This window comes from Camellia sinensis, chromosome 15 (assembly GCF_055761805.1).
Source record: "Camellia sinensis isolate YWXY chromosome 15, ASM5576180v1, whole genome shotgun sequence".
In the NCBI taxonomy this organism is placed as follows: Eukaryota; Viridiplantae; Streptophyta; class Magnoliopsida; order Ericales; family Theaceae; genus Camellia; species Camellia sinensis.
In genome coordinates this window covers 48367357-48439445 of record NC_138975.1, presented here as the reverse complement: position 1 = coordinate 48439445, position 72089 = coordinate 48367357, and the positions used below count along the sequence as shown (strand labels likewise).

The 72089-nt window shown below is 35.1% G+C and overlaps 2 protein-coding genes, 2 long non-coding RNA genes and 2 pseudogenes across 8 annotated transcripts; 5 read left to right on the top strand and 1 right to left on the bottom strand.

Moving 5' to 3' along the window:
• Positions 1 to 3764: 3764 nt before the first annotated feature.
• On the top strand, positions 3765 to 12325 carry LOC145813852 (uncharacterized). Of its 2 annotated transcripts, XR_014357212.1 has the most exons (4): positions 3765 to 5850; positions 6262 to 6396; positions 8545 to 9101; positions 12229 to 12325. XR_014357212.1 is itself a non-coding variant. In XM_082909990.1 (2 exons), the coding sequence occupies exon 1, from the start codon at positions 5033 to 5035 to the stop codon at positions 5846 to 5848; it is 816 nt and encodes a 271-aa protein (XP_082766116.1). In that variant the 5' UTR covers positions 3765 to 5032; the 3' UTR covers positions 5849 to 5850; positions 6262 to 7077. The 2 variants fall into 2 exon arrangements, 1 of the variants encoding a protein (XP_082766116.1); XM_082909990.1 differs by lacking the exons at positions 8545 to 9101; positions 12229 to 12325 and having other exon boundaries at positions 6262 to 7077.
• A 6549-nt stretch (positions 12326 to 18874) lies between these two features.
• Positions 18875 to 24896, top strand: LOC114299468 (uncharacterized; annotated as a pseudogene). The gene is made up of 5 exons (XR_014357211.1): positions 18875 to 19087; positions 20643 to 20749; positions 20851 to 20979; positions 21580 to 21669; positions 24009 to 24896. The product of XR_014357211.1 is annotated as an uncharacterized LOC114299468 (transcript).
• An 11348-nt stretch (positions 24897 to 36244) lies between these two features.
• Positions 36245 to 45694, top strand: LOC145812977 (putative disease resistance RPP13-like protein 1 pseudogene; annotated as a pseudogene). The gene is made up of 3 exons (XR_014356325.1): positions 36245 to 36838; positions 37324 to 37434; positions 42215 to 45694. The product of XR_014356325.1 is annotated as a putative disease resistance RPP13-like protein 1 pseudogene (transcript).
• A 1221-nt stretch (positions 45695 to 46915) lies between these two features.
• LOC145813853 (uncharacterized) lies at positions 46916 to 55085 on the top strand. The gene is made up of 3 exons (XR_014357213.1): positions 46916 to 47347; positions 53663 to 54036; positions 55034 to 55085. It is a non-coding gene; the product is annotated as an uncharacterized LOC145813853 (long non-coding RNA).
• A 368-nt stretch (positions 55086 to 55453) lies between these two features.
• LOC114316448 (uncharacterized) lies at positions 55454 to 59101 on the top strand. The gene is made up of 3 exons (XM_082909991.1): positions 55454 to 55502; positions 56055 to 56143; positions 58465 to 59101. Exon 3 carries the CDS (start codon positions 58516 to 58518, stop codon positions 58978 to 58980), a length of 465 nt encoding a protein of 154 aa, XP_082766117.1. The 5' UTR covers positions 55454 to 55502; positions 56055 to 56143; positions 58465 to 58515; the 3' UTR covers positions 58981 to 59101.
• Positions 59102 to 61849: 2748 nt separating this feature from the next.
• On the bottom strand, positions 61850 to 67306 carry LOC145813615 (uncharacterized). Of its 2 annotated transcripts, XR_014356805.1 has the most exons (5): positions 66885 to 67306; positions 66627 to 66733; positions 66148 to 66226; positions 65614 to 65682; positions 61850 to 62341 (listed from the first exon to the last, which is right to left on the bottom strand). It is a non-coding gene; the product is annotated as an uncharacterized LOC145813615 (long non-coding RNA). The 2 variants fall into 2 exon arrangements; XR_014356806.1 differs by lacking the exon at positions 65614 to 65682 and having other exon boundaries at positions 61852 to 62341.
• Between the last annotated feature and the right edge of the window lie 4783 nt (positions 67307 to 72089).

The window sequence follows — 72089 nt, the reverse complement described above, 5'->3', positions numbered from 1 at the left end:
AGTGGAGGTTAGGGGTCACCCGACACAACACCACACAAAAAAAAAGTGGGTTTATTTTTTATTTTTATTTTTTTTAAATCCACTCTTTTTGGAAAATGTTTGTAGAAAATGTTGGTTTTTCTTGGTGGATAAATTTAAACTCAAAATTTAAATGGAGTTTAAATTGAGTTCTATTAAAAAAATGGTGAATTTAAATTTGTATAAAAATTGAGTTTAAATTGAGTTTATGAGTTATGTTTACGTAGAAAATGTTTATTTTTTTTTTTTTGGGTTATGTTAAAAAATGGGGGCATTTCCCTAAATAAGCCAAAATAATAAATCAATTCCCAAACTAAGTCTAGTTTTGAAAGAATTCCTAATATAGGCTAAATCGCGGTTGTAAACCACGATTTCAATACATATACGCCTGTCTCGCGGGGAAGTTTGGAAATCTTAAAATCGTGGTTACAAAACGCGAGTTTGATTAAGAAATCGCGGTTACAAAACGCGCTTTTAATTTAAAAAACTTTTCTTCTAAACTCGCTGTTCTAAACCACGATTTTATCCAAAAAAAAATTTCTTCTGAACTCGCTGTTATAAACTACGATTTTATCCCCAAAAAAAAAAAAAAGACTTACGTACTCAAAAAATATATATTAAAATCTGATCAAAGTAAGACTTATGTTGTTGGTAGCTCAAATGGTATTGTAATGGTTATGCTTGGCAGAGGCGTGGGTTCAAACCACGTCAACCTTCTTCTTCTTCTTCTTTTTTTTTTTTTTTTTTTTTTTTCACTCACTCTATACTTTATATATTTATTGTGTAATTTTTTTTTATCAAAAAAAAGTAAAACATTTGTTTGGTTAACTAAAATTTTTTTCTATAAAACACAAATTTTTTCAAAATGTCAACATAATTGTTTAAAAAGTATTCAATGTATTTGGTTTGAGTTTTTTGGATTTAGTTGTTTGAAAATTGAGTTTTTTGATTTTCGCATTTTTTTGTTTTTAGTGAATATTTTTAAAATTTTAAACATTTTTTTTTTTACTTTTTTAGATGCACCTTAGTTATTTGTATCTAAAAAGTAAAAAATTTGTGAAAAAATATTTTAAAAAATTAATAAATACATAAAAATACAAAAAATGTACTGAAAAAATATTTTTGTATTTTTAATATTTTTTCAGAAAAATATTAATTTTTTCAGCAAAATGTACTCAAAAAATGTACGCTTTTAAAATATTTTAGTACATTTTAAAAGCGTACATTTTGCTGAAAAAATATTTTTTGAGTACATTTTTTGAGTACGCTTTCACTGTGCATATTTTTTTGAGTATATTTTTCTGAAAAAATATTAAAAATACAAAAATATTTTTTCAATACATTTTTTGTATTTTTATGTATTTATTAATTTTTTGAAATATTTTTTCACAAATTTTTTACTTTTTAGATATAAATAACTAAGGTGCATCTAAAAAAGTAAAAAAAATGTTTAAAATATTAACTAAAAACAAAAAAATACGAAAATCAAAAAACTCAATTTTCAAACAACTAAATCCAAAAAACTCAAACCAAATATATTGAATACTTTTTAAACAATTATGTCGACATTTTAAAAAAAATTGTGTTTTATATAAAAAAAATTTAGTTAACCAAACAAATGTTTTACTCTTTTTTGATAAAAAAAATTACATAATAAATATATAAAGTATAGAGTGAGTGAAAAAAAAAAAAAAAAAAGGATTGACGTGGTTTGAACCCACGCCTCTGCCAAGCATAACCATTGCACTACCATTTGAGCTACCAACAACATAAGTTTTGCTTTGATCTGATTTTAATATATATTTCTTGAGTACGTAAGTCTTTTTTTTTTTTGGGATAAAATCGTGGTTTATAACAGTGAGTTCAGAAGAAATTTTTTTGGATAAAATCGTGGTTTATAACAGCGAGTTCAAAAGAAATTTTTTTTTGGATAAAATCGTGGTTCAGAACAGCGAGTTCAGAAGAAAAGTTTTTTAATTAAAAGTGCGTTTTGTAACCGCGATTTCTTAATCAAACTCGCGTTTTGTAACCACGATTTTAAGATTTCCAAACTTCCCCGCGAGACAGGCGTATATGTGTTAAAATCGTGGTTCACAACCGCAATTTAGCCTATTTTGGGAATTCTTTCAAAACTAGGCTTAGTTTGGGAATTGATTTACTATTTTGGCTTATTTAAGGAAATGCCCCTAAAAAATGATCATAAAAGTGAATTTTTGAGAAAAAGAGGTGAAATAATGGGAGTGATGTGATTTGTTTAAAAACTGAAAAGAAGAGTTTTTTTATTAATAGAATTTTGACTTCAAATTCTTATAATAAATTATATTTTTCAATTTTTACTTTAATTTTACTGGGGTGCATATTTATGTTTGGGTACTTTTACAAAATTCATTTCAAAGTCAATAAATTTGATAAATTACATTTTAAATCTACAAAATTTATTTTAAGTCAATAAATTTGATAAAAAAAGCTTTCGGTGACCAACCACCAACCAGGGAAGGGGGTTCGAAAATTCCACGACTTTTGGGAAATCACAATACTGTATTTACTATTATTTTTATTTTTAGAATCTTAATTTATTTAGCTTTTATTTTTTATTGGACAAACTACTAAATTGAAATTCTTAAACAACATAATAATTATTTATTTGGTAGTATATATATATCAATGGGTATAAGCAACAGAATAATTATTTTTTTGCTTATAGTGGGAGTATTTCGGTGCTTCTCTGTGGGCTGCATCACCGGAGTTTTGGGTTATTTCGTTGTTATTTTATTCGAGTTTTATACAGCGTATGATATAAGTAAAATTGTTACAATTTTTTAAAAAAGAATAGTATTTTTTTTATTTTTTCAATATTTTTGTTGAAAAATATTACAGACTTTATAAATTTTAATATGATACATATGAATCACAACTGTATTTTGATCACAACATTGTTTACACCGTACCTTCAGGCACGGACATACACTAGTACTATTATATTATACAAAGTGAAGGTTAAACTTGCTTTTCAACTCTTTGTTTACTTCTCATTATGTCTTATGGACCTCCAATCTAAGAAAAGAAAGAATTTATCACTTAAACAATCGCATGTGTTACCTATGAGTATACATAAGGGTGTTTTGAAAAGTTGGTAAAAAGTTAATTTTTTAATTTTTTTAGTTTATTTTGTCTTTTTGTGAACTTGTTTGGAAACATGCTAATTTAGTAATTTTTTGACTATTTAGTTAAAATATGAGCTAAAAAAAACTAATGTGTTTGTGATGACTTTTTGACTTTTTAAGAAAAGATGTACAAAAAGTAGAGAGAAAAGAGAATTTTTGACTTTTTGGTATGAATTGTTGGCTTTTTGGCTAATTTAGTAACCTTTTGGCTAAAAATGAGGGTTGCCAAACGAGTCATAAGTTATGTGAGAGGAGATGTACAAAAAATAAGTAAAAAGCTAGAAGCTGGTTTTTTACCAGTTTCTCAAAAGACTCCATAGTGCATGTTTGACATGTGTTAAAATAACACATATTATTTAAACACATTATTTTATTTAAGTTACAATCATCTTATTTTAATTATATCACATCTTTACCACATCATCTTAAATCTAACCCATATTTCAAATGTTTTCATAAAAAAAAAAAAAAAAAATATTAATCTAAACACTCTCCAGACAACCCGTACACTATTTTGTCAAAATTAAAAGGCCCAACTTTTATACAACGAACAGTCGGTCCATCACAAAGAACACCATCCCACCCCAGGGAAAACTGGAGGGAAAATAAAATTGAAAATCGTTAGTATAAAAGTTTGAGCAAAGCCTCCTCTCTATTCTATCATTCATTCATTCAATCACTTGTTATTCTTATTCAAATTCTCTCTCTTTCTATATATATTCAATCACTTGTTATTCTTATTCAAATTCTCTCTCTTTCTATATATATATATATAATTTATTTGCACACATTGATAGGTTTATTCAATTTGTTTCTTATGGAATAACATGAAAAATTCAGATTCAATTCGCAGTAAGCGACATCGATTTGATCATTTGCCCAATTCTTCTCAATTTTCTCGCAAAAAGAAGACCTTTGGTTATCAACACAGCTTCTATGCATATACAACCTCTCGGATTGCCTCTGGTTTCAACAACCCAAACTTCTTCATCCGAATCGATCAATCTCGAGCCCTACAGACCCTACACCATCGGCCGTGCCCATCGACACTGCGATTTCGTTTTCGATAACCGCCGAGTCAGTAAGAAGCATTTCCAGATTTTATTTGATGCTCTGAATCGTAAAATATGTATATCTGATGGTGTGTTTTGGTTTGGCTGTGGTGGGTTTTCTAGGGTTAGGGTTTCCATGAATGGGGTGTTTGTCAATGGGGTTAGAATTGTGGGAGGGCAAGTTGCCGAGTTGGGTGCGGGCGATGAGGTTTCGCTTGTGTGTGTAAATGAAGGGGTTTGTAGTTTGGGGGTTAGGATTGGGTTTGTTGCGCAAAGAATCGTTTTTGTGGAGGTTTTTAATGGAACTGTATCTAATTTTGGTGAAAATGGATGTGGTAGAGTTGTTGCGTCGGTGAACTTGCTTTTAAGTCAGTGTAGACAGATATTGCATAGCAATGACCCCACATTGTCCATTCGTAAATGCGATTTTTCACATAGCGTGAATAGCATTCTGGGTTTGATGTTGAGTAATGTTGGTAAGTTTCCCGTGGGAGGTGTGTCGGAGCTGAGAGGTGGTAATCTTGTTGAACCACCCTCCGGGGAGGACTCATGTGCTGACCAGAGATTGGAAAAGGTAAATGTAAATGCCAATATAGTACAGTTGAGTTCAGTTATTCGTGATAGAGAGACAACTGTGGTTTATGAGGCTAACGCTGCCTCTGAGTGTTACAATGTTAATGGTAACCATTTATAACAAATGGAACATGTTGGAGCTCCTCTTCCAACCAATGTTGCCAATGGCAAACCTAAGACTTTGTGTTTGGATTCAGCTGTTAAAGATAATGGTTTACCATTACAATGAATGGAACATGTTGGGCTCCTCTTGCAAATGTTGCTAATGGCAAACCTAAGCCTTTGTGTTTGGATTCAATTGTTAAAGACAGCGGTTTACCATTACAACAAATGGAACATGTTGGGGCTCCTCTTGCAAATGGTGTTGCTAATGGCAAACCTAAGCCTTTGCGTTTGGATTCAATTGTTAAAGACAGCGGTTTACCATTTCAACAAATGGAACATGTTGGGGCTCCTCTTGCAAATGGTGTTGCTAATGGCAAACCTAAGCCTTTGCGTTTGGATTCAATTGTTAAAGACAGCAGTTTACCATTTCAACAAATGGAACATGTTGGGGCTCCTCTTGCAAGCAGTGTTGCCAATGGCAAACCTAAGCCTTTGTGTTTGGATTCAACTGTTAAAGATAACGGTTTGCCATTAAAACAAATGGAACAATTTGGAGCTCCTCTTGCAAGCAGTGTCGCCAATGGCAAACCTAAGCCTTTGTGTTTGGATTCAACTGTTAAAGATAACGGTTTGCCATTACAACAAGTGGAACAATTTGGAGCTCCTCTTGCAAGCAGTGTTGCCAATGGCAAACCTAAGACTTTGTATTTGGGTTCAATGGTTAAAGAGAACACTCCGCAGTTTCATCGGGGTGCACATGATGAGAAACAGATTGGTTCAATTCCACCACCAGGGAATAAGTTTTATCTGAACAGGCTTCAAACTATGGGACATGGTTCATTGGACCATCATGATGTTGTTTCCTTGCCAGAACTTCTTTATCCCGTTGAAAGCCTTTCACAAATTTTTGTTGCTACTTTTACAAGCGATATTTAATGGTAAGTTTCTTTTCTCTTCTTTGTTTCCATTTCGTTTCTTCATTTTATTCCACATGTTGAAAAAAAAAAAAGAGATTTATTTGTACAGGTACTGTTTTGGAAGTGTGGCATGAGGTGCTATATTTAAATAAATTTGTCAAATAGTGGCATATGGTTATAATATGCATGCATAAATTGCTCATTTGATTTCTCTGTTGTTTTACTTGTTATTTTATTGTTAGATGTGATCATTCCTTTAAATTATACCAATCAAAAGTTTCATATGATAAAAAATATTTGAAAATTTATTTGTTATTCATTAGGGAGTGCATTGGTTGGAGCTTATTGATTCTATATACAAAGATGCACACATTCACACACATATATGCGCACATCTTCTGTTTTTAATTCAAAAGTGTTGTGATTTTGTAGGTTTTTATCATACTGTGATATTCCTGCCCACCTACCAGTGACAATTGCATGCCACAACCGTGAGGGGTGCTGGAGTTCATCCCCCAACAAAAGAATCTCAGTGCCTTTCTCAGATTTTCCCAATTTAGTTGTGGTGTAAGTTGCCTTTGCATGTTACTTACCCATTGATGAAAACAACATGCTGAAGTTACTTATCATCAAAAAAAAAAAAAAAAAAAAAAAAAAAAAAAAAAAAAAAAAAACATGATGCTGAAGTTGTTAACCCATGTGAGCTACTAACAGTTCTGTAATATAGTCCAATTATGATAATAGGTAACCTCCATTTCCCGAGGTTATAGTCTTTGGTAATGTAACAACCCTCATACTGTTTACCGACTTATGACTGATTGATTACCGATAACCATCGATTACCGTTAAACTGAATTGATTACGACTGATAATCGAACTGATTAAAGTACTGAACTGACTGACTGAAATTGGAAACCGAATTGATTGAGTATATGTTAGTTAAATTGCATTCTATCTGTTTGACTGTATGATTATCTGTTCATGCTTATATGTTTAAACTGCTAATTGAAGGCCATACCGGCGGCCGAATTAGAAACCGATTGATGTTCCATGATCCTCAGAATTAATGTGATTTTATGGTATAATTATTTGAAAATTGATTAGGTATGATTAAATTAGATTAATATTGATCAATTGCATAGTTTGATTTATTTACCATTTTGCCACATGAGTGGTCCACTCAATACAATATACTTGAGCCTCAATATACAGCTAGATCAAACATTGCATCAGTTCATTTCTTGTGCTTAACCGACCAAGAGAGGGAGAGGGAGAGAAATTGAGTTCTACCTTGTAAATTGCTTGGAAATTGAAGTGTATTTGCATATTTGAGCTCCCTCACTCTTAATTCTACAAGACTAAGGTAGGACATCCATCTTCTTGTTGTTGTCTTAGAATTAATTCTTGCATGATTTATGTTTCAATTATAGAGTTAAGTCTTGTTTTAGTTCATACATGAAGGATAGAACATAATTCATGCATGCATGTTTGAATTGATGAGTTTTGAGTTGAATTCATGGTAAAATTGTACATGCATGTTCATAATTAGGCTTGAGTCCACGAATTCATCATGTTCTTGAAAACATGAGTCCAGCTAAACAAGCTTTGAAGGTTGAATTTGGTTTGAATCCATGCATGTTTGCATGTTCTTCATATTCTTGAAAATGGGTTTGAATATGGTTTTAATTGACTCACCTTTGGGGCTTGAATTCATAAATTGAGCTTTGAAACTTGTTATACATTGAATTTAGTTATGTTTTCCAGAATTTGGGCCCAAGAGGTCGAGTTTGGAGTGGTAGAATGCTTGGTTTGAGCTTGGGAGGCAGATCTGGAAATTCCAGATTTGGCTTCCTCGCTCGAGCGAAGGATTCCCCGCTCGAGCGAGCACCTTTGTCCAGGGCTCCGCTCGAGCGACCATCGAGCGACCATCGCGCGCAAAATCGCAGCATCCAGTATTTTTACTGTTTTGCAGACCGCTCGAGCGAAGGATTCCTCGCTCGAGCGAAGCCTTTGATTTTGGACTTACGCTCGAGCGTAGAAAGTCCCGCTCGAGCGAGGCTCTTAGTTTCAGCAAACTTTGCGAAATGTTTTCTAAGTGTATCTTTGCATCCTCATCCCATCCTAGGCATTCTTAGGCCTAGTTTAAGACATTTAGATGAGGATATCGTTGTAGAACACACCAAGGCAAATTAGGGATTAAGTTATGATATTTCCCAACTGTGTAGCTTAGTGTGTGTTCAACCTGTGAACTGTGTAGGGTTGGCAACTGGGGAGACACGCTCTAGCATACTGTAGCCCAGAACTCTGTGAGTAACAATTGTGTAAAGATATGTTCAACTGATATCTTTTGAATACTGAACTGAACTGTTTACTGAACTGGTATTACTGAATGAATGTATGTCCTTTATTTTTGAACTGTACTGTGGCATCCTTAGTACCTACTGTTTACTGTTACTGAGACAGAAATCTCTGTCGGTTCCCTCGTGGAGCCACTACTGTATACTGACTGATGGCCATCATTACTGTTCGGTCTTTTAAGACCTACTGTTACTGTTATGCTAATGGATGTACCACATATGACTGTTTACTGTACTGAACAACTGAAATACTGATTGAATTGAACTGTTTTCATTACCGTAAGGACATTCATTCTAAACCTCTTTACGCATTATGTTATTCACTGGGCTTTAGCTCACTGTTTATATATATATGTAGGTGCTCAGCCACCAGATCGGAGCTAGGAGCGTGGGTTAGACTCCAGTTTTGTCAAGCCAGCCTTTGTGCCTCACTGCGAGGTTCCGAGTTGCCATGCTATGGCTTGGGGGTGTTTTGTTTGTTTCCCCCCGCCTGTCTTCTTACTGTCTAACTGTTCTGTATAGACTGAATGTTTACCGTACTGTTATCAAGGGATTAGGTCCCTGTACTGTGTGACTATAAATTCTGTATAGACTGTACTGTTTGTGTATGTATGAATGCATGAAAAATCTTTTTGGCATACAGACTGTCACAGCTCATTGGACATTGTTTAATTACTGTATTGGCTTCCGCCAGGCCCTGTACTCTGTTTTACTGTATTACTGTTAAGCAGGTCTTCGGTAATCTCGGATTACTGGCCGGTTACGGTGCTAAACCCATAGGGCCGGGTTTGGGTCGTGACAGGTAATGACCGCAAGAGATCACACATAGCTTGCCATCATCCAAAATTGCTTGTGTTACAAAGAGAAGAAAGCATCCGTGTTGTCATTACTTCTGAAAATTTGGTGGAAAAACAGGTGAATCTTTATGTTCTTAACATATTCATGATGTTTTATTTGTAAAACTGGTAGTGAAGAGCCTTGTCCCCATTTTTATTTGATATTCTAACTCTTCTTCATATTTTATAATGCTCTCCTTATAAAATTGGTGAAGAATCTTTTTGTTTTCCATATTTAATTAATATTTTGAACGCTGATATATGAAAACTTGGACTTCTATTGCACTTGAGTTAAAAAAAGACTTCCATTATATGTAACTAATGCATTTTTTTTTTTTGGATAAATAAAGTTAAGTATTATTAAAAAGCATCAAGATAAAGCAAAGAATTCAAAAGGCTAGCAGCCTATAAGTGGCTAGAAATAAAAAAACTATGAAGTCAAATCATTCACAAAATCTACAAAGGCCAACACATCTGGATCCACTGATACTGTAACCTAAATATGAAGAACCAAAAAGAGCCTATTCTGTAGCCAAGACACCGAATGAGATGTCCCCTGAAAAGTACGTCTAATACGCTCCAACCAAATCAACCACATTAGGCACTGAGCAGAAAGCAACCACCCCTTCTGACGGCGCCTCCCAACTCTCGCCCCTCTCTAACTATGTAGAACATCCCAAATTGAACCCGGCTGAACCCAAGCCAACCCAAACAAACCAACAAGTGACCAAAGCCTAGTAGCCAAGGTTTTAAAAAGCGGCCGTAACCGTTATGTAACGCCATTACGTAACGGTTTTGGTGGTTATCGCTACCCGTTACGGCCGCTTTTGCAGTGTGATTGCAATTCACAGGTGTGTCGACCGTAGCGGTTGCCGTAGTGGTCGTAACGGTGCCGTAGCGGTTGCCATAGCAGTCGTAACGGCCGTAACGGCCTGTTACGCACCGTTACGTAACGGTTCCAAACTGTTTCTTTCAAAAAAACACAACCAAAAAAAAAAAAAAAACTGAAAATGGAGAAAGGGGGTTAGAGAGGGAAGAGGGAAGATGAAGAGGGAAGATGGAGGAGCAAGAGATAGAGAGAGAAGAGGGAAGATGAACATTTTATTGATTTGTTAAAGCTGTAAAACCTATGCTATTCTGTTCAGCTGCTATCATTCAACCATTTTGTTTGTGTGTCTATCTATGTATTGTTTAAAAATAATAATAATAATAATAATAATAAAGTATGGTCATTATCTATTTGGCTTGATTAAAAACTATATATATATATATATTTTTAGGCTCTTATTTATTCTCTTACTTTTGTCATTGTTTATCTTATATATAATAGTTAGTGATTGATTTTTTTGTAAAATATCTAGAAAACATAACATCAATAATTATATATTAATACATATTTTATACATGTCAATTTGTTTTGATTAGTTTATTTTATTTTCATTTACAGGTTATCCAAAAAGAGAATGAATATTCAAGTGATCCAAACTCAAAAAAAAAAAAAAAAAAAAAAAAATTCTTTATAATTTTTATATAATTACATTAGCATGTCTAATTTATTTTCTTAAAACTATTCAAGTTAAAATTTGCATATACTTCCACAAGTATAATAATTAAAAAAATAATTTTATACGACTAATTCCAATATTTTTTTTTTGTCACAAACGTAATATAGATTTATGACATATAAAATCATTAATTATTAAAGTTAAATGTAAAAAATTCAATTTATAGTGATTTAAAAATATGAAATATATTGGATGATACTTAAAAATTTATAAAAATTGATCAATATTTATTTTAAAACTCAATAAATATGATTATGGAAAAAAAATATGCGTATCGGTAAGTTTTTTTCAAATTGTGCAAAAAATAAAAAAATTCAAGGTTCCGGTTACCACAACCGTTACGCTACGACCTTTACACCCCGCAACCGCAACCGCAACCGCAACTTCAACCGCGCCACTGTCACCGTTACGGCGACCGCAACCGCTTTTCAGAACCTTGCTAGTAGCCATAGAACAATGAAGAAGCAAATGATCCACAAACTCAACATCACTACAAATACATGCAACACCAATTTACCAAAATGTGCCGACGTCGAATCAGATTGTCAACAGTCAAAATACACCCTCGAGTTGCTATCCATATGAAGAAAGCAACCTTGGAAGGAGACCTTGAAACCCAAACACTCTTCCAAGGAAACACCACCCCTGCCCCTCCCATAAGGTCACGAGAATATGAAGCAATCGAAAAAACCCCTTTGGAAATATGTAACTAATGCATTGCTGAAGTTTCCATCCAGCTTGATGGTAAGGTGTTGGGTGGCCATCACCAGGCTTGGGTTTAAGGCCAATCATCTTTGCCTGACTCTAGCTATGTTTCCATTTGTACCAAAAAATAGATATAAATAAGTAAATAAGAAAACAGAAGGAAAAAACAAAAAGAAAAAGAAAAGTCTAATGCTTTGCCTTTTTACTTTTATTACTTGTGAATGCCTATCTTTTGCTCAGGCACTCACAAGTTGCAATGTCTTTGGTTATTCCTTCTTGTTTTCAACTACACTTATTTCAATGTAATCCTCGCAGCTTCTAGTGGTTATATTAACCCATATTGTTTTTCTGTCTTTTCACTATTTGGCAACTTCAATTTGGATGTTGTATTTACCATGGACACACTATTAATACTGTTCTGCTTGTTGTTTTGTTTGGGACTTCTCTCACTGTGTATTTCTGAGTGAGCAAGTGTTTATGGATGGCAACTCTAAATTGTATTGCTTTTGAATTGCTCTGTTTTGTACTCTGTATTTAGGGGGTAAAAGGCCTCAATAAAGGACACAGTGTTCCAGATTTCTATCTCTGTCATTCTAATTGTGTACAGTGTTTTGGATTACAAAAAGGACATGATTACTTTAAAGGCATGACTTCAAATAGAATCAATTGGAGGAAATGGATTGGTATAGCCAACCCAAGTAATTGGGACCAAGGCTTGTTGGGTTGAGTTTAGTTGTTGAGCACATTACCAATTACATGGTATTATTTTGGTCTTGATTTCTACGAAAGACCTTGCTAAAATGGATAGCATTTTTGTTAATTAATACTATTAATTATAACTTATGTTAGCGTGCATATTCGAATCTTCTGCACAAACATAATTAGTGTGATCATCTTGTGTAGTGTGTTTCTCATCTGGTCTTCTGTATTCTGCAGTGGAATAGTGTGACCAATACCATTTGGTGGCAGGATTTTCCTCGTACAAGCAGACCTGATTATTTATCTCTTTTTACTCAATTATCTGATGGGGACAAGGTTCTGAAAAGCGGTTGCGGTCGCCGTAACGGTGGCGGTGACGCGGTTGCGGTTGCGGGATGTAAAGGCTGTAGTGTAACGGTTGCGGTAACCGGAACCGTGAATTTTTTTATTTTTCGCACAATTTGAAAAAAATTTACCGATACGCATATTTTTTTTCCATGATCATATTTATTGGATTAAAAATAAATATTGATCTATTTTTGTAAATTTTTAAGTATGATCCAATATATTTCATATTTTTAAATCATTATAAACTGAGTTTTTTACATTTTATTTTAATAATTAATGACTTTATATTTTACAAAAAATCAATCACTAACTATTATATATATATATACATATTTTAACCAAGCCAAATAGATAATGACCACACTTATTATTATTATTTTCAAACAATATATAGATAGACACACACAAACAAAATGGTTTAGTGATAGCAGCTGAATAGAATAGCATAGGTCTTATAGTTTCAACAAATCAATAACATATTCTTCATCTTCCTTCTTCTCTCTCTCTCTCTATCTCTTGCTCCTCCCTTTTCTCTCTTTATCTTCCCTTTTCTTTCTATCCTTCTTCCCCCACTTTCAGCTTTTTTTTTTGTGTTTTTTCTAAAGAAACAGTTTGGAACCGTTACGTAACGGTGTGTAACAGGCCGTTACGGCTGTTACGGCACCGTTACGACCGCTACGGCAGCCGCTACAGCCTACACCCCTGTGAATCTCAATCACACTGCAAAAGCGGCCGTAACAGGTGGTGGTAACCGCCAAAACCGTTACGTAACGGCGTTACGTAACGGTTGCGGCCGCTTTTTAAAACCTTGGATGGGGACATAAATCAATATTCAAAATCTGATTTTGCTGCTCAGCTGGGTGGATTTATGGCATCTCTTGTTGCTGATGTACCTAGTCAGGCCCACTGGATCCTAGAATTGACTAAATATGACTTTAAGGGGGCAGTTGGCCATCTTGTTGCTTCTGTACCTGGAATTCATCCTCGCAGGGCACCTTCTATCTTGGAACCAATGTACTTACCTGTGAGTACTTCATTTATCTGCTTTTGTGTGTGTGCTTCTAGCTTGAATTGAAAAGCTGATTTGTAGTAGTCAAGACAGTATTAGAAGGTCATTGTTTTTTCTTGTTCTATTATCTAAATAATGGATCCATCACCATTCTATTTGTGCATCAGCATTAGTAAATGTCAGTGTTTTACTCAAATATATGCAGACCTGAGCCTGATTTTCTGAGCCTTTTAATGGTGGCATGTTCTGGATAATGAGGATTATGATTTGGAAACCTGGGAAGCTTGCTAAAGTTTGGAGAGTTTTACCCTTGAAACAAAGTGTGGGTATCTATATCGTGCTTGGCACGTGGCGAGCCGTATGGGCATCACGTCATCATCATCGCACATCCACATGGCAAACACCTGAGGCACCACGATGAGTTGGGGTTGTATGCCTAGCCTAAGTAGGGGCATGTACACCAAGTATGGAAACAGGACCATGGCTCACCTTAATGGAGCTGGCTCACCTAGAGCTCTCTATGGTTCTTTACGACTCATAAGAAATATATTCTTTGCCCACTCACCCCAGTTTCATAGCAATATAGTTGAACCCTTGGCTCACCTATGTTCACTTAGCTGCCCAGGATGAGTCCTTGGCTCACCCATGCACTCATCCCCTTAGCTGCCTAGGTTGGGATCAAGACCTAGGCACTTTCACTTGGGATCATTGGAGGATTGTGGATTAGAGGCGAAGACCTCGGGATCATCTAGGTCGTGTAACTGTCTCCCTGCAGTGACAGTTCCACCTTGACTTGGCTTAGAGAAAGCGAACGTTGACCTTACACTTACACATGTTGCATAAATGATACGCCTCTCAAGATATCATATCTACACCTGTCGCTCCTATGACGCAACCTTCCTAAAGACTTGAATCATAGGACACAGCTAGTAGGGCTAATATCACCCTCTTGTTGAGTTGAGGAGAACTTGTCACCTGTCTTGAGGTTGCTTGGGCTTCAATACTCCTGGAGTCTATAAAATGGCATCATAAGTGCAACCACAATCATAACAAACAAGAATCATACAACAATGTATACAAAGTGTTCAAGGTCTCTCATTGCCACCCCTTTTCTCTCTAAGCTTGCCTTGGTCTTCTTTTCTTCTGCCTTCGGTGATCTCAGGCCAATGAAGTGCCTGCCATCTTCCCAGAGGTCAACGACAAATCGTCGCTAACCTCTCTTACCCACACAAAGTTTAGTGGCTGTTTATACCCTCCTTTATTGGACATTAAACAAAGTTTAATCTTTTGGTTGGCTTTTACTAGCCTTTTCTTTATTGTCTGTTTTGTAGGGGTGAGCATGGTTCATTTGTGTTCGGTTTTGAAGTTAACCAAGACCAAAACTTACGGTTCCATAAAATTTGGAATCAAATCGAACCATGACAATCTTGGTACCAAGCCAAACTAAACCATGAAAATGCGGTTCAGCTCGGTTTGGAACCACGGTTTTCATGAACTTTATTATTATTCACAACATAATCATAACTTGTTCAAAGATCAAGCAATATATCATCATTTTACAGACAAAATTGTTTAAATGATTGCTTAGAGCTAGTTATACTATTATATAAGAACACACTTGTAAGTAAGGGGTTAACAACGTATGAATATATATAGGATACTAATAAAATACTTGAGTGTATACCATAAATAACAAATTATATGTATGTATATTTTTAAACGGTCTGGTTTGGTTCCAAACCGGAACCTTAAATATCAAACCACGAACTGAACCGTGAAGTACGGTACAATTCACCTATTTTAAAAATCAGGACCGAACCATGCATTGAGAAAACTAAACCAAATAGTGCAGTTTGGTCTGGATTGGATCAGTTTGCGGTTTTTTATTATTTTATTTTTATGCTCAACCCTATTGTTTTGGGGGATGCATGTTCTTCCTTCCCTGTTTGTACTTCCTCTTTTTTCTATTAAATTTAATCTTCAATACAAAACAATAATATGGAGGAGTAGATCATTATGGGGTTTTCTTTGTTGAGAATGTTGTGATTGACGAAGTGATTAATAGAATTGCATCTTTTACTTTGATGGCAAGGTAAGCAATGTGCATCACAGTCATATGGTGTGAAGGTTCTTGGTTCTATTGAAACATCTGGACTTGGTGTAAGCCATCTTTTTCGCACTTCAGCAGATACAAATGGGTCACAGCTAAAGAAACTTGCTTCTTTCCTTGGAAAGTGTTATGAAAATGCAAATGGGATGCTGGAGATTGTTTTAAGAAAAACACAAATATACCAGCTGATGCAAATGCTGTGAGCATTCTTGTTCCTAATCCAGAAGAGTTCTCTAAGGGAGGTAAAAGACACTTTGCTTGACACTTACTCAGCCTATATCTTGTGTGTGTGTGTGTGTGTGTGTGTTTTATCTTTTAAATTTCATTTGTGTTGTAGATATTTGTGAACATAGTTTCATTTATAAAACTGAACCAAGTTATTGGGAGTATGGCTTGATACATGCATGTTTTAAATCCATTTGCGAGGGCAAATCTCGTGATGTACAATATATTTATAGTAAAACACATGCAGTGATGATTGCATCTATAGTATGTTTACCGTGTTTGATAAATGATATGTTGAAATGTGCCATAACATATTAGAGCATTCAGTGCAAGTAATAGGTGTTGGCTATACTGAAAGACCACAAATTATACACTAACTGGAAGCATGTGGTGTGTGCAGGAAGTATTCAACTTGACCATCTAGTCTAAACATAGTCTAAACAATTGGTTTGTGGTTAGGATTTCAATACTATAATGGTGTGGCACCATTTACATAAGCATAAGGGGAGTTGTACAAGTTAGAGAAATAGGGGGATTGATCATTGAACCATATTAAAAAAAAATCAGGACAGTTAATGACAATTTTTATGCTGTCAAGTATTTTTGAGCCATTATCATGTTTATTTCTGTTATTAGAATCTTACGATTCGCTATTCAATTTCCGATTCAATTCGCAATTTTTGCAAAATCGATACGAATATATAGGTGAATATATTTTGGTAGTAAATCTCTAGTGAATCGCATGATTCACGATTGATTCATGATTCGATTTATTATTTACGATTCATGCAATTTTTGAAACTATCGTGTCTAACATATTTTTGACTTTTTTTTTTCTCCATCTTTTTAGTGAAAATGATATAATACAACTTCTAATAGCATTTAATACCAAAATAACCAATATATTTGCATGATTTGTTGTTATTTTAGTGATCATGGAGTTTTTAATAGGATCCAATCAGATTCAGTCAGATCTAATATGTTTTTAACTTTTCTTCTCATTTTTTTCCCTTAAAAAATCATAATATATCTTCTAAAAATGTTTAAAATTAAAGTAACTTACATCATGAATTATCTATTGCTATTTTATTAAATTAAATATAGTTGAATATTTCATGGGTGAGGTTAGTTATACATTTTAAAATGTTTTAAGCTTTAAAATAAAATATTCTAAATAATTCTTTCTTATTATTTGGTCATTGTTACTTGGAAAAGTATGTATATTTATGGTCCAAATTTCAATATGGTCAAATTATTGTTACTTTGAAAATTGAGAGTTTGTTTTTATTTACTATCTTTATTAAGAATGGTTGATAAGAAATATTTAAAAAAAGAAAAAGGTAAGATGATAATCTTACATTAGAATCTTTGTTAACTTCTTACTTATTAAACTACGTGATCATCTTTCAGAACAACAATTTCATTGATTTAAGTCTTAATGTTTCATATTCATAGGATATGTTTAACACTTAAGTGTGGATATGTTTTTCTAAGTAATTTCGAATAAGTGACTGAATCTTTACGATTCACGATTCGATTTGATTCGCGATTTGGCATGAGGTCATTTTGATTCACGATTCGAATCCCGATTTGACAATCTATATAAATTTATGTTGAAGATTTTCTCAAGTAATGCAGATTTTCTTAATCACTTGAGATTTGTTGGGTCAAAACTCTTGGATCCTTAGATTCGGGGTTTATGGATGTCTAAAACTCGTCGTTCAAAAACTACTTGCAAAGACTTACCATAAAACTTGTGATATATAACATATGATATGGATATATAAAAGATTAAACTTTTAGAGTTAGTTGATCTAACAATGTAATATAGTAGGGAATCCAAATATTTGATAAATAGTTGTAGCGGTTCATGTGTTGATTTTCCCGTAACATGCGGTGATGAGTCCGAGTTTTGTGTGTCAAAGCCCCATTGAGGAGATATGTTTTAATTTTTCCAAAAGGCTAGCAAAATTAGTTTATGGTCATATCTAAATGTACCCCTAGTAGTTTGAGCAAGTTCCTTATAATTATGTTTTAGACAGTAGACCTATTATGATTGCTCAAATGGGTTGATGTTTAAATGCTTAGAAAGCTTACCTAGGGGAGGGTAAGCAAGCCAGCAAGGTGAGTCCAAGACCGTCCTAGTGCATGTCGCTTACTTTGTCACCCTATTGAATTGTAGTCTAGATACTTTGCAGTTTGCTCCCTTAATCATAGTGCTTTTATTGCCTTCGAGTGTGCCTCTCATCGTTCTGTTGTGCCTTTACATTGCACATTAGTTTGTGCCTTTATTTGTTGCTCATTTGTGCACCATGGGTGTGTGTGCACACTCTTTGCAAGATAATCTTTGGCAGGCTTGCTTGGTGAACATCCAAGGCAAGCACCACAGGCCCTATGCTAGTAAAAATTGTTTATCCATGCATTTAGCTACACATCTTCATTCTAAATGGCCTTGTGGTAAATGGTAATCAAATTATGCTTGTACCACCCAAAATTATTGCATGTAGATAAAAATTGAAAACCTGATAAAAGATGCTCTCTCTCTCTCTCTCTCTCTCTCTCTCTCTCTCTCTCTCTTAAATTGGGCTTTAGTAGTGCACAATATGAGCTCTAAATCAGTATTAGGCATTTTGTTTTTTTGGGGGAAGTGGATTTTTGTAGAAAACCTCATATTTCGGAAGTAATGTTGTCAAGAGCGCCAGACATATTAAGCAGAACACTAGCATGGTTAAAGTAGTGTTAAATATGTAGACATGAATTCGTTTTTTATTCCAAATCCATTAAGTGCTTGCCATTAGCTTCTCTTGCCCTAAATGAGGTTTTCCCTTCGATTCCAAAAGTAGTTCCTGAATATAAGTCCTCATTTATGGCACTACAAGGTGCTTCCTTGTTGCATTTCTTGTGAATGTGATGCTTTAAATCTGCATTTATTGGAAGCTGATCTTTTTCTCCATGTGTGTTTGGGCTATTGTGCTGTTACTACTGCATTTTAATTGTTTGTTTTGCTCCTTGCACTAGATTGCTTTCAACTTGGGTTTCTACCAAGAAATGTTGCAAAGTGGGTTGCTCCTTTATCAGATAGTGGCTTATTCAGGTTTTCTGGATATGTTTATCCAAAAGAAGTCCCTATGACTGCTTTAGAAGGAAGCACCAGCTTAGTACAAATGATACTGTATGTGTCACAGGTGATGTTCAAGTTATGTACTGGATCCTTTCCTATAGTGCAGCCTTTGCAGCTTATTTACTATGATAGTATGTTTTATGCCAAGTTTTTGTGGTGTAATCTTGTTCAGGGACCTGCCTTTTCATACGTGTCAAAAGTAGTGCAATCTGAACATGTTTCTGCAATATGCTTGTTAGTTGCATCAATTCAGAGGTCTACAGGCCTCTGGCGACTTCAAGAGGTAATAGTGATGAAGTTTGTGAGATTATAGTTTTTCCTTCAGTACATGGAACATTCAACTGTGGTGAGATTTGTGATTGGGAGGGTTGCATTGGAAAACTAAATCATATGCTGTATTCTTTTGGGGCCACCTATGTAATTTTTGGAGGTGTCCTCAAATGCAACTGGGAAAAGGTGGAACATTTAGATCCTAGGGGACCATGGCCCTCCATGCTCCTGCATCTCTTGGTACACAGTTTCTTATGGTTCTAATGAGAAACCTATTTTGCATGCATGCACACTTTTTATGTGTTAGTCAAGTGTTAATTCATCACTTTGTTGTCGGAAGTTTTGGTTTTGCATATATTTACATGTTTATGAATGTATAACTCATTTTATGTTTTGAAAATTGTTAATAAAATATGGATTAGTTTGTAAAATATGTTACAAAAGATTTGAGTCTAGGTTTCGTCTGAGCACAAAAAACTTCTCTTATTTATTTATGTTTCTTTTTCCTGTTTAGCAAAAGGGTATTTGTTAGACGATCTTGTGTGAAACTCAACCCCAAAAGCTAGCTATTAAGGTGGGGGTGTCCTCATGCTTATATACTTAACAGTACTTTAGTACCCAAGCGATAGGGAACTTCGCTTAACAGTATTAAGATTTGTTTTATTTTTAACATTAAAGTTTCCATCAGATTTTTATGTGCCTTTTCTTCATGGTAAGTAATTAGAAAATGAGCTATGAAACTACTTGAGCAAGCAAAAGCACCTTAAATTGGTGACTACTTGGAAGTTGTATATTATTAAACTAAAAAGGAAAAAAAAATGAGAGTACTAAATATTGGGATTATGGATCAAAGAAAAAAGTTCAATCTGAATCTTGTTGAAGCAATTTTTGTCAAATTGCGAATCAAATTGTGAATAGTTTTGCTAAAATAGTGAATCTTGAATTGTAAGATTTATTTTATTTAATATAATATATAATTCTATGTATTTATATTATACATATAGTGTTTAAAATAAAGTAAATTATCAATAGAACTAAATTATATATATGTATATACATATAAAATCATGTATATGAATATAATTAATTAATCTCTTCTATATATCTTCATAGTTTGGTGAAAACAACGCTGTTTCATACATTATGTAAACAAAAATAGTAGTATTGAATCACAAGGAATCATGTGAATCGTAGTGAGTTGCATTGAATCATAAATGGAATCTTATGATTCACTCAATTTCCAATTTAACAGCACGATTTGAATCATTTTTTGTTGAAACTTGTATTGAATCGAATCGTGAATCGTTCGATTATAATAACCATGGTTGAAGCTACCAGTTTTTAAAAAAATTCAATCTGATTAGTATGTATTTGTTCCTGTCCGCGAAACAGCCATCTTATCCTTCTGTTCCCTTAAGTTTGACATTTATCTTCTTTTTGTTACAAATGGCCAGAATATTTGGAAACTGATTTTGTTTTCAGTGAGTGTTTTCTTGTATAATACTAGACTCTTCTCCAGAAATTTGAAATATATTTATCTCAGTTTACTTATTTGTTCTATTGTCAAGGTTCATCCTCAATTGGGTCAGTCACTGCACAGTTTTTAGCTGCATTTTCAGCAGCATCTGGAAAGACATCAATGCAGTTCTCTGAGTCTGAGGAGTCTGATCCAGATGTAAGAAACTTTTACTATTTGCTGTTCGTGTAGCATAAATTAAAATCTGAAATACTTTAATCTTTGGAATCAGTAGTTCATTCATTGTTAGTTGTTTACAGTGGGGCTGCTGGAGTGCAAGTCAAGAGATAAGAAACCCATCCATTAGAATCATTTTTCCCACAATTGAAAGAGTGAAAGATGCAAGTTGTGGAATCTTAGCTTCAAAATTCCGTCTGTGTTTCTCGCAGGTATCCTGACCTTTGACCTTTTGATTACCTGGAAGATAGTTTAATGGTTTTTTAACTGGATTCCATGTGTTATTTTGCTTTGTTTGTTTGTTTTATTAATAAAATATTCCTGATTATTTATATTTCATTAAGGTATGGGATAAAAGTATAGTCCCACACAGCCCTACTAAGGTTTATGAGGAATATCTCATGTCTAGCCTGGTTAAATCATATATTCTGAATGCAAAAAAAAAAAAAAAAAAAAAATGCATCTTTAAATCCATGTGGGATTGGTGACTGCCTGCCACTTCAATTGGTATGGATAAGGGTTTGTGGAAATAAGCAAATATCAAATCAGTAGTGCTTTCAAGTGAAGCATAAAATCTGTCTTTTCCAGTTAAATCGTTGAATGTTAGTACCAATATGGTTTACAACTATGACATCAAAAAAAATAAAAAATGAAGACACAACAGTTTTTTTTTTTTGTTTTGCAGCTGTGACTTCTCCATTATTATCTTAGTGAAGACTCGCTCATTTATTCTTGTTTAATAATTAATTGCCTATTTTTTATTTCTATTTTCCTTTTAACACATAATTTACTGAATGCTGTTTTTTTTACAGAAAACATGGCGAAGGTTGAGAAACGTAGGCATGCTTCATGATGTGATTCCTTATCCCAACAACAGAGTTAATCATCCCATGCATGTCAAGGTAAACACATTCCCGCCCTATTGTGCTGAAGTCTGTCTCTTCCAAGATTCCTTGCTCTTTTTTTTCTTTTTCTTTTTTTCTTGATCAGCAACAAAAGGAAATTTTATTAAAAAAGAAAGTACAAAAAGAGGACAAGATGTCCTCTACAATAGAAGAGAAAACATCAATCACCAAAACTAAGAGACAATTTAATCATTACATAGCACTTTTCAATCTCTAGAAATAAAATTATTAAAAAACGGAATCCCCTTAAAAGGAGTCGAAATGGAAGTCCAAAACGATGCCAAAAAACCAACTCTTCCCACATGGATGCCATATCATCAAATTTTTCCTCAAAGATCATTGCATTTATTTCCAACCAAAACCCCCAAAACACAATGCCACATCACTTTTGCTTTCATCATACTTCCAAAGTCCGGAAAATCCATTGAAATCATTACTAGACAAGTTCCCAGAGCCATCCATTGGACATCAACCAAACGAAAGAGATGATGCTATAGATCAAGGCGACATGACAATGCAAGAATAAGTGATCCAAAGCCATATTAAGTTTATTTTGTGAAGTTGAGTGCATTCTTCTATTTCTTATGGATTCCCTTGCCATTCTAAACGATTGTATTGACAGATGTACACCTAGGGTGAATGCAGTCTTATTCACATTGCTGAAGTGATCTAGGATGTCTTGTACCCTTGTCACCTTTAAAAAAAAAGAGGCCAAATGGAAAACTTACCTTATGAGATGGAAATCTAACATTCTGTTCTGGAACGGCGATTATTTGATTCAAATAACAACCATAATGGATCTCAGCTCAATTCCTACTAACTTATGTGTTAGGTAGCCATTTCACATTGAAACATACATCACATGTGTGGAGTGTCCAACTTCTGAGGATTCTGCTGGATTACCATCTCATGATATTTTTTAACATCCTATGAATTCAATCACTTCTCTCATTACTAAATCATCCTGACCCTTGTCCAGAAACCCTTCTTTGTTTTACAAAATCCACAACCACTTGGGAAAAATGCAAACTCTGTTTTAAAGAGGGTCTTTCGGAATGTTTTCTTTCTTTTATTTGACATTGCATCAAGAGTTCTCTGCCTTCCGACAAATAGCCTGTTAATCACCTTCCTAATTGCTAATACAAATTGACTTTGCATTGAAATTAACTTCCAGAGAGAAGTTGCTGTGGCAAGGCGGCAGAACCCAACCCACAAAAGAAGGGGAAATTACAATTCTTTGTTAACCAATGACCATGACTGTTCTGCTACAAAGCTATCACCTGAAAACATAAATGTTGACATCCAATTTTTTTGAATTGATCTGACAAGGCCATTACATTCAAAATTTTGCTTGATATAGCTTACTTATTTGGAGCGTAATCGAAGAATATTCAAAGGTGTTGAGGAACCTGTGCATAGAATCAAGGGTTTTTTCTTGTCCATTTTATATTGCTGGTCTTTTGGGAGGGTTTTGCCTTCCATGGAACTCTTTTTGACTTTGTAAATTCTGTCTTGTAAGAATCCCAAGGCTTTTTGGCATATGTATAGTGTTGTCCTTTCTGGTCTTTGGAGGTTATTATGGTGTAACCTCCTTCCCTTTTTGTATTGGGTTTCCCTTTCATTTTTAGTTAATGAATTTTAGTTACTTTAGCCAAATATATATATCTATATATATATTCTGCATTAAGCCATAGTCCCGTAGCAACTCAATTCTATCAATCTTTAATTGTCCTTACTTTTAAAATTCTTCATGTGGCTACAATTAAGGACACTAGGAACGTGACTCAACTTTTGAGGAGTCTTAAGGCTTATTTTATTTACCTGGACAATTTCCAGAGGTGCTAGCTGTGTGTATATATATGTTCCTCTTCTTGCATAGGAAGTTCCAATCTGTAGTGCTGCTTCCTTGCCCTAATTTCTCCATGATGCTGCTTCCATACCATCTCTGTCACTTTTATTCTCTCTTTTTTTTTTCTCTCATTTTCCAAGTGTCAACATTGAATTGAATATAGAAGAGATTTTCAATTTGTGCTCAAGATCATGCCTGGGTTTTCATGTATACATGAATGATCGTGATCTCAAAGATTTGCACACCATATGATGTATCGGAGTAGTCTTACAATAATTTTATATAATAGACGTATGGGAAGAATGCTCTTCCCTAAAATCAGTATTTTTTGTGTTGCTATGTCCTAGTATTATGTGAAGTTACAATTTAAGCCACATTATGTACTCCCGTGCTTTAAAACATCTCCTTAGTTGTCCTTTCTATTTCAATTTATGTTTTCAAAAATTGCTGGTTTTAAGTTAATAGAGGAGAGAATGTATGGTAAAAGCCGGTAGCCAGAAGACGCTTCCAGTCTAAGAAGGATGCTTCGTCCTTCGGATGGGTGTATTTTGGGTCCCATAACTTCAGTGCCGCTGCTTGGGGATGCCCAATTTCTAATTCACTCAGGACAAAGGCTGTTGGAGCAGTGTAGACAAATTCTGTATTGGGTTCAAGACTTCATGTTTGTAACTACGAGCTTGGTATTGTTTTCATCGTTCCACCATCAGATGCAAACGGTAGTCCCAACCATAAGAGTTGGAGTTTGGATGATATCATATTGCCATTTGTCGTGCCTGCTCCCAAATACAGACCCAGTGACACACCAGCAACAAAACAGGCTATGAGAGAAGCATTGGCTGAATGGGCGAGAGATATATCTGGAAGCAGTTGCATCTGGAGAATTGATGGAAGAAGAAGAGATCCCAGATGAAGAAGAAGTATTGGAGGGAACTGATTATGTCGCGAAGGAGCGAGAAGATGAGAAAGCTTATGCTGATATATTATGGAGCCAAAGTTGATTCATCTGAGCTTCTGATTAAATTGCTTGTTGAGAGGAAAGTAATAGATGGCTTGAAATGTCCATGTATGTACTTCCCCCAGAGAAATGTAAAATCTGAAGAGAATGTTGTATTCTATATCTCTAGATTAGATTGGGGGGGATTGATGTACATACACTTGGTTTTAGGATTGTAGATTTTAGAGGTGCCATTCTTTGGGGGATTTGAAGGGTTGGCATACCAAAGGACTATTCTTTTCATTGGTTTGTGATTGTATTGGGGGTTGAGTAGGACTTTAGATTTCCATTGTTTATATACTAGTGGCATGAACTCAAATAAAGAAAGAATGAGATTGCAAGAAAGTGTTGATCTGTCTTCATTTTCATGCTTGCCTTCAATTTTATAAGCAGTGGCCTTGGAGTTTCCTATTTGAAGTTGGTTACACCAGATTGATTGGAATAAACTGTTAAAATCTTCAGTACTTGGGACCCTATGTGTTGGAGTTTTTTTATATTTTCTCTCAAGCTTAGGAACATGTAATGGATCACAAAATAATTTACAAAATATGCAACAGATGGTTAGGGTTAAACCTAGTTATGATGGGTCAGCATTCAAAATAAATTTCAATTTGTCAATACACTTTTTGTGATCTAATATGTATTTCTAATATAAGCATTAGTGTTTCTTATTTGAGCAACAATAGTAATGGACTTCATTATTTGTTTTACTCCTTATCCATTCTTTCTACTATGTACCTCTTAAGTTTTGAAAATGATGGGATTTCAATCAAGTAATCTGGGGCTCCTATTGAGCTGGTAAGTTCAAAATCCTCTTACCACCTAAAGCATAAAGTTAGAATAATCGTATTTTTGAAAATTAATAAATGTTGTTCATTGTCAATAAAAGTATATCTAAACTTTTGTACAATATTTTCTTCGTATTTAGGGTACTACGGAAATTCCCATCAACTAGAGTATAGTGAAATCAAAATTTCACTTGTTAAAGTTTTGATGCAATCGTGACTTGGACTTGTTATATATATAATTCAATCACATAATTTTGTAATAAAAAATTATTTAAATTCCCAATATTATTTATTTCTTCATTCAATTAATTTCATTGTATCAGGCAAGACAAACATGTATATTTATGAAAATTCTAAAGGAATACATTCTAAAAGTTAGTTGAGACATTTGTGTCTCATATCGGACCCATTTCTTTGATATTTATATGGTAAGGGATAAGTTATTAGAGTGTTTGGCTACATGTATAGGTTAAGGGTATATTTGGGTTGGGACTGTTTGGATACAAAAATTAGAAAAAATAAATATTTTTTACTTGTTTGACCTTTTTTTTAATTTGAGAATATTTTTGTCATTTCATTGTAATTTTTAACATGGTCATGGGCCAAGTTAACATACAAGAGTTTTCTGTATATTAAGAGCATCTCCAACGATAGTAGGCATTTTACCTATCTAAATATTACTATAAAGTATATATTTTATTTTGCCTATCAACTGTTTTATATTTTTACTCTAACCATGCTCTTTATTTTAGCTATTTATCCAAATAATATTAATTTTATAGAATGCCATGTCAACAACAAAGATGGAGGGAAATGATCCTAATGATTGAATACATTTTGTCTAGCGTTGAAGGCTAGCTACATGTAGCTAGTGAATATGAGTTGAGCCAAAATGCCTAATCATATGCCTAGTGTATTGGAATTGAAAAAAAGTGAATCATACTAGGCATTTTAACTAACAAGTATTATATGCGTAGTGCATTGGAGATGCTCTAACAATTAAAGTAAGAGAGGCCAGTATTGCCATTTTCAAAAAAACAAAGATTAATGTAATTTCAAAAAATAAAAATGAGATTTACATATTTGTTAGAAACCTTTAGTTAATTCAAATAAGAAATAAAAAAAAACAGAAAATAATTGTCACCACAATGACCAAATTACTTGGACTGGAATTTAAATTTGACTTGTCAAAGTTTTGCTACAATCATCTCTTAGACTTGTTATATATAAGATTCAATCTTATAATTTCGTTTAAGAAAAAAGAGAAAAGTATTAAATTCACAATATTAAGTATTTATTTATTTGATTAATTTCACAATGATATATATATATATATATATATATATATATTTCAATCGGTGAGAGAATAATTACAAATACAAGGAACATTATATATAAGGGGCATTTATTCATACACTTACTTATGCTTCAATTAGTCTACATTATTTTATTATGTTCCAATAAATTCTATGGGTGATATAGTTATTAAAATACCCCTAACAATAATAATAGGGTGAAGTGCGCATTAATATTCACATTGATAATATGAATGTTCCGTAATGTGAACATTCACATTGTCAAATTTAGTTATTTATATTTTATAAAATTACATATTGAAGTGAGATTTTATTTGTTAGATCTTGTTAACTAGGTTTTAAAAATATAAATTTCATAAAAAAAGTATTTACAAAAAAATTATGAATTTTTAAAGTTTAATATATATAAAGTATAAAATAGTTTAAAATAGTGCACACCAAATTGTTAAGGATTGAAGAAATATTTGTAAAAATAAAATTATCTATGAAATATATTAAATATAATAATTAAAATTTAATAGATCAAATATTCAAATAATAAAATTTATTATAATATATATTATAGACTAATTAAAATATAAATATTTTAAAGAAGAATTCTTAATAAATTCTCTTACATTTAACTAACCAATTAAAGCCGAATAATACTTGAGTGACCAAGTCTAACTACCACAACAGCAAACAGTCCAACTCTCATTATAGAAGAGAAATCAAGTCCAATAATACTTGAGTTTCCAAGCCCAACCACCGCAGCAACAAACAGCCCAACTCTTATAATAGAAGAGAAATCAAGTCCAATAATACTTGTGTTTCCAAGTCCGAGTTGAGATCCTCTTCTTGCCTCTCTTTTTGTCTCCTTACTTGCAATAGTGAAGATACACTTTGAGTAGATCTAACGATTCAAATTTGACTATTTAAAAATAAAAAAAATAATAAAACAAATTCAAATTTGCTTTTTCTGTCCAAATCTGGACCGTTGGATCAACTAAAGGTACATCTCCACCATTGCAAGTAGAGAGGTAATGAGAGAATCCAAGGAGAAGATCTCAACTCAGTCCGAGTCCAACCACCGCAATAATAAACAGTCCAACTCTCATTATAGAAGAGAAATAGAGAAATAAATACAATAAAGAATATTAAATTGGGTTTAACTTATATCCATCCAATGTTATTGTTTGGTTTACTTTTTCATAAAATTAATTTTTTTTATTTTTTGTATTTTTTAAATTTTTATTGAATTTTTTAAATATTTTCATCAATTTTTTTTTTAATTTTTAAATACACTTAACATAAATACATTTAAAAAATATAACATTTATAAAAAAAATCTTTAAAAAATTCACTAAATATCAAAAAGAAAAAAAAAATTAGTATATTTTCGTATTCTTATGTATATATTAATTTTTTAAAATATATTTTTATAAATATTTTATTTCTTAGATACATTTAAATAAGGTACATCTAAAAAAATATAAAAAATTTCTTAAAACTTAAAAAATATTCACTAAAAAATAAAAAAAATACAAGAAAACAAAAAATTCAATTTTCAAAAAATTAAATCCAAAAAATTGAAACCAAACCCAACATTTTCAGCATTCACCTTCCCTCATGTGATCTCCTTTCCCGCTCAACGCCTCTCTGCTCTACCTCCCTTTCCTTTCTACACCAACCTCCCACTCCCTTTTCTCGAGTCAAGATCTTCTCATTTCACTCCCTCCTTACATTTCCTACTCACAGGGTCATTGGGCCCACTTTTAGGCCCAATTTTGATAATCTGAACCGTTCATATTTTAAGATTTGTTCAGTATATCATACCTGTAAAAACTCAAGTTGATCGGATATCAGAAAGCATGTGTTCGGAAAATTGTTTATTAAAATTTTAAAAAAATAGTTTTTAGTTCAATTTTCCCGAACACATGTTTTCTGATAGCCGATCAACTTGATTTTTTATAGGTATGATATACTGAACAAATCTTAAAATATGAACGGTTCGGATTATCAAAATTGGGCCTAAAAGTAGGCCCAATGACCCTGCAAGTAGGAAATAATGCAAGGAGGGGATCCTTGCTTCCCTTTCTCCGCCACCAACACCAAACCGAAAATCACCATCAAACCTACCACACAAATCACCACCCCCAAAATCACAAGGTTAGAAAAAGAAGAAAAAAAACTAGAATAATGGAAGATTTGGATCTCAATAAAAATGTGTTTTATCAGTAAAAGGGAATTATATCAATAGGCCATAAATATTACAAATTCTAATCTAATTCAAACAATATGGGCACAAATTCAAAACCCAATTTGACACCTTTAAAACCTCTTATGGTAGTTGATTTTTTTATTTTTTGTTTTTCCAGGTTTTTGGGGATTCTCATGATCTAGATTTTGGAGAAGCCAAGTAGAGGAGGTCGACGTTTATGGAGGCGGTGGTTGGTAGTGCTGGTTGGGTGTAGGTGGTAGTAATCGGCGGTGGTAAGTTCATTTTTATGAATAAACTTGTACGAATTTATATTTAATTACTTATGCAAGTTTGTGAAAATTTATGTAATTTTGTATAGAGTTATGTATAGTGCATTACATAACAGAGCATTTTCTGTAATGGGTTTGGCTTCTCTCAACGAGAGAGCATTTGAGTTTGGTAGACTCATTTTGGAATCAATTTTGGTGATCTGAACCATTCATGTAGGATTCGCTGAGAATAATATTCGTACAAAAATCAAGATGATAGGATTTGATAGCTATATGTTTGAATTACATCTATATAAGAAAAAATAGATGGTTATTCTTGAAATTATATTTATCGTCCATTTTTTAAAAACAAATATTATGTTATAGCGACCCCGGCTTTTCCTTCATTGTTTAAGTGTATCTCGAGCTCGGGTCCGTAGATGTTGGTTGTTGTCTTATTCTCGTTTCCATCATTTACCTTTTGTATTTGAGTCTTGGGTTGTGTTGGGTAGATTTGAAACAGGTTGGTTGTGTTTAGAAACCAAGAGTTGATGCCCAGATTTTGGCCTTCACGCTCGAGCGGGGCTTTTGACGCTCGAGCGGGCCCTTTGCTTTTGTTCCTCCGCTTGAGCAGGAAGTTTGGCGCTCGAGCGGGATTATTCAGTCTTCAGTATCTTTTCTCTGCAGGTCATCGGACACTCGAGTGTCCACTTTCATGCTCGAGCGAGGACCTTCGTCTGCAGAACTTCTGGAAGTGTGCATTCGACGCTTGAGCGTCGCTTTTCACGCTCAAGTGGGAGTCTGTGTCTAACGCTCGAGCGGGGCGTTCCATGCTCGAGCGGACTGTGTTTTATATCAGTCCGAATTTTAGCATTTTGAATCACTTTTTCGGGCCATTCTCTCTCTTTAGCTTTTCAAAACTCTAATTTGAGAGTTCCTCTTTCTAGAACGCTCTCTCTCTCTACATTTTGATCTTGGTTTAGTGAGATCCAACCCTTGTGCCTTCATTAAAGTGGTAGAACTTTGCAAGACCTCCATTTTGATCCGAAAATATTTGGGCTTGGAACACTTCCAAGTTTGTTCATCATCTTTTTTGGGTTCCGAAATTTGAGGTAGGGATAACTACTCATATTTATGATCTTTAACATAAACTTATGATCATTTTGATTTAATGTTGAAGTTGGGAAATTTTGGGTGTTAGGGTTTCAAAGTGTATAAAGAGAGGTTTTATTCTTTTGACCAATACATGTGTATTTTGGGTCTTAAAATAAGGTTATTGATGTTTATTGATGATATTCGAACCTTTGGGTCAATGTTGAGAAAAAGGAGAGAAAAGCCCTAATTTATTGTGATGAATTAATTTGTATAATTAATTTGGGAAAGTTATGGGAATTTAAAATTGAGTTGGAAATGATGAAATTGGATAATTATGAGGTTTAATGGTGGAGTTGGATTGATTGATCACTCACATTTGAAATTGTAGATAATTTATCTGTTTGATAATTTTTTATCTGTTTATAAATAATTGTTTTGGGCTATCGGTGAAGGATAGTCTTGATTGTTGTAGACACTGTGTAATGCCCTCAAAATAATACAAGATAAACCCACATTCTTGACATGCATAGACATAAGAGGATAAAGCATATTTCTATTTATCAGAGTATTCATTACAAAAGAATTATACGTTGACATCAAACGTAAATTGCCCTACGGGCTTACACCTTTCCAAGCCAACATTTGGTTACAAAGAAGAGAGTACTAACTCAAAACGCAAAATAAGCCCTTGGCTTGATTTACACACAAAATAATCACAAAAAGGAAGCCATCACCTTCGACAACCTCCCAAGCTACATCCTTGGATGTGGCATATCACCTGGACCTGAAAATGATGTCCCATATAGGGTGAGCCAACGCCCAGTAGAGATATACTAAACATAATATGAGCAATAACTAAAACATTGACATTTTGATAAATGTTTAACTCATATAAACCAACATACAACACAATCCAAATCCATGACAAGTATATCCATGATCCTTTCCAATATCAACAATTTAAATGAGATTATAATTCATAATAAAACACTTCCATACTTCACAATTCTCATGAGATAACAACTCATATTAAAACACTTCATACTTCATAAATGATACACATGTTTGCTGTATCAATGGAGTCCATCCCATATCTCCTTCCAAATAAAATCCGGTTTAGGAGTCCATCCCCTATCTCCTCCCAAACCGTGGAGTACATCCCCTATCTCCTCCCACATAATACAATGTATATAAACAATTATCATATACACGATCAATCAATACACAAATTCGATGTATTATTCCAACCGTCATATTCAATAACATATTCAGCCGATTAGTTTTATTTCACCTAATCATCATGCAGTGTCTACAACAATCAATAAGCTCATTTTAAGACCCAAGATATACCTATATTGGTCAAAATAGCAAAACCCCTCTTTATTCAAGTTGAAACCCTAACACCCAAAATCACCCAACTTCAACATTAAATCAAAATGACCAAAAGTTTATGTCAAAGATCATAAAAATGAGTAGTTATCCCTACCTCAAATGGAGAGACCAAATGGAGAAGATGAAGGATTTTGAAGGTGCTCCAAACCCAATGATTTTCGAATCAAAATGAAGAGCAAGCCATCCCTTCCTCTTCCTCTCAAGATTTCTCTTTTGTTCTCATTCCTCTCCTTTAGTCGAATGTGTGTGTGTGAGAGAGTGTTACTAGTGTTTGCCATGCTAGGGAATGGTGATATTTATAGGCAAATCTGGTGTAACATGGCATAGAAGCCCACTAGTTAGAATTGAAAAGTCAAGTTAGGATTTATTGGTTCATTAAAGCCCACTAATAAATACTAGTTGGATTATGAAAAGACATTAGTTGGATTATGAAAAGACACTAGTTGTCATTAAATAAATACTAGTTGGATTATGAAAAGACACTAGTTGTCATTAAATGAACCACTAATAAGGATATTAAATGAACCACTAATAAGGATATTAAATGAACAAGTTTGTTATAAAAGCCTACTAATTGGAATTTGAAAGGACAAGTTTGAATATGAATGGACCATTATGAAAATTTAATGGACACTAACCCTTGGTTTCCAACCACAATCAACTTATTTTCCCAAACACACCCAACCTGTTTCGAACCTACCCAACACGACCCAAGACTCATATACAAAGAGTAAAGGATGAAAACAGGAATAAGACAACATTACATCCATGGAACCGAGTCCGAAATACAATTAAACAATGAAGGGAAAACCGGGATCGCTATAACCTGCATGATGATTAGGTGAATTAAAACTAATCATATGAGTATGTCATTGAATATGACGGATGGAATAACACATTGAATACATACTTTGCTTGATCATTGTATATGATAAGTGTTTAAATACATTGTATATGTATGTTGTTTGGGAGAAGATAGAGGATGTACTCCACGGTTTGGGAGGAGATAGGGGATGGACTCCTAAACCAGATTTGGGAGGAGATAGGGGATGGACTCCAGTGATAACTAAGTTGGTCGGAGTGTCCAGGGTGAAAGTCCTGAAATCCTAATTGCATTTGTATAACGTAGATAAATTGAAGTATGGAAATGATAATAATATGAGTTGTAGTCTCATTTGAACTTGAAGTGTTGAAGTGTTAATTATGTGAGTTGTAGTCTCATGTTAATTGATCATAACCGAAATATTGTTGATATGAGCTGTAGTCTCATTTGAACTGTTTGGATGAATAGGGAACCATATCTATGAATTGGTTTGGATAATGAAATGAAAAGAGATGTATGTTTGTTTATATGAGTTAAATATTTATCAAATGCCAATATTTTAGTTATTGCTCATATTGTGTTTAGCATATCTCTACTGTGCGTTGGCTCACCCTATATGGGATATCATTTTCAGGTTCAGGTGTTATGCCGCCTCCAAGGCCTTAGCTTAGATGGTTTGGGAGTTGAAGACTCTTTTGGTGGTTTCATTATTTTGGTGATACATGTAAATTAAAGCCAAGAGCTTATTTGTGTAGAGAGTTAGAACTCTCCTTTTGTTGTAACTAAGTGTTGACTTGGAAAGTTGTAAACCTACAGGGTGTTGTAAGAATACTCTGATGTATTGAAATATGCCTTATTCTCTGTCTATGAATACCATGAATGTTGGGTTTATATGTATTATTTTGAGGGCGTTACAATTCAAACAAACAATTACCAATGTCTAATTACCTTGAGTTTTTGCATGAATATTTTTCTCAATGAGTATAATTTCTTATTACTAAAATTTGTTTCAAAATGGGCCTACTAAATTTAAATGCTCTCTTAAGTTGAGATGACAACTTAAAAAAAAGCCAAATCCTTTTGTAATTATGACTTGTTACATATATAATTTCCCTTGATCTAATTATTTTATAATAAAAATATTTAAAACATTATGTTTATTTTATTTTATTTTATTTTATTCAATTAATCTCACGATGATCAATTTGAAACTTTGGGTGATTATTGTGTGAGGGCACCATAGTGGGATCCACTCTGGATCTCAACTTGATAATTTCAACCGTTCATTATTTAAAATCCGTCAAGTAGTACATTCTTCTAAAAAAATTAAGTTAATCGGATATCAGTATCCTTTTGATAGGACACATTTGTATCTAAAAAAAATAAACGGCAGGTATGATTTGAGTGTTAACCTAAATACAAAATATGATCTGATCAAAAGATTGTTGATATCCGATTAAATTACATTTTTGCAAATAAATTTTAAAAAGTAAATAATTTGAATCATCGACATAAGATCTTAAATGAATCCCACAAGAAGAACATCGATGACAATTGTATAGCAACCATTCCATTCCCTCAAATTTTTACATCGCAAACTTTTGCTACAATCATCATTTAGACTTGTTATATTTGTAATTCATTCTAATAACTTTATAATAAGAAAGTTTTTAAAACTCATTATATTATTTATTTCTTTATTCGACTAATCTCATGGTATGAGACAAACATGACCTCAAATTCTTTTAATTCCTCCGCCACTGACTACTAGTGACATTTCAAAGAAAAAGAAAGGTTGCAACTTGCAGGCAAAGTTTTGGTGCAACTGGTGATGTGATCTCATAAACTAATTTTTTTCTTTCTTGGAGCAAATCCATCTCTGTTTCTCTTCTTTCACTCTAAGATTTAAACATGACCTAAAATACTAATCTTAGGGTAAATTATAAATAAATTTTATGAGATTTATTTAAAATACGAATTATTTCTATACTTTGAAATTATAAACACCTTCTTGTTGGAATTTTTTATTTAACAAAATAAACAAAAAAATAAAATTTCTAACTGCTTTTTTATACAATAATAAAATTACTTAAATTTTTAATTGCAACAAAATTTTGACATCATTAAAACTATTAATTGACTTGTTGATTTATTAATAAAAATGGCCATTTGTTATGAATTAGAAGTTTCAAGGGACGAGATGTAATTTTCAGAACCATATAAAACAGTTCATATTTTAAATAAATCTCAAAGAGTGTATTCGTAATTTATCTTAATTTTTTTAAATATATATATATATATATATATATCTATTGAATGGTAGTTTTCTTGTCAGATCATCTTGATAGCTTTATTTCGGTGGGTAGAAATGAGACAAATTCACAACTACTTTGCAAATTTAATGATGTTTTTAAAAAAAATTATAACTATAATAATGTATCTTTTATTATAATTTATATACAATATTTTTGCTATGAATAAAATAATTTTAATTTAGCGATCAACTTTAAATATAAAATTTAATTGCCAACCCTCCTCCCCCTCTTTCCAATTCCTGGCTGACTACCTTGTGACGTTTCAAAGAAAAAGAAAGGTTGCAACTTACAGGCAAAATCGTGGTGCGACTGTGAGGTGATCTCATCAAATAATTTTTTTATGAGATTTGTTAAAATATGAATTGTCTTTATAATTTGGAAAATTATAAACATTTTTTTGTCTGAATTTTTATTAACAAAATAAATAAAAAAATAAAATTTCTAAATGTTTTTTTATACAATAATAAAATTATTTAGAATTTTAATTGAAGCAAATTTTTAACATCATTAAAACTATTAATTGACTTGATAATTTATTAATTAAAAAGGTCATTTATTATAAAATTAGAAGTTTCAAAGGGCGAGATATAATTTCAGAATCATACAAAATAATTCGTATTTTAAGTAAATCTCAAAAGGTGTATTCATAATTTATTCTAAATTTTTTAAAAAAGAAAAAAAAATATACTTAATGGTAACAGATCATCTTGATGGCTTTATTTCGGTGGGAAGAAGTGAGGCAAATTAACAAAACTACTCGCAACGGTGGACCCAGGGGTACTAGAAAGGAGCTGTGACAGAGTCTGAATAATTTGTATTACAGGTAGTGTTTGGTTTCTTCTTTGCTAATTGCAAAGATGGCCCCTCCTTTCAAAAATAATTTAAGTTCTCACCACAATTAATTAAATTAAAAATATTTGGTTAATGGTTTATAGTTATGTTTGATTATCACTAGCAGCGATTGTTTTTATTTATAAATCTAGTTATATATCACCACAATTTTTATATAGAATTTAATTTCAAAATAATGTGACAATGACAAAAATTATGTTCATATAACACTATTTGTTCTATTTGATTATCACTAGCAGTGATTGTTTTTATTTAAAAATTTAGTTATATATCACAACAATTTTTATATAGAGTTTTATTTCAAAATAATGTAACAATGACAAAAATTATGTTCATATAATATTATTTGTTTTGTTTGTATAGCACTATTATTATATAATTTTTCTATTTGTATAGCAGTACTACTTATTCTATAATATGAAAAAAAAAATCCATATAATATTATATTTGTCTTTTTGTTTTTGTTTTTGTTTTTGTTTTGTACATATTCTAACATTGACTGAGAAATTTATTTACAAATTTAATGATATTTTTTAAAAATTTTATAATTATAAAATGTATCTTTTATTATAATTTACATACAATAATTTTGCTATGAATAAAATAATTTTAATTTAGCAATCAATTTTAAATATAAAATTTAATTGCCACCTCCCTCCCCCTTATTCTAATTGCAACTTGCAGGCAAAGACTTTGATCTCATCAAATAATTTTTTCTTTCCCAGAGCAAATCAATCTTGGCTTCTCTTCTTTCACTCTACAATCTATTTCCTTCATTTTCCTAATCTCTGTTTCTACCTCTGCAACTAAAAGAAAAAACAACAACATGGCTGCCGCCTTGGTTGGAGGAGCATTTCTGTCCGCCACCCTTCAAGTGCTGTTTGACCGTTTGGCTTCTCCCGAGTTCGTCAACTTTTTCCGTGCTCAAAAGCTTGATGATGAACTCCTCTGGAAGCTCAAGTCAACATTGCGGGGACTTAATGTTCTGCTCGATGATGCAGAGGACAAGCAGATCACTAACCCTGCTGTGAAAGACTGGGTGGATGAACTTAAAGTTGCTGTGTATCACGCAGATGATTTACTAGATGAGATTGCTACCGAAGCTTTGCGATGCAAGTCTGAAGCCAAGTACCATAGCGGGTCAGACCAGGTACCAAGTCCCACCTTGATTTCTTCTTCTAGTTCATTTGATGCAGATATAGTGTCCAAGATAGAGAAGATCATTGCTAGATTAGAATGTTTTGCCAAAGAAAAAGATGTCCTCGGTTTGAGAGAAGTTGCCGGGTGTGAAATAAATTGATAGAGAGAGAGAGCAAGTGAATAAATGTGTATATTGAATTTGTTGTGTGTTTTTACAAAGGGAGCTTAGCTCTCTATTTATAGTCTGATATATCTGATATTGGATGCGAGGCATGCCATGCGAGACGCGAGGCACCGAAAGGCAAGGCTAATGCTTTAGCCGAAAGTGAACAAACACAATGATAACAAAGGCAAGGCTAAAGCTAATGCTATAAACAATATTATATACAAAGTATAATAATATACTAACATCCCCCCGCAAACTCAAGGAGGGAAAGCATCAACCAAGTTGAGTTTGGAAACAAGATCAGTGAAGCGGCCAGGAGGATGAGCTTTAGTGAAGATATCAGCGGGTTGATCGACAGAAGCAATAGGGAGAAGATGGACAGTACCACAGGTAACATGCTGGCGAATGAAATGACAATCAATCTCAATATGTTTGGTGTGATCATGAAAAACATCATTGTGAGCAATTTGAAGAGCACTATGATTGTCACAAAAAAGGTCAGTAGCACCAGAGGAGGGAACACCCAGATCAGTAAGAAGCCAACGAAGCCAGAGAAGTTCCTGAGTAGTATCAGCAATAGCACGGTATTCGGCCTCAGTACTGGAACGAGCAGTAAGAGATTGTTTCTTGCTGCGCCAAGAAATAAGAGAATCACCCAAAAAAAAGCAGAACCCAGTAGTAGATCGGCGGTCAGTAGGATCTCCAGCCCAATCAGCATCGGAAAAAGCACGAAGCTGGAGAGAGGAGCGGGCGGAATAATGAAGACCATGAAACATGGTGCCTTTGAGATACCGAAGGATACGAAGTAAGGCAGCATAATGAGGGGTACGAGGAGCCGACATAAACTGGCTGACAATATGAACTGCATAGGCAATATCAGGACGAGTAACAGTGAGATAGACAAGACTGCCAACCAGCTGTCGATATAGGGTAGCATCAGAGAGAAGAGTGCCATCAAGAGGGGTAAGACGACTCTGAGGCTCGAGGGGAGTGGAGGCAGTCTTGCAATCCGTAAGACCAGCACGGGTGAGAAGATCAGAGGTATACTTAGCTTGAGAGATAAAAGAACCCGTAGAATCATGGAAGATTTCAAGACCCAAGAAATAGCTGAGAGGACCAAGGTCTTTCATCTCGAAATGGTGGCTAAGAAACTGTTTAAGGCGAAGAATACCATCAAAATCATCACCGGTGATAATCATGTCATCCACATAAAGTAAAAGCAGGGTGGTCCCTTGAGCTGTTTTCCGGATAAAAATGGCAGTATCATAAGAACTGGAGGTGAAACCACAGTCATGAATAGTAGAGCTGAACTTGGCAAACCAAGTGCGGGGAGCTTGTTTGAGACCGTATAAGGCACGCCGAAGTTTGCAGACTTTATGAGGTGGATAAGCAGACCCAGGGGGAGGTTGCATGTAGACTTCCTCAAGAAGAATACCATTAAGAAAAGCATTGGTGACGTCCATTTGATAAAGATCCCAGTGGCGGGAGGTAGCAACAGCAATCAAGCTGCGAACTGAGGTGAGACGAGCAACAGGAGCAAAGGTCTCTTCATAGTCAATACCATATTCTTGGGTAAAGCCTTTGGCAACAAGGCGGGCTTTGTAGCGCTCAATAGATCCATCAGAACAAGTCTTGATTTTGTATACCCATTTGCAGCCAATGGCAGACTTGCCAGGAGGAAGATCAACAATGTCCCAAGTATGAGTTTTGGCTAAGGCCTGCAATTCAGTAGTCATAGCTTGCTGCCAAAGAGGATTAGAGCGAGCCTCACGATAGGAGGTCGGTTCATAAGTAGAAAAAGCAGTAGAACCAACAATAAAGTCACGAAGACGAGTAGAAGGTTGTGTTACCCGGCGTGGTCGAGCAGACAGAGGAGGAGCCAGTGGAAGAGACTCAGCAGGAGGGGAGGAGGCCGAGGAAGTAAGAGCAGGACCATCAGAGGGAGCAGGAGCATGGGACAGTCCATTAGGCAAGGCGATCTCGAGAGAAGCTGGCGGGGGTGGGGGAGGAAGATCATCAGAAAATAGATCGGTGAAAGGATCAGTAAAAAACAGAGAGGGGGAGGGAACAGACAAACGGAAGAGAGAGAGAGAGGAAAACATTTTGTGTTCCCAAAAGACCACATGACGAGAGATACGAAGTCGTTGGGAGAGAGGATCCCAACAACGATACCCTTTATGTTCAATACCATAGCCCAAGAAGCAACAAAGGCGGGAACGAGGTTCAAGTTTGGTACGTTCATGAGGTTGGAGAAGAACAAAACAGGCAGAGCCAAAGACCCGAAGGGTGGTGTAAGGAGGACGGGTGCCGTGCAGTCGCTCATAAGGAGTGTGATTATGAATGACAGGTGTAGGGATACAATTGATAGTGTAAGCAGCAGTGAGAGCTGCCTCTCCCCAAAAATGTTCCGGACAAGAGGAAGATAGAAGAAGAGCACGAGTAGTGTCGAGAAGATGCCGATGTTTCCGTTCAGCACGTCCATTTTGTTGAGACGTACCGGGACAGGAACGATGAGGTTGAGTACCATGACTCTGAAGGAAGGAAAGAAAGTCAAAATCTTTATATTCCATGGCATTGTCGGAGCGAAAAATCTTAATAGTTTTAGAAAATTGTGTGTTAACCATTGCAGCAAAATTGTAATAAAGTTGTTTGAGCTCAGAGCGAGTTTTCATAAGGAACAACCATGTAAAACGGGAAAAATCATCAATAAAAACAACAAAGTAGCGGGCTCCGCCCATAGTGGGAGTAGGAGAGGGTCCCCAAATATCAGAATGGATGAGATCAAATGGTGCAAGAGAAACAGAGTCACTTTTATTAAACGACAAAGCAGGTTGTTTAGCAAGTTGACAGGACACACAATCTAAAGCATCAGAACTGACAGGACCTAAATGACCACTAGAAATTAAAGTTTTTAAACGACCAGCAGAAAGATGGCCTAAACGACAGTGCCAAAGCTGAAAAGGAGATAAACGAGGAGCAGTGGTAGTAGTGGTAGGAGCTGTGATCTGAGAGGAATCCGGAACATGAAGATGGATAAGTTCGTAGAGGCGTCCATGCTTACGGCCTATCCCAAGGGTTTGCCCCGTCCGAGGGTCCTGCACCAAACAACCAGTAGGAGAAAAGGTAACAGTTAGACCATGCTCACATAATTGACTAATGGAGATAAGATTTAAAGTGAGAGCAGGCATAAGATAGACATGAGATAAAGATAAGTGAGAGGTGGAAACAGAACCAACATGACTCACAGACAGAAGAGACCCATCAGCAGTATGGATAGAAGGAACATGAGGAGTAACAGAGATAGGAGTAAAAATAGTAGAGTCAAAGGTCATGTGATTACAACAAGCGGAGTCAAAGTACCAGGAAGTGTTACCTGCAGTGACAGACAAGGCAGGAGAGGAAGGAGTACCAGATTTTTGCAAGAAATGTTGAAACATGGCTTCGACATCTGTGTGAGAGAAGACTGGAGTGGAAGGATCTATAGGGACAGGGGAAGGTACATCCTCTGAGGCAGCAGCAGCAGTGCGTTGGAACCGACCATGTGAGGTGCTGCGGGAAAAATGCCCGGGGGAAGGACCATTGCGAGAAGCACGGGCGGGATTGCGGAAGCAATCTTGCTGGAGATGACCAGGACCAGTCTTGTTGCAAAACCGACAGAGGCGAACAGGACAATTAACCAGAAGATGAGTCGACGGAAGACTGCGATTCTGACAGTAGTTGCAGAAGGTTGACTTCTGTGGTGGCGAATGAGAACTCTTAGTCTGGGGAGTAGCAAGAACAGAGTCCACAGGGTGCGGATAGAGAGTACCAAACCGAGTTTCCTCTGACAAGAGTTCAGAAATTGCTTGCTCAAGAGTGGGTAAAGGAGTGCGATGGAGGAGAGAAGCTCGTACGGGCTCAAAACGGGAAGTAAGGGCCATGAGAAACTGAACCAAGCGATGTTGATCACGGTAAGTAGTAAACAAGGCAGCATCCTTAGTACAAGCCCATGGAGGTTCAGAAAGAGCGAGTTGATCCCAAACATAATACATTTGGGACAAGAAATCATTAATGGTCTGAGTTGGTTCTTGGCGCATACGGTGAAGGTGACTCAGAAGCTGATATTGGTGAGCAAGGCCAGTAGTCTGATAGCGTTCTTGTAAAAAATCCCAGATGTCCTTGGCGGGAGAGGAAGCAGAGTCAAGTTGGAACCGACCAAACTGAAGGCTGATAGATGTGATAGAAGTATTGCGAAACCAGGTAATGATCTGATAGTTTTTACTATCCCAATCCTCCAGACGATCGATATATTTGGCAGCGGAGTCTGTGGTGGCAGCGGATTCGGTGGTTGTGGTGGCAGCGGATTCGGTGGTTGTATGGATGGGTTTGCACACATCCCCAGTGATGATGCGCCAAAGTTTCTTGCCTTTGAGAAACCCAGACATAGCTTGTGCCCATAAGACATAGTTAGTCCCGTCAAGAACAACGGAAATAGGGTGGTTAGAGGAGTCGAGACGATCCATAAGGGCAAAAGCGTACTTTTGAGGTAGAATTTGAAAAATCCGAGGGTACCAGTGAATTCAGAAGGTCGAAATCAGTGGGAAAAGAGTGACCGGACCAAAAAATAGGACCAGAAAGGCACTAAATGGGCTGGTCAAAGTGGCTGGTCAAAATTCGGTCGGCGCACGTTAGCAGAGAGTGCGCGGCGCACAATAGCAGGAGACAGCAGGCGGCGCACGAAAGCAGAGTGGTGCGCGGCGCACGTTAGCAGAGAGGTGCGCGGCGCAAAATAGCAGAGGACAGCAGGCGGCGCACGAAAGCAGTAGGGCTGACGTCGGCTGACGCAGAAACACGCGGCTCACGTTAGCAGTGAAGGCCGCGGCGCACAGTAGCACGGGACAGTGCAGAGGCGCGTAGAGCGCGTCGGAGAACGAGGATGAGCGTGGCCTTAACTTCTGGCGGCGCGTGGAGGCGCGTGGAAGGTCGTATGGTGATGAATTTGGTGGCGATGGATTCGTCGTGAGGAGACGAAGAGATTGGTGTGGTTGAATAAGGAAGACAGAGAAGTTCGATAGATGCAACAATCTGTCTAAATGTGATGCTCTGATACCATGTGAAATAAATTGATAGAGAGAGAGAGCAAGTGAATAAATGTGTATATTGAATTTGTTGTGTGTTTTTACAAAGGGAGCTTAGCTCTCTATTTATAGTCTGATATATCTGATATTGGATGCGAGGCATGCCATGCGAGACGCGAGGCACCGAAAGGCAAGGCTAATGCTTTAGCCGAAAGTGAACAAACACAATGATAACAAAGGCAAGGCTAAAGCTAATGCTATAAACAATATTATATACAAAGTATAATAATATACTAACACCGGGCAAAAATTGTATCACAGATTGCCAACAACTTCTTTGGTTGATGAATCTGGTGTTTGTGGAAGGGATAATGACAAGGAGGATGTAATTAAGTTGCTGCTCTCGGATGAGGCAAGTGGTGGTAATCAGAAGATAGATGTGATTGCGATAGTGGGGATGGGTGGGGTTGGCAAGACCACCCTTGCTCAATTTTTATACAATGATGGCAGAGTGGATGATCACTTTGATATGAAAGCATGGGTTTGTGTCTCTGATGAATTCGATGTTGTAAGGGTTACAAGAACAATTCTTGAGGCAGTCATTCTGCAGCGTTCTGATATGATGGACCTTAGTAAAAAGGACCTTAATCAGCTTCAAGTCAAGCTCAAGGAATGCTTGAGTGGGAAGAAATTTCTGATCGTTCTAGACGATGTTTGGAATGAGAACTACGATAACTGGGATAGCTTGAGGAGTCCTTTTGGATATGGAGAACATGGGAGCAGGATTATTGTTACAACGCGCAATGAGAGCGTTTCATCTATTATGCAAACAGTTCCTATTCATCGTTTGCAGCAATTATCGGATGAAGATTGCTGGAAATTGTTTGCCAAACATGCATTTGACAAGGGAGATTGTGGTGCACATCCAAATCTTGAAAGGATTGGTAAAGAGATTGTGAAAAAGTGTAAAGGTTTGCCTCTAGCAGCAAAAACATTAGCCGGTCTTTTGCGCTCTAAAAGGGATGTTGAGGATTGGAATAATATATTGAAAAGTGGAATATGGGATTTGCCAAAGGAGAAGAGCAATATTCTTCCAGCCTTAAAATTGAGCTATCATTACCTCCCTTCGCATTTAAAGAGATGCTTTGCTTATTGTTCTATATTTCCTAAAGATTATGAATTTGAAAAGAAGAGATTAGTCCTAATGTGGATGGCTGAAGGTTTTGTCGAGCAACCCAGAAGTAATAAAACGAGGGAAGAGGTAGGTTATGAGTGCTTCTATGAATTGCAATCAAGGTCATTTTTTCAACAATCAAATGCCAATAGTCATTGTTTTGTCATGCATGATCTTGTTAATGATTTAGCTCAAGCTGTGTCTGGAGATTTCTGTTATATGTTAGAGAATGACAACACGCATCATATTTCTGATAGAGTACATCATTTCTCATGTGTTAGAGGCAAATTTGATGGCTTTGAAAAATACAAGCTAATTAATGAGGCTAAGTTTTTAAGGACTTTTCTAACACTAGAGCCTGCAAACGATTCTGATTCGTGGTTGAGCAAAAAGGTTTTGGATGATATTTTGCCGAACCTAACATGCTTACGGGTGTTGTCTTTGCCATGTTATGAGATTATGGAATTGCCTCATTCAATTGGAAATTTACTACATTTACGGTATTTGGATCTTTCTTACACGAAAATCAAACAATTGCCTGAATCAGTTTGTGCCATGTATAATTTAGAAACATTACTACTATATAATTGTCGTCAGCTAACTACCTTGTCGGTAAATCTTCGAAACCTAATTCAGTTGCGCCATCTTGATATTACTGGGACTAATTTACGAGAGATGCCAATGCAAATGAGTCAATTAAAAGACCTCCAACTTTTAACTGCTTTTGTGGTGGGCAAGTCCAAGGGGTTAGGTATTGAAGAGTTGAAGGACTTACGTCATCTTCAAAGGAGGCTCTCCATTTCAAGTTTGCAAAATGTAACTAATGGCATGGGTGCAATGGAGGCAAAATTGGAGGAGAAAATGTACCTTGAAGAACTGGTACTCGAATGAAGTAGCAGTACCAATGATTCAGAGAAAGAGAGAGATGTTCTCGACAAGCTAAAACCTCATACAAACTTGAAACGCCTTGAGATTAAAAACTTTGGTGGTACAAGATTTCCAGATTGGTTGGTAGATAAATCATTTTGTAATATAGTGCATTTGTCTCTTGACAATTGTGAGTATTGCTTTTCCTTGCCACAATTTGGTCAGTTGCCCTCTTTGAAAGAGCTTGAAATTTCAAGGATGCAAGGAATAACAAAGGTAGGCCATGAATTCTATGGAGATAGTTCTTTAAGCAAACCATTTCAATCTCTAGAGACTCTTAGATTTGAAGAAATGTTGGAGTGGGTGAACTGGTATATATTAGAATCTGGAGAGTTCTCTAAGCTTAAAGTGCTTGAGGTAATCAAATGTCCAAAGCTGATTGGAGGCTTGCCCAAACACATTCCATCTTGCGTGATACTTGAGATTCGGGAATGCTCAAGACTTACAAGTGAATTACTATTGAAAGGATGTGATGGGGTAGAATTGGGGTGTCGAGGTTTGTCTTCCCTTACAAAATTGGTGATTTCAGATATGCCTAATTTAAAGGAGTTGACACCCGAGCTGTGCACTTTAACAAATCTGAAGGAGTTGAGGGTAGAGAGCTGTCCAAGACTATTGTCATTCCCAGATACGGGGTTGCCGCCCATGCTTACATGCCTTTCAATCCGCCGTTGTAAAGTTCTACATTCTTTGCCGCCGAGATCCGAGGATATGGAGAACTGCTACAGATCCCTTGAAACTTTGTCCTTATCATGCTGTGATGCTCTCAAACCCATGTGGCTTGGATTCTTTCCGAAGCTTCGATCTCTACAAATCCATTTTTGTACAAATTTCAACAGTATTACAGATCTAAACATGCTTGGGCTCCAAAATTTGACATCTCTCGAGTTCCTTTACTTACATGGGTTCTCTAATCTGATATCTTTTCCCCGAGGAGGACTACCCGGACTCAATCTGACTCACTTTTGGTTCGGGCGATGTAAGAAGCTCAAGTCGCTGCCTGAAGGAATGCATACCCTCTTCCCATCTCTTCAATCACTAAAATTATGGGGTTGTCCAGAAATTGAGTCTTTTCCGGAAGGTGGGCTTCCCTCCAGCTTACGTTCACTTGAAATCGAAAATTGCAGCAAACTTACTGCTCGCCGAAGAGAATGGGATTTGCGAAGGCTCCCTTTTCTTAAACACTAAACATTAGCAAGACATAGATGGGTGGAGTCCTTTCCGGAGGAGGGGTTGTTGCCCTCGACTCTTATGTCACTCCGCATTGAAAATCTACCAAATCTGAAATCGTTGAACAACAGGGGCCTTCAACTCCTTGGCTCTCTCAAATACATGAAGATTACGAAATGCCCTGAGCTCCAATCCTTGGTCGAAGAGGGGCTTCCCACCTCTCTCGTTATGCTGGAATTGATTGGCTGTCCAATGCTAAAACCTCGTTACCTCAAGGGGGAAGGACAGGACTGGCATAAGATTGCTTGTGTCCCTGTTATACACATGGATGGTGAAGTGATCTTTGACCAACTCACTCTTCGTCCAGCAATGGATTCTCAAACTGATATAGTGTACGTACTTCCACATTCATTTTACAAGCTAAAGTTCTATTTTCCTTTTGTGTTTTTTTTTTGGGTGAGTAATCTTTTTGTGTTTTTGTATGTCTATATTCATCATAAGTTTGGTCTTGAGTAATGATATACAAATAATAATATTAATAATGATGTGGATTATTGTGATTAATTCATGTTGAATCAAAACACTCATTATTGTTTCTATAATTTCATAAATGTCATTAACACATCGTTCTTGATGTATTTTATGTTTGCGAATCATTTTATAAGGAAGAAACGTAGGCTACGTTTGGTTTAGTTGTGGAATTATAATTTGAGTGTGGAATTATGAGTTGAGTTTTGAAAAGAGAAAATTTGTTTGATTATGAATTTTAAAAAGTATTTTTAAATTTTAAAAAAAATTTTGAGTTAGTATTTTGAGTTTTAAGTTTTTGAATTTTGAGTTGTATTTTGAAATTTTTTAGATTTATTTTTTTAAATATTAAAAATAATTAAGAAAATTTTATTCTTTATTTTAAATATATAATTTTTATTTAAATATTTTTAATTTTTTTAATTTTAAATATTTTAAACTTAAAACACAACTCCACACTCAAATTGTAACCAAACGCATAACTAAAAACACAATTTAAAAACTATTTTCAAAATTTATAACTAAACACGTAATTTGAAACTCCACACTCAAATCGTAACCAAACACATAACAAAAAAAATTAAAATACTTAAAAATATATTTATAAAATAAAAAATTTATATTTAAAAAAATACAGCACACAAATGTATGAAATGAAATATAGTGCACATAAAAACAAATAAATAAATATAAAAAATATAAAAAATTTATCCTAAAAAAATAAAATTAAGAAATCTTTTAGATATTTAAAAAAAATAAATTCAAAAAATTTCAAAATACAACTCAAAACTCATAATCAAATTAATTTTCTCTTTTCAAAACTCATAACTCAAAATACGACTTCACACTCAAATCATGATTCTAAAAATAATTTTATAAAACAAAATTAAAAAAAATATTTCATTATTTATTTATTTTTTTTAAATAGAGTTTTGAGTTGTGTGTTTGGTTATGATTTTTGAAATTTTTTGATTGGAATTATAATTCCAAAAGAGCCAAACACAGCCGTAATTATCCTAAACAAATTTATTTTTTTCCCTAAAAGGAACTTGCATAATTCGAGAATTTATAATTCTTCATTTTGATGAATATATATGTTTGTTATTTGCATTTGAAGTTCAGTATTTCTAATGGTTAATGGTTTGAACAATTCTTGTTATGCCTGCAAGTTGAATTCTTCCCTATCAGAAACTTGTTTAAAGTACTATCGATGAAAACCAAAACCTTCTCTACCTTTTAATTTTTTTGGTAAAAAGTACTGCAAGTTTGCATAAATTTGCTGTTGAGTGCATTTTACTTGGTGCTGTGTTTGTGCATTTGACCAAGCTTGTGTTCTGCTGAGTTACATCAGTGCTGGATTTCTTAAGTTGTAGCATACTATTTTAAGGTCATTGTACATCATGTTTTCCAACTCTCATTCGTTTTCTTTCTAGCCAATGACAATGAATACATGGTTTGGTCTTCTTGCATGGCTTTTAATTAACTACCAGTCTTGGATGTCCAAAAATGTCCAGGATGCGACAATTGGAGATCATGTCGGAGTGGGAAATCATTCAGGAATGTTTAAGATGTCGATGATCTTTTTCCATGATGTTGAAGTAAATTTGTAACCCTCTCCGCTTCAACTTTCAACTTTTACAGGTAACTTTTTACATTAGTTTGTTGGTCTTATAGAGTTCTTTTTTTGCTAAAACTGGAAATGAAGCACTCAGAACTGTTTTTGACATTCCGTGATTTTGAATTAAAACAGTTCTGATGATGCAACTTGGAGGAATCGAAGTTGGATAAAAAACATTGAGGGAAAGCTCTATAATAAAGTTTTGCTTTTTAACTTAGAATAAGACCAATCCAATTTTTGAGTCTTGGTGTAAAACATATTATGTGGAGATTCTTCTTCTTCTTCTTCTTTATTATTATTTTTATTTTTATTTTTATTTTTTTTCGTTCCAGCTATTGGATTGTTGAACATATTTGAATGTCAATGTTCTACATTAGAAACATGTTTTTATGTGACTCAATTATGTTCTTGTCATAATTAGCTAAAAATTTGTGTTATGTAATGCTGCTTTTTCAGGAAAACGCGTACTTGTTGGTTCCTTTTCTAAGAAAGAGAGTACTTGTTTTTCATTTAATATTTTGCTTTTCCATATGGACAACCATAATACAAATACAGGAATTTGTGTTATTATTCTTTCTAGTTTTAGTGGCACTTTGTGCATTAGTTTGCTAGTCTTATAGAGTCAACACATTTATCAATTTCTTATTGCTTGCACTCAAGATGCTTTAACATTACACGCTTGTGAATTAAAACAGTTTTGAGTATGCGACAGAAAGGAAATAAAGTTAGATAACATAAATCAAAGGTAATGCTCTCTTTTTTGGATTGCCACTTCTCAAGTTCTGTGACAATTTCCATAGAGTTCAGCTTATAGCTTAGAAGAAGGTCAATCCAATCTCCGTGACCTGGAGTCAATTCACTTTTTAATCAGTTAAAATCTTATTACCTCAGTATTGACTTAGTTATTTAACAAATTACATAAAGACCAGGACTTAATTAATGCATTAATTGTGAAAGGGCAATATCATCCCTCAATGTCAAAAAGTATTTTTTTGAGAAAATTACTAATTAGTGGTAATTTGAGAAAGTAATTACGTATTTATTAAAAAAAAATAGTTATAATTATTAATAATTATAAACTTCACTACTTATTTGTAATTATTTTTTAAATTTTACATTGAAACAAAATTTTCACTATTTTCTTTCCCACTTGGATATCTTCTCCTACGTTTACCTCTTTCTCTTCTACCTTTTCTTTTTTTCTTTATTTATTTATTATCTAAACTACCACTAGGTATTCATATCACAACACAACGATCATTTCGTCATAGTTTCCGATGTAGCTCCATCTCCAGTGGAGAATAGAAAGCAAATTTAAAAGAAGATTACCTTTCAAATTATGCCGGACCATGATTTAGCTACACACCTTCATTCTAAATGGCCTTGTGGTAAATGGTAATCAAATTATGTCTGTATTGTGAGAATATATTGTATATATGGCATGTTGTGTATATATGACATGATTGTGTAAATAGGAATTAGTTAGTATTTCCTTTTTCAGTCATAGATTTAGGGCTCTATAATATAATGAACTCTTTGTAAATTGAGACAAGTTGAATATACAGAAAACATTCAGAAAAGCTTACATGGTATCAAAACTATGTTCGTAACCGTAGCTGGTTTCTGAATCACGAATCGATAGAGTTCTCTCTCTCTCTTGATTTGCGATATCCTTTTTGTTCTGTCTGGTTCGAAGTTTTGATCAGGTTCATCAGCTCACGTGGTTCACCATCTCCATTGCTCTCTAATTCGTGACCCATCCGTTTGTGATTGGTTCTCTCTCTTTTAACTTCGTCGATTGTGGTGGATTGGTTCTCACGGCTGATTCTACCTTCCTTGGGTTACTACTACTCCTTGTTCATTGTTCTCTTTGTGACCCTTTGGCATTTGCTTCGCAATTTCACTCTTCCTCTCCAGACTTTTGTTCGCGTGGTCTGAAGACCTCTGACTCTGTTCGTCACTTTGGTTTTGTGGGTCTTGCTCTGATTCTGATTATGTGTGGTTGGTTCACAAGCTTTTTGGTTATTACGTTTAGACCCTTGGTTTGACTATTATTGTTCTATTTTGAGTTTATTATACGTGACTCCTCAGTTTTCTGGTTATTATGATATCTTTGGCTTCGGATGAGTGTGCCTTCTACTATCAGAAGGGCCATTGGAAGTATCACTGTCCCAAGAAGAGATGTCTGTCTGGCTCATCTTCTCAACAGTCTCAGACCTAGTTTTGCCAGTCTTCTCCGAGTAATTTTCAGTTTTGCCCGTCTTCTCCGAATAATTTTCAAGCTCCCGCCGGTTCTACTATATTTGCTCTAGCTCCTGATCCTGACTTGGCTTCCTTGAGTACTTAGATCAGTCAGCTTCAATATACACTGTCTACCTCACAGCCATCTACGTCTAACTCTATTATTTTCTCTCTTTATTCAGGTTTGCTTGGGACTTCTTCAGGTATCTCTTTGTCTGTCTGGATTTTTTACTCTGGTGCCTCTCATCATATGACTCCCCATCTCTTCTTACTTCAAAATTGTACTCTCCATCCCTTTCCTATTACTGTTAATGCTGTTAATGGGTCTGGTATGTCTGTTATAGCTGTTGGGTCTATCTTACCATCTGCTATGTCTGCTGTCTCTATTCCATCTGTCCTTTATGTTCCTCAGTTATTTGTCAGTTTATTATCTATTAGTCAGCTTGATGTCTCCAGTTTTGATGTTATCTTTTCTTCTTCTGTCTGTTCTGGGCAGGATCGGATGTCTAAGCAGCAGATTGAGACTGGCCGTAGAGTTGGAGACCTCTATGTGGTGGAGAGTTTTCATCTGCCTATGACAACCTCTTATACTGCTTTTTTCTCTTTTCAGTTAGATTCTCTGTCTAGTTCTTTCTACTTGTGGCATTCTAGATTAGGGCATTTGTCTGCGGATCGCTTATGGTCATTAGCTCAGTCGAGTATATTGGGTAAAGTTTCTCCTAGTGAACTTACTGAATGTCGGGGGTGTAAACTTGTCAAAGTGACGGCCTTACCTTTTCATAAAAGTACTTTTATATCTGATACACCATTTTCTTTAGTTCATACTGATGTTTGGGGTCCTTCTCATATTCTCACCAAAGGGGGTTCTGCATACTACGTGTCTTTTGCTGATGACTGCACCCGTTACACTTAGGTTTATCTTATGACTCATAAGTCTGACTTCTACCAGATATATCGTACTTTCCAGTCTATGGTCACTACACAGTTTGGGTCTACTATTAAATTGTTGTGGTCTGACTTAGGTAGGGAATACTTTAAAACTGAATTTTGTGAATACTTGGCCAAATTGGGTACCATTCATCAAACTTCTTGTACTGATACACCTTCCAAAAATGGTCAAGCTGAGCGTAAACACCGTCATCTTCTTGAGATAGTTAGGTCTCTCCTTCTCTCTACCTCCGTTCCGGCTCCATTTTAGGGTGAGTCAGTTCTTACTGCTGCTTTTCTTCTTAACCGCATGCCTACCCCCCTTGTTTTTGGTCAGTCTCCTTATGAGGCTTTGTTTTCCCACCTTTCTAATTACTCTTTCCTTCATGCGTTTAGGTTTGTTTGTTTTGTCTTTTTACCCTGTAAAGATAGGACCAAACTTAGTGCCTGGTCTGTCTTATGTGTCTTTTGGGTTATAGTCTCACTCAGAAAGGTTATCGCTGTTATGATCCTATTTCTCGTCGCCTTGATGTCTCCCGCAATGTTGCCTTTCTTGAACGTCTACCTTACTTTTAGCTTCCTCCTCTCACCGACCCAGTTTCCAAAGAGGATTTGGTTCATATTGATCCATTTCCTTTTGAGGTCCTATCTGATGAGTACATCTCCACTGTTCCTCATAAGCTTGTTCCATATTCTCTTCCTACTTCACATCTGGTTACTTCTTCTCCTTCGGCTTCTTCTCCTTCTCCATTGTTAGTTTATTCTCGTCGCAAGGCTTTTCCTCCTCCAGTTGTCTCTACCTTTGCTGCTGATCCTCTTGCTTCTGACGACTCTGATCATGTTGCACACCGATATCCTACTCGTGAGCATCGTCCTCCAAACAGGTTGGGTTGGTCTAATACATATTTTTCTGCTTCCTATAGCACTTTTTTGTCTGTTATTCATTTTTTTAGAACCTCAGTCTTGCACGGAGGCCTGTCAGGATCCTAATTGGGTTCAAGCTATGGAGGATGAGTTGTTTGCCCTGCAGAAGACTAACACTTGGGAGTTGGTTCCTTTGCCTGCTAGCAAGAATCTGATTGGTTACAAATGGGTCTATAAAGTCAAGACTCATTCTGATGGTTCTCTTGAGTGATACAAAGCTCGCTTGGTTGCTAAGGGTTTCTCACAAGAGTAAGGTATTGATTATGAGAAGACATTTGCCCATGTTGCCAAGATGACTACTGTCCGTACCTTGATTTCTGTTGCTATTGTTCGACATTGGCCTCTCTATTAGATAGACGTTAAGAATGCTTTTCTTAACGGTCGTCTCACTGAGGAGGTCTACATGCGTCCTCCCTCTGGCCTTCTCCACTCCACTAAGCAGGTTTGTCATCTTCGGCATGCTCTGTATGGTTTGAAGCAATCTCCTCGTGCTTAGTATGATCGCTTTCAGACTGCTGTTACCGAGCTTGGGGTTCATCATTCTACTTCTAACTCTGCTTTGTTTCTGAGACACACCTCGTCTAGTTTTGTTGCTCTCTTACTTTATGTGGATGATATGATCATTACTGGCTCTGATTCTTCTGCTATCTCTGAGGTCAAGCAACATCTTTTCCGCACCTTAGAAATGAAGGATCTAGGTCTGTTACGGTATTTTCTTGGTATTGAGGTATGCCAATGAGGTTATTCACCGTGCGGGTCTTACTGATACTATGGTTTCTGATGCCCCTATTAAACTTAATGTGAAGCTCAACTCTACTGATGGTGTTCCTCTGGATCCCATTTTCTATTGCGAGCTTGTGGGTTGTTTAGTTTATTTGACTATCACTCGCCTTGATCTTGCTTATGTTATTCATTTGGTTAGTTAGTTCGTTTCTGCTCCTCGCTCTACCTATTGGGCTGCTTTGGTTCACATTCTTCGCTATCTCCGGGGTACCATCTTTTATGACATACTGTTGTCCTCTACTTCCTCTTTAGACTTGGTGGCCTATGCTGCTTCCGATTGGGCTGGTGATGTTAATGATCGCAAGTCCACCACTGGTTTCTGTATGTTTCTTGGCGATTCCTTGATCTCTTGGAAAAGCAAGAAACAAACTGTTGTTGCTCGCTCTACTGCCGAAGCTGAGTACCGTGCTATGGCTCATGCTACTGCTGAGCTTGTTTGGCTTCGTTGTCTTCTCTTTGATTTGGGTGTACCTCAGTCTTTTCCGACCTCTCTTTATTGTGACAATCGCAGTGCTATTCAGATTGGCCACAATACTGTCTTCCATGAATGGATGAAACACATTGAGATTGATTGTCACTTTGTCCGACAACATCTACAGTCTGGCTCTACTTTGCTTCCTTTCGTCTCCTCAACTTTGCAACTTGCGAACTTCTTCACCTAGACTCACACTACTGCTCGGTTTCAGTTTTTTTTTAGCAAACTCTCAGTGTTTTCTGCTAAAACACCTTGAGTTTGAGCAGAAGTGTGAGAATATATTGTATATATGGCATGTTGTGTATATATGGCATGATTATGTAAATAGGAATTAGTTAGTATTTCCTTTTCATTCATAGATTTAGGGCTATATAATCTAATGAACTCTTTGTAAATTGAGACAAGTTGAATATACAGAAAACATTCAGAAAAGCTTACATGTACCACCCAAAATTGTTGCATCTAGATAAAAATTGAAAATTTGAGAAAATATGCTCCTCTCTCTCTCTCTCTCTCTCTCTCTCTCTCTCTCTCTCTTAAATTGGGCTTTAATAGTGTAGAGTATAAGCTCTAAATCAGTATTAGGCTTTTTGTTTTGGGGGGAAGTGGATTTTTATAGGAACCCTCATATTTCTGAAGTAATGTTGTCAAGAGAACAAGAGCACAAGACATATTAAGCAGAACACTAGCATGGTTAAAGTAGTGTTAAATATGTAAACATGAATTCATTTTCTATTCCAAATCCATTAAGTGCTTGCCGTTTGCTTCTCTTGCCCTCACTGAGGCTTTCCCTTCAATCCCAAAAGTGGTTCCTGAAAATAAGTCCTCATTTGTGACACTGCAAGGTGCTTCCATGTTGCATGTCTTGCTAGTGTGATGCTTTAAATTTTCACTTATTGGAAGCTGATCTTTTTTTCATGTGTGTGTTAAGCTATGGACTATTGTGCTGTTACTGCATTTTAATTGTTTGCCTCACTTCTTGCACTAGATAGCATTCGACTTGGGTTTCTACCAAGATATGTTGCAAAGTGGGTTGCTTCTTTATCAGATAGTGGTTTATTCAGGTTTTCTGGATATGTTTATTCAAAAGAAATACTTGTGACTGCTTTAGAAGAAAGCACCAGCATAGTACAAATGTTACTGTATGTGTCACAGGTGATGTTTAAGTCATATATTGGATCCTTTCCTATTGCAGCTTATTTACTATGATAGTATGTTTATGCCAAGTTTTGGTGGTGTTATCTTGTGCAGGGACCTACCTTTTCAGACATATCAAAAGTAGTGCAATCTGAACATGTTTCTGCTATATGTTCATTAGTTGCATCAATTCAGAGGTCTACAGGCCTCTGGTAACTTCAAGAGGTAATAGTGATGAAGTTTGTGAGATTATAGTTTTTTCTTTAGTATGTAGGAACATTCAACTGTGGTGTGATTTGAGATTGGAAGGGCTACATTAGAAAACTAAATCATATGTTGTATTGTTTTGGGGCAACCTATGTAATTTTTGGAGGTTTCCTCAAATGCAACTGGGAGAAGTTGGAACATTTAGATCCAAGGGGACCATTGCCTTCCATGCTCCCGCATCTCTTGTACACAGTTTGTTACAGTTCTAATGAGAAACCTATTTTGCACGCATGGGCACTTTTTATGTGTCCGTCTAGTGTTAATTCATCACTTTGTTGTCGGAAGATTTGGATTTGCATATATTTACATGTTTATGAATGCACAACTCATTTTATGTTTTGAAAATTGTTAATAAAATATGGATTAGTTTGTAAAACATGGTACAAAAGATTTTGAGTCTAGGTTTTGTCTATGCACAAAAAACCTTCTCTTATTTATTTATTTATGTTTTTTTCCTGTTTAGCAAAAAGGTATTTGTTACACGATCCTGGGTAAAACTCAACCACAAAAGCTAGCTATTGAAGTGGGGTGCCCTCAGCTTATATACTTCACATTACTTTAATACCCAAGTGATAGGAGACTTCACTTCACAACATCAAGATTTCTCTTATTTTTAACATTAAAGTTTCCATCAGATTTTTACGTGCCTCTTCATGGTAAGTAATGAGAAAATGTGATGTGAAATTACCTGAGCAAGCAAAAGCACCTTAAATTGGTGACTACTTGGAAGTTGTATATTAGTAAACTAAAAAGGAAAAAATGATAGTGCTAAATATTGGGATTATGGATCAAAGATTAGAAAAAGTTCAATCTGAATCTTGTTGAAGCTACCAGTTCTCAAAAAAATTCAATCTGATTAATATGTATTTGTTCTTGTCCTTGAAACAGACATCTTATCATTTTGTTCCCTAAAGTTTGACATTAATCTTCTTTTTGTTTCTTTTGTTTGTATCAGGTTTTAAGTCGTTACAAATGGCCAGAATATTTGGAAACTGATTTTCTTTTCGGTTAGTGTTTTCTTGTATAATACTAGACTCTTTTCCAGAAATTTGAAATATATTTCTCTCAGTATACTTATCTGTTCTATTGTCCATCTTCAATAGTGTCAATCACTCCACAATTTTTAGCTGCATTTTCAACAACTTCTGGAAAGACATCAGTGCAGTTCTCTAAGTCTAAAGAGTTTGATCCAGATGTAAGTAACTTTTACTATTTGCAGTTCATGTGGCATGAATCAAAATTTGAAATACTCTAATCTTTTGATTCAGTAGTTCATTCATTATTGGTCTTTACAATGGGGCTGCTGGAGTGCAAGTCAAGAGATAAGAAACCCATCCGTTAGAATCATTTTCCCTACAATTGAAAGAGTGAAAAATGCAAGTTGTGGAATCTTAGCTTCAAAATACCTTGTGTGTTTCTCGCAGGTATCCTGACCTTTTGATTACCTGCAAGATAATTTAATGGTTTTTAACTAGATTCCATGTGTTATTTTGCTTTGTTTGTTTGTTTTTTTCCTTTTTTTTTAAAAATAAATTATTCCTGATTTTTATATTTCATTTAAGGTATGGGATAAAAGTATAGGTGTGCAACTAAGTCCCACACAGCCCTACAGAGATTTATGAGGAATGTCTCATGTCTAGCCTGGTTAAATCATATATTTCGAATGTAAAAAATTAAATTAAAACAAAATCCTTTATAAATCCATGTGGGATTGGTAACTGATTGCCACTTCAATTGGTCTAAGGATTTGCGGAAATAAGCAAATATCAAATCAATAATGCTTGCAAGTGAAACATAAAATCTGTCTTCTTTTCCAGTTAAAATAAAAATGAAGATAGTGTTTTTTTGCAGCTTTGACTTTCCATTATTATTTTAGTGAAGACTCGTTCATTTCTTCTTGTTTAATAGTCAATCAGCTATTTTTTATTTTTTTTTCCCTGGTTACACATAATTTGTTTAATGTTGTTTTTTTCCAGAAAAAGGGCAAAGGTTAAGAAACGTAGGCATACTTCATGATGCGATTCCTTATCCCAACGATAGAGTTAATCATCCTGTGCATGTCAAGGTAAACACATTCACTTCTTATTGTTCTGAAGTCTGTCTCTTCCAAGATTCCTTTCTTTTTTCTTTTCTTTTTTTTTTTGATCAGCAACAAAAGAAAATTTTATTAAAAAAGAAAAGGACAAAAAGAGGACAATATGTCCTCTACAATAGAAGAGAAAACATCAATCACCAAAACTAAGAAACAATTTAACCATCACATATCACTTTTCAATCTCTAGAAATAAAATAAAATAATAATAAAATGAAATCCCCTTAAAAAGAGTCAAAACGGTAGTCCAAAACAATGCCAAATGACATACTCTATCCCAAATAGATGCTGTATCATGAAATTTGTCCTCAAAGATCCTTGCATTCTTTTCCAACCAAATCACCCAAAAATTGTGAAGACAACACAATGACGCATCACTTTTGTTTTAATCATACTTCTGAAGTCCTAAAAATCCAATGAAATCATTACTAGACAAGATCCAAAGCCACCCATTGGACATCAACCAAACGAAAGAGACGATACCATAGATCCAAAGCAACAGGACAATGCAAGAATAAGTGATCCAAAGCCATATTAAGTTTATTCTGTGAAGTTGACTCAATTCTTCTATTTCTTTTGGATTCCCCTGCCATTCTAAACTGTTTTATTCACAGATGTACACCTAGGGTGAATGCAGTTGTATTCACTTATGAGATGGAAATCTATCATACTGTTTTTGAACAGAGATTATTTGATTCAAATAACGACTGTAATGGATCTCAGCTCAATCCCTACGAACTTATGCGGAAGGTAGCCATTTCAAATTGAAATATACATCACATGTGTGAAGCATCCAACTTCTGAGGACTACTGGATTACCATCTCATGATATTTTCTAACAACCTATCTTATGAATTCAATCACTTCTCAGTCCAGAAACCCTTATGCATTTTACAAAATCCATAGCCACTTGGGAAAATGCGAATTCTGTTTTAAAGAAAGTATTTCTGAATGTCATCTTTCTTTTATTTGACACTGGATCAAGAGTTAATCCTTTGCCTTCCAACAAATAGCCTGTTAATTACCTTCCAAATCGCTAATACAAATTGATCTTGCACTGCTTTGAAATTAGCTTCCAGAGAGAAGTTGCTGCGGCAAGAACGTAGAACCCAACCCACAAAAGAAAAGGAAAATTACAATTCTTTGTTAACCAATGACCATGACTATTGCGCTACAAATTTATCACCTGAAAGCATAAATGTTGACATCCAAATTTTTTGAATTGATCTGGCAAAGCCTGTACATCCAAAATTTTGCTCGATATGGCTTATTTGGAGGGAGCATAACATGAGAGCGTTCCAAGGTGTTGAGGAGCATGTGCATAGAATCAAGAGCTTTTTCTTGTCCATTTCGTATTGCTGGTCTTTTGGGAGGGCTTTGCCTTCCATAGACACTTTTTTTGACTATGTAGATTCTGTCTTGTAAAAATCCTTAGGCTTTTTGGCGTATGTATAAGAGTTGTCCTTTCTGGTCTTTGGAGGTTATTATGGTGTAACATCCTTCCCTTTTTTGTATTGGGGTTTCCCTTCCATTTTTAGTTTATGGGGTTTCCCTTCCAATTTTAGATACTTAGCCCCCCCTACCCCCCCAAAAAAAAATTGTATTTTCTGTATACAACATATCATACATTGAGTTAGAAAGCCACAATCCTATACCAACTCAACTCTATCAACCTTCAATCTGTAATTGTCTTTACTTTAAAATTCTTCATGCGACTGCAATGAAGGAGACTAGGAATGTGACTTAACTTTTGAGGAGTCTTTAAGGCTTATTTTATTTAATTCAACAATTTCCAAAGGTGCTAGCTGTGTATATATATATGTTCCTTCCTCTTCTTGCATAGAAAGTTCCAATCAGTGCTTCTTCTCCCTAATTTCTCCATGGTGCTGCTTTCACACCATCTCTCTGTCACTTTTATTCTCTTCTCTTTTCTCATTTTCCAAGTGTCAACATTGAATCGAATATAGAAGAGATTTTCAATTTGTGCTCAAGGTCATGCCTGGGTTTTCATGTATGCATGAATGATCATGATCTCAAAGATTAGCACATCATATGATGTATCAGAGTAATCTTATAATATTATGATATAATAGACAAGTATGAGAAGATTGTTCTCTCTTAAAATCAATTACTTTTTGTGGTGCTATGTCTTAGTATTATGTGAAGTTACAATTTAAGCCACATTATGTACTCCATTTCCCTCCTTATCTGTCATTTCTATTTCAATTTATGTTTTTGGAAATTGCTGATTTTAAGTTAAAAATAATAGAGGAGAGAATGTATGGTAAAAGCAGGTAGCCCGAAGATGCTTCCAGTCTAAGAAAGATGCTTCATCCTTTGGATTGATGTATTGTGGATCCCATAACTTCAGTGTCGCTGTTTGGGGACACCCAATTTCTAATTCACTCAGGACAAAGGCTGTTGGAGCTGTGAAGACAAATTCTGTGTTGGGTTCAGGACTTCACATCTGTAACTACGAGCTTGGTATCCTTTTCATTGTTCCACCATCAGATGCAAACAATAGTCCCAACCATAAGAGTCCGAGTTTGGATGATATTATATTGCCATTTGTCATGCCTGCCTCGAAATATAGACCCAATGACATACCAGCAACAAAACAGGCTATGAGAGAAGCTTTGGCTGAACGCGAGAAAGAGATATCTATGGAGGCAGTTGCATTCGAAGAATTGATGGAAGAAGAAGAAGAGATCGCAGATGAAGAAAAAGAAGTGTTGGAGGGAATTGATTATGTCCCAAAGGAGCGGGAAGATGAGAAAGCTTATGCTAATACACTATGGAGCCAAAGTTGATTCATCTGGTCTTCTGATTAAATTGCTTGTTGAGAGGAAAGTAATAAATGGCTTGAAATGTTCGTGTATGTACTTCCTCTAGAGCTGTAATGAAGAAATGTAAAATCTGAAGAGAATGTTGCATTCTATATCTCTAGATTAGATTGGAGGGGATTGATGTATATACACTTGGTTTTAGGATTGTAGATTTTAGAGGTGCCATTCTTTGGAGGGTTTGAAGGGTTGGTATAACAAAAGCCATGTACTTCATCATTTGTTTCACTCCCTATCCATTCTTTCTTCAATGTCTTTTTTAAGTTTTGAAAATGACGGGATTTTCAGCAAGTAATTTGGGGCTCCCATTGAGTGGGTGTTAAGTTCAAAATCTTATTATCGCCTAAAGTATGAAGTTAGAATAATCATATTCATAAAAATTAATATTGTTTACTATCAATAAAATTATTCCCAAACTTTTGTTCAATATTTACTTAGAATTTAGGGTCCTATAGAATTTCTCATCAACCAAAAGTGTAATTCAAATTTTACTTGGTATCAACTAGAGTGTAATCTAAATTTGGCTTGGTAAAGTTTTGATGGAATCATGACTTGTACTTGTTATATATATATATATATATATATATAATTCAATCAAATAATTTTATAATAAAAAATTATTTAAGTTCATGATATTATTTATTTCTTTATTCAATTAATTTCATACAAGACAAGCATGTATATTTATGAAAATTTTAAAAGAATAGTGGATTACTTACTGAAAGGTACAATTGAGACATTTGTGTCCCCTATGGGACTCAGGTTTTTTGATATTCATATGGTAATGACGATGGGTGTGGAATGATGTAAGGGATCAGTTATTGGAGTGTTTGGCTACATGTATAGGCAAGAGTATATTTGGGTTGGGACTGTTTGGTTAAAAAAATTTAAAAATTTAAATATTTTTTAGTTTGACCTTTTCTTTAATTTGAGAATATTTTTGTCATTTCATTATAACTTTTAACATGGTCATGGGCCAAGTTAACATGTAGGAGCTTGTGTATATTGTTAATTAAATTAAGAGATGTCTGCATGTATTGTCAACTGAAAAAAAATGAAAACAAGATTAATGTAAGTTTGAAAATTAAAAATGAGATAGGCATATTTGTTAAAACTTTAAGGGAGGTTCGTGTAGTTTTTTTTTTTTTTTTTTTTTTTTTACTGGGAGGTTTGTATAGTTAATCCAAATAAGAAATAAAAGAAAGGGTAAATTATACTTTGTCCCTTTTATATGTAGTCATTTTTTTCACTTTGACTCTTAAAATTTATTTTTTCTCACTTTGACATTTTATATTTCAAGTTTTTTCTAGTTTATTTCTAAAACTAATTTTTGTTAAAAATTAGACAAAAAATGACACATTACGTAGTATAAAAATATTTTATTATATATAATTTACATCTTTGGCACAAACTTAAATTTCAATATAATAAAATATTTTATATGTTTTATGACAGTTATTATGACATTTTTTGTTTAAGTTTGAACAAACATTAATTTTAGGAGTAAATTAATAAAAAATTAAAATAAAAAAAGCCAAAATAAAAAAAAAATAAAATTTTAAATACCAAAATAAATTAATGATCAGGAGAAAGTATATATAATTTACTCTTAAAAGAAACAAATGATAAGTGTCACCACAATGACCAGTCAGTTACTTTAGAAACTAAAAGTTTTGCTACAATCATCTCTTAGACTTGTTACATATAAAAATTCAATCTAATAATTTATTAAAAAAAAGTATTTAAATTGACAATATTAAGTATTTTTTTATTTGATGGATTATTTACATGGAGACCCTTTAAACTATTGAAAAATATCACTTTAACTCCCTAAAATATAAAAGCGTATAAATGGTCTCTCTAAATTATTGAGAAGTATAGCTTTACCCACTAAACTATAAGAGTGTATAAATTGATCTTCTAAACTATTGACATGTTTCACTTTGACCCTTTCTATTAGGGGGTCCAATTTGTATATTTTTTTTTATAGTTTAAGGAGTTCATTTATATATTTCTATAGTTTAGGGAGTTAAAGTCATACTTCTCATTAGTTTAGGGGGTTTTTGTGTAAATAACCCTTATTTGATTAATTTCCCAATCAAATTTTTTTTTTGATCAATTGGTAGTAGAATAATTACAAATACAAAAAATATTATATTTAATTGACCCATACTTAAGTCACCAAATCCAACCACTGCAACAACAAATAGCTCAAACTATATACAACTCTCATTATAGAAGATAAATAAATATCACAAAAAATATTAAATTTTCTTCCATAAGACTTGAATCTATAATCTGGTGGTGATACTATAAAAGTTTTTCAGTAATCATGACTTGTTATATATATACATATATCACTACTAAAAAAAATACTTTTTGCGACCGCCATAAACCGTCGCAAATAATAAAAAACAGTCGCAAAAGACTTTTTGCGACGGCCCATGCGACGGCAAATGGGGGTCGCGAATATGGGGGTGGCAAATACTTTTTGCGACGGCAAAACAACGGTCGCAAATTATTTGCGACCACCTAAACTACTTATGGCGACCCCTATTTTGCCGTCGCAAAAAACAAAGAAAAATACTAACATGATCTTTGGCGACCATCTTGTTACCGTTGCAAAAAATTAAAAATAAAAATAAAAATAAATAAATAAATAAACAAATTGTGAAACATTAAAGCCCTTTTACCTATCCAGCTGTTTATCAAACAAATTAGACAAATCAAACCCACAGCTAACCTCTAGATATTCTTCCTATTTTCTTCAAATATTAAAGCTTGAACAAAATAAAAACAAAAAATGTCACAATTAAACAATTACTTTTAATATGTGAAACTTTTTTTCATCATATTCCAGTTGGGGTAATATCTGTCAAAACACTTCCAGTATACAATACTACTAATAGAACTTATAAAAGGCGTGTCAATGAAGCACAAGCATTTCAAAGCCCAAATGATGAACTAAAGGTTTAAGATCTAACACGAGGCCTTTCAAGGACTGGGAACATCATTGTGAGAAGACATAAAAATGCAATCAAGTAAAGACAACCAAACATGCAGAACTAAGCTTCTTATGGAGCTCATCCAATTCCGATTGATAGCATGAGAAACCACATGTTTTAACAGCATCAAAATCCACAAGCAAAAATAAAGGTGAATAACCAGTAGCAACAATAATTCTTTGTTCTCACATGATAAAAAAATCTTATTCCAATCTCTAATCAGAGTAAGAGGGGAAGGGGAATGGAGGCAGGATAAGACAAATCATTGCTTACTTCTAATATCCATACTACCCTTGTTTTTTACCGGTCATACCTGCAACCACCTGCAAAGATGCAATCCGAATAATCAAATTAGTTAAAATTACCCGTGCACAAAATTCTTCCATCAGGTACATATATATTTGAAGTAGTACATAAAATGCCCGTAACGTAAAAAATCACTTTCGAAATGTTGAAATGCATAAAAAAAAACCTTAGGGGTAAAGTACATGGTTTTTATAGGGGAAGAATCCTAGTAATTTTTCTAGGCAAGACATCAAAAAGGAGCCCAAAACTCCACTTATCAAGGTCTAGAGAAAGCAGCTGGGAAGCACTAGGGTCTACAAAAGGCAGCTATTGGAAGATGCCTAGTGATTACAATAACATCCTAATCTCATCATACCAGCACCAAATATAATATAAGGCCCACCATTTGATAAGTCATACAGTTAATTAAATTACTAAGAAACATCAGATGGAAGGACTGGAATACTAGCACCATTTGTTCACTACTCTTGAATTTCAAATCCTCAAAACAATTTTGATATCCAAATTAAAAATTCAAAATCCACTATCAAATTCAATGTATTTCTGCTGATACATGTGGATTTAAACATGTTGCCAGACAGAGTTAATGGCATATCTATAAGCTATTCTGATTATTTCTGTTGTCAGAGGAAAACCTGCGACATTCCTTTGTACTGTGATTGTACAGTATTGATTGAAGGGCAGTGCAGTCCATAAAAGAAAATCAAAGATAGGACATGTTTATATATATAGTTCCAGCACATGATTAGAGAGAAAATCACAGTATATACGCATAATATGTATAGAAAAATCACAGTTTATATATATAGTTCCAGCACATGTTTATATATATAGTTCACAGTTTAGAGAGAAAATCACAGTTTATATATATAGTTCCAGCACATGTTTATATATATAGTTCCGACATTCCTTTGTACTGTGATTGTCCCAGCCCCAGCCCCAGAAACAGAACCAGCCTCATCATGATTAGAGAGAATTCAGTTAAACATTGCACAAGGAATACCAAAAGCACATGTTTATATATATAGTTCCAGCACATGTTTATATATATAGTTCTGCGCTCTTCATTGCAGTAGAGGTGTTTATTGAGTGAACATGGGACCTGTAACTTTGTTTATTCCAGCACATGTTTATATATATAGTTCTGCGCTCTTCATTGCAGTAGAGGTGTTATATCTGGGTAATCTAATTGGTAGTTCAATAAAAACTGATGCTTCTACTTTTTCTATATTGGTTTTATAATGTTCTAGAAATTCATGTGTTTCATTCAATATCAAGTTGGTGGATAGCTAGGTTCTTAATCATTTGAAGCCATATAATTAATAAATGACATAATGTACCTGTTCTTTCGCGTAGGGCATGAAAAATTAAGTATTTGTGCTGCATACATTCTCTTCATACACAGCAAATATCATAAATACATGCATGGGGAAATATAGTGATATCCTTCAAGAACTTCATACACAGCAAAAAAAAAGAAAGAAAAAGGCAGTTTGGTGTTGCTTTCTAGTACAATTGTTAATACAACTTCCCAGAATTAGGTCACTCACTCTAAAGATAATCTGCATGGATATTAGCTTTCAAATAATAGCATCCACATTCATTTCTTAAACCTTCTAGCTAATTAACAAAACAATGAACATTAAAAAAATAAAAAATAAAATTTAAAAATTAATCTAAATTGGAAGGATCTGAAACAGCTAACATATTTCATAATAGGCCACTTGTCTCTTTCCTCATGACATTAAAAAAACAACTCCAAGTTACATAAGTAAGAGTAAATGCATAAGTAAGAGTTTAAATGCATAATAGGCCACTTGTCTCTTTCCCCTTTTAAAAATTTGCATAAGTAAGAGTTTAAATGCATCACTTTGACTAGAAATCTGCATGGTTATTAGCTCTCGAATAGGTTAAAAATGGACAAACGATTACTATACTTTTGGGAGAAAAATTGTTGCCTCAAAAATAAATAGGAGGATTTATTAGAAAACCCTTTTTCAAATACTTGTATCTCAATTAATTCATAACATATTCTTATATTGCAATAAGTCCTATCATTTGGATATTTGATTAAACAAATCTTAATTATCATATTTAAGGTATATTATAGACAATTTTATCTTTACAAATTTTTTTTGAATGTTTAGCAACTTGATAATGTAAACATTCATATATATTTTTTTAAAGATTTGATGTGAACATTCATATTTAACAGTGTGAATATTCATATCATGAAACATTCACCATTAATGCGAATATTATTAAGGGTATTTTGGTAATTATATCACCCATAAAACTTATTGAAACATAAAAAAATATTTTAAACTAAGTAGAATATAAGTAGATGAAGAGAGATTTATGAATAATTGTCCCAAATAAAAATTTTTTGACAGCAAATTATTTTGTCCCAAACTACATTTATTAGCGTCTTTGGTAATGTTAGAATAATTTTTTTGTTTGTGTCGCAACAAGATATGATTGGCAGAGTGGTAAACTAGACCCTTCCATGATGAATCGAAAAGCAGAGAACTTATTGCCTCACCTTGTTCAGGTTCTCTCTCTCACTCACCACGTCAACTCAAAGCAATTTGATTCTTTTAATTTTAAAAAGTTTTCAGAATTAAATTTATAATATAAACTTGATTTGGTACGGATTACACATTCCATGTTTTGAAACATTTCTAGATATTTTTCTATGAGTACATAAACTGATACATACAGATGAAATTTGCAAAACTTATTTTACAAACTATAAGGCTAGTATGTTGTTTTAGTGGGTTTCATTTCAAAATCAAATTTTGTCATTGAATGTCACCATATGTGGTTAAGATTGTGAGGTATTGAATTATATAATTTCAATATACATAAATCTCAAACACCTGATTTAATAGTTGAAAGTGGATTGAGACAGAAGAATCAAGGGATTTAAGGACACAAAATCATGTGCCCACAAAATTTATCATTCTTCTACATGCACAGAATCCGATTCGATTCAGTGAGATAATTGTGTTAGGTTGCATGATCAAATTCAGTACATTTAGAATTTTCCCAAGATTTATCACAAAAGGTCATCTAATTTTTGGGCCTTTGCATCTATTGCCAAGAAATTAAAGAGGGTTTAAGTTGATTAGAGTATAAGCTAGATTTGTCTACATTAATGCAGGTGTCAATAAACTTGGATGCAAATGGTGAATGCCAAGAATGTTCAGTGAAGTCATTGAATGAATGGAAAAAAGCATCCGATTTCCCAGTGATAAATCAAGACTACTCAGGTGCCAAAAACACATACATTTATGCAGCAACGACCTCTGGTTCAAGCCAAGCATTGCCACATTTCCCATTCGACACAGTGCTGAAACTAAACACTTTGAACAAGTCAATCCCCAAAACCCCCCAAGTTATGTTTTCAAACAAGATTTCGAAGTTACAGTCGCATTTTGAAAACACGACTTCGTAAAATAGAACATAGATTTGAAATATAAGTTTTAAACTGCTTGGATTTGAAAATTTTCTCTTAAAAATGTTAGGTAAAAAACACTAAGGAGCATAGTTTATCTTGAAATCTTAGAGCAGCCATGAACTTTGAAAGTTTTCATCAAACTTGGACTTGAAAACTAACATTAGTGCCCCATGGCTTATCTCATAAGCACGCTTCTAAGTGAGAACGTCTATCCTAACAATGCTTGCTCACAAAACTAATTTAATCACAATCAATCAATCCAATCATGCTAAAACTAATTTAAAATCCTACAACTCAGTTATAGATAGTGAGAAAACACCCATCGATTAGTTTGAAATGAAGGCATTGAGGTCGTTGTCTAACCTTAAATCAATGAAATAACTGTCAACATTAAGTCTCTCAGAAGTCCTTATACGCTAGCTGAGTTAGGTTTGGGCTTGACCTGTAATGACAGAAACGAGAGTTAAAAAAATATTAGATCTAGAATTTTTTCTTTCCTAAATAGAACATGTCTGATTGATATTCAAAGCACATGTAGCAGCCATGAAATGAACATCATATTCAACAATTTTGCAGAGAGAAGTAATTTGAACAATTCAAGCAATGAAGTGTTTCCAGTAAGGAGCTTCCAAATTACTGTCAACAAGTCCGGCGGAGGACCGTTAACTGACTGTCCTGTGTTTTATAAAATGCGAGAAAATTAAAATTTGAACCTCACGAAAAATACTTGGCTTCAGTGGATGTGAAGAAGAGATCGTTTTCCAACATTTTCTCGGCAACCAAACACAATAATATCACAAGAAAGCTAAATAATGTAAAGAAAAAGAACGAAAGAGACGCACCTGAAGCTGTGAATCCCTCACATTTTTTGCAAACTTCGAAGCTTGTGATCCAAAGGAGAGCTTCGACCAGTGATCAGAGGATTTGCCAAAACAAAGAGAACGAATACCTACACACACACACAGAGAGAGAGAGAGTAAATTGAAAACCTAGATTTCCTAAGTCAGATAGAGAGAGAAGCAGGGGTGATAGATTAAATTAACTGATTTGATTCAATTCATTTAGTGATATCATTAAACAGAACATAGAGTGATGATTACCAGACGAAGCAAAGGAGCTTCGGGATCCGCAATGCGAGTTAAGGCTATGTCAGAGCTAAATAGATCCGACTCGGCTTGAAATCGGAGAGCAATGTCGGAAATTAGAGAGTTTCAAATTGCTAGAATGAGCAGAAATTTCGACGGATTTGAAGGCGACGAAGATTGATCCGACAGCGGAATAAGCAGCCGTGGAAGCTCCGGCGATTGAAGAAAGAGAGAGAGATGAAGAAGAAGAAGATCGCTACAATGTGTTGTGGTTGATTAATTTGCTTTGGAAGCTCCGAAGAGTGTGAGAATGGCGATGCATTTGAAGAGCTTTGACTGTGGCCAGTCAGATTCGAGCGAGAGAGGGTGGAGAGTCAAAAGAGAGTCGAGCGAGAGAGATTTTGAGAGAGAGAGAGTTCATACAGAGAGATTTGGGAAATAAGTGAAAAAGGGGAGATAGTTTTTTAACAACGCGGGTCTTCTTTTTTTAATGTAAAAGTGATTTTTTGCGACCACTAAACCATCTGTCGCAAAAAAATAAACGCAAAAAATCATATTTCTAGTAGTGTATATATAATTTTAGTAATATTACAAGTTTTGACTTAATCACTCAAAAATTATCTAAAATTATTATTTAGTGGTTCAAATTTATTATATACAGAGATCCCACACTACACAAATTCAATCTCAGTCACACATCAACATTCTGAATAAATTCAGGGACTGTAAGTCCGGGTTGCCAGACTTATCCATATAATTTTCCTCAATGTAGTTATTTTATATAAAAAATATTTAAAACTCACAATATTATGTTTTTTTCATTCACTTAATCTCACAATGACCAACCAACCTAACTGGAATTCAAATTTGAGACTTTGGGTGACAGGTAAATTACAAATAAATCAATTGAGATTTACTTAAAATATAAATTGTTTTTTTTAGTTTGAAAAATTATAAATATTCCTTTGTTGAATTTTTTTATTTAACAACATAAATAAAAAAATGAAATTTCTAATTATTTTTTTATACAATAATAAAATTACTTGAATTATTAATTAAAATAAATTTCTAATATCATTAAAAATTGTTAATTGATTTGATGATTTATTAATAAAAAGAGTAATTTGTTATAAAATTAAAAATTTCAAAGGGCGGAATATAATTTCTAAAATCACAAAGTACAATTCATATCTTAAGTAAATCTCAAAAAATATAATTTATCTTAAATTTTTTAAAAAATAAATGTATGGGTAATTTTCTGACCACACTGCCTGCTTAGTAATCAGCTGGAGAGCACTGGCAGAATAGATGGCTTTAGTGAACCTGCAACAGAAAGAAAAGGCTCCGGCGGTGGCTCTTCCACCCGGGGGCACTCCGACGATCAAGTTAGTATATCTCTCAAAGATAATCAAGTGCTAAACTCACAAGCTTGAGTATAAAACTGCGTACCTTAGACCCACGGGGGTGCCTCTCTTTTATAGTTTACTCAATCCAAGTCCTACTAGAAGCCTGACTTCTATAGACTCCAATTTAGTACTTACTTTGGATTCTTCAAAAGATAAAGATAAACTCCCTAAGAGCTTTATCCTTATCTTAGCAAAGTCTTCTCTTTACTCTAGGACTCTTGTCCCTTATCCGCTTATCTCGGATTCCGATATCTTCGGAGATCACCTCGGCCTTGCCTATGTAACCTCGGCATAACTACCAGGACACGTGGCACCTCGGCTGACACGTCTGCATCACCATGCCACGTGTTGGTATTCAGAAAATACATCCCCACAACTGCCCCTTAGGTTCTATTATCTCGGCATTCTGAGGTGATGGAACCTATATCTTTATTTTCTTCCCGTACCTCGGCGTGAGAACTCTTCGGCCGAGATCATTCATTTTAGGCCGACATGCCTTCATCAAAGAACAAGCACTCAAACGAACTCATCCACACGCATGAGCTGTCATGCACCTTTTCTCAACCGTTCTCTTCATGTGCTTTATCCTCATTGGCCCGTGTCTGTGACGCGCCTGAAAACTGTATTTCACCCATCTGCGCCGTCTGACGTGTGCGTTGCTCCAGGCGTAATAAATGCCCTGCTTTTGCCGCCATTTCAAGTTTTTTTTTTTTTACAAAACTTTTCCCCCTTTCTTTTCGTCTCTTTACTTTTGTTTTCGATTTTCTGGCTTTCTCTCTCTCTTAAACTTTCTCAAATCTGCCATTGCTCTAGCTCCAAGCTCTGCAACCGTCTTCATTCTCCCTTTGAAGTTTTCGCCGTTCCGTCGTGTCTGCAACCGTTGCCTTACCTCGGCGACCTTTTATTCCGGCTTCATTTGTTCTGGTAAGCCTCTGTTCCTCTTATTCCCAATTTCTTTTATGTGCTTTCGTTTACTTACTGCCATTATTGCGCTTGTTCAAACCTTTGATTTGCTGAACTATTCATCTGGATGCGTCTTTTCCATGATTTTACTTATATCTTGAACACTTGCACTGTTTTAATATTTTTCTTGCCACTGTTCTTGACCTTTTACTTCTGTATTTCTTTCGCTTTTGAGAACCATACATCTGTTCTTCGTTTCTGAAACGTCATTCTTTGTTTCTTGTTTTCTGTTTTTCCTTTCCAGATCTGTGCCTTTGATCTTCATCTTCATATTTCTTAGGTTTGGGATTTGTTTGTAGAACCTTGAATTTAGGGAAAACTGAAACAAGTCGTACCAATACTTTCCTAGGTTTTGCCGAGGTTCCAATAACCCTTTAAGAATACCTTCTTTCTGAGACCTAGCCCTCTGTTTTTAGGCCGACGTTATGGGTATGTGGAGACATAGGGTAGATACCTCGACCAAACTCGAGTACTTTAGGCAGGAGTTCTCTATTCCTGCCAATGTCCATCTGAAGCTAGCTGAAGATAATGACTCTATCATGCCCACAGATGATTCAATGCCCTTTCCTATAGTAGCTTTTACTGAGTGCGGACTCCGGCTCCCACTTAACATTCTCTTTCGCGAAATTCTTCACTTTTACAAGTTGAACCCTATGCAACTCGCCATAAACTCTTATCGAGTGATTAATGGCATCATAGCTTTAGCTAGGCAGGAGAACGCTAGGATTACCCTGGCCGACATTCAGTTCTGTTATACCATGTGCCCCCTTAGCCTGAAAGAAAAAAGCTTCGTTTATTATCTTAAGCCGAGGTCGACAGAATACAAAATAGTAGCTGACCTCCCAGACTTTAACAAGGGGGCTGGAGATGACTACGTTATTGCTTCGGGAAATTGGGAGTTTGGCCCTGACGAGGACGCCCATCTCTACCCTCTTCCCTGAACTATTAAAGAGGGCAAGGGTAAGAGCCCAATGTCAATACTTTAGTTGTTTCTATTCAAGTCTTCAATATTTTATCTGTTTCTAATGTTTATCTCTTCTTGCAGACGTTCGTAAGTTACCAAAAAACTTTCGTCAATCCTACGTTCCCAGCAGAGACTTAAAGAAGCTCCTAGATCTGCCAATCCAAAAGCGCAAGGCCCCACTGGTACTGAACTTTATTCCGACGTACAAGTCGACTTTGCCCGACGTTTCCAAACGAAAGAAGAAAAGCCTTTCTCCTCCTACTGCCACAACTCAAACCGCCTCTTCATTATGAACAGATCAAGGATCCACTTCTGACCCAGCTGATCTGCCATCTACTTCAGCCCCATTCTTAATCCCAATACCAGAAAGAAAACGTCGGCGACGTCTTGTCAAGACTGCTGAGATGGGTCGCCCGAAGCCTGTCGCTGTTGATCTCTTAACAGACCTACCTGCCGACGTTGATGCTGTTCCAGCTCAATCCATGCCCCACCAAAGCCGAAGAGAATTAAAAAGGCTCAGCCCAAGGCCAAAGCCGCTGAGATTGAGGCTGAGGATGCTCTGCCCATCTCACAATTGGCTGAGAATAAAAAAACTGCTTCTACTTCTACAAAAAGGTCTGCTGAGGCCAAGCTATCAGAATCCACCCAATCAAAGAAGCTGAGGTCATCGTCTGCGACGACCTCGGGTTCCAGAATACCAAAAGTCCCTTGGAGACCAGAGATTACTCTAGAAGATAAGCCAGTCCTAGCCAGCGACAGTGTTGATGACATAAACGTCGGCGTGGCCCTAAGTACTGCTCTACTCCTCCCAGGCGATCTTGAGCGAAATGCCAAGATGAGTGAGTATGAGAACTATGCCTTTATGCTGCAACACTCTGTCCAAGTAAGTGCCTTTGTGTTGAAATCTGTTTTCTCTCTTAATTTGTAAAATTTTGTAACAATTTGTGCCTTGTGTTCTTTCAGGCCATCCAACATGCCCACTCCCTCTCCATGCAAGCTTTTGAAACAAGGGAGAGGTTCGCCGACATGAAGAGGGAGGTTTCTGCCCTGAAAAAGGAAAACAAATCTCTTGAATCAAAGATGAAAAAATTGGAGGACCAAGCTGAGGCCGCCACCAAGGCCCAAAGTCTAGCCGAGGAAAAAGCTGAATCTGCCGAGGCAATTAAGAAGGTCGCCGAAGCCGAGAAGAAAGAGGCCGAGGATAAAAAGGCCCAAGCGGAAAAGGAACTTCAAGGTGCTTTATCTACTAAAGATGCCGAAATCAAGGCGGCCGACGAAAAGGCCTACGCCCAGGGTATGGCCGACGTTACTGAGGAGTATAAACTTCAGGTCAGGCAGGCATGCAACAAGGGCTTCTCCCTTGGTTGGATGTCCCTGATAAAGAAACTTGATCTTCCTGCTGACTCACCCTTCTGCAATGCCGATGCTATTCCTTTGCCGTTCCCCCCTCCTCCTCCATCAAGTCAACCTGGAGGAGAATCTGAATCTGAGTCTGAGGATGCCGATGAGGAAGAGGATGAGACTTTGGTCAGAAAACCAAAGGATGCTGATAGGGCTAAGTCTCCTCCTCAGAATGAGCAAGTCCTTGACTTGACTCAAGATGAAGAAGGTGATGAGGTTATCCCTGAAGCTGTTCCTGATACTGTTCCAGCCGATATCCCTTCCGAGGTTAAGACTGCCGAACAAACTCTTCAGGAAATTGACACCGAAATAGCGGCAGAGAAGGAGGCCGAGGTTGTATCTGATTTCCAAATTCAACAATCTTGAGGAGAAGACCCTTAGCTTTATGTTCTTCTTTTGCTTACTTGTATTTTGTTTTTTTCTTTATCTTTTTCTGAACAATGTAAGCTTTTGCGTGGCCGACGTGCTTCCCAATTTTGTAAATGT

Excerpts from the sequence above, each read along its gene's own strand:
- LOC145813852 (XM_082909990.1), top strand. The coding sequence starts at position 5,033 with ATGAATGGAACATGTTGGGCTCCTCTTGCAAATGTTGCTAATGGCAAA.
- LOC114316448 (XM_082909991.1), top strand. The coding sequence starts at position 58,516 with ATGTATTGTGGATCCCATAACTTCAGTGTCGCTGTTTGGGGACACCCA.